The sequence below is a fragment of the Toxorhynchites rutilus genome, chromosome 3 (assembly GCF_029784135.1).
Source record: "Toxorhynchites rutilus septentrionalis strain SRP chromosome 3, ASM2978413v1, whole genome shotgun sequence".
NCBI lineage: Eukaryota > Metazoa > Arthropoda > Insecta > Diptera > Culicidae > Toxorhynchites > Toxorhynchites rutilus.
The window spans coordinates 120,071,478-120,141,158 of record NC_073746.1 but is presented as its reverse complement, the minus strand read 5'-3'; the positions used below and the strand labels follow the sequence as shown (position 1 = coordinate 120,141,158).

The following is a 69,681-nucleotide window of genomic DNA, read 5'->3' as shown; positions in this document are numbered from 1 at the left end:
CGAGGTATGGGAATCGTTGGCCTTTCTGACAGTAGGAACAGCTAAAAATAAACTGTTTTGTGTATTAATTGTATAATCTGGATTTGTTTAAATTTACCTGTTGGTATCATTTTTCGACGAAATTGTTCTTCCAAGCCATCGATATGCACGAAACAATCTGGACTGAAGTGAAGCGAGAAAATGTACATGTTTTTAGTATTGCTGTTTAGGTCATGTCCGAAGAATCAAAACAATTTCATCCGAATGGTTACATCTCTCGGGAATCGATGAAATGATAATCTGTGGGATATGTTTTCATAATTCGAGTTGCCCGGGCATCAATGACCGAGCACTAATGCATCCGGGAGCCACACATCGAGCCATAGAGTTGTCTGAAATATAAGGCCAGTTTCAAAAAGCAGCACAGAAACAACACATCCAGAAAGTCTTTCACGTTAATGGTTAACTAACTACTCTATCTCACGTATTGTTGAAGAATTAAGAAAAAAAGTAGCAAACACGTAATATTCGCAAAAAAAAAACTTCTTATGAATTGCTTTGCGATCGCTGCTTTTCGTCAAAGCTAAGATGTCATAGTTGAGAATGTGTAAGTGAATCGTGTCCTACACACTTCGAGTCCAGGTTACCTTGTCATAAACGTACCCTACGGTTCGCGCGCATTTTCGACACTTCGATGGCTTGTTCTTCTGTAGAAGCATTGTACCACTGCGACCATTAGTTTGATCTATTGTTGCTACATATACAGATTTTTATGTAATGATACAGATTTTCAGCATGTGTTGATCAAGAATCTGTATATACAGATTACAGATTATTATCCATGCTATCCATGCAGATTTTATACCATGCAGATTTTATACAGATTTTGTAACAATAGTAATCTTTAAATTTTTGATCATTTTACACAATCAACAACAATCAACAAACTCAATCAGACAATTCAAAAAGTACTGAACTGAACTATTTTTCCTTCTGTCAAATGTGTCAAATATATTAGTGATGGAAATAATATTTTTTCGCAATATAATGCGAACAAAATAAAAGTTTGAAATCGTCTCGCTACAGAAACTGTGAACGCAACTATCAAATCGAAATTATCTGTTAAAATCCGAGCGGGAAGTGCTTCAGTACAGTTTTCAAACGACATCAAGGATAAATTCTATAAGACCATGTACAAAAACCACGAGAAGGTGAGCATTAAATGAATGTTTATAACGTGAAACTAAATGAAATAAACTCTTTCCGTCGGTTATTCCTAAAAATACATTTTTAAATATTTTTTTAAATTTTTATTTGGCATAGTTCTCTATGTATCTTAAACTCTCAATCTAAGATATTACAAATTTTTTATCAAATTAGACATCTTCACGAGAAAAAAATTGCACAGTAAACTTCTGCATAGGCCTGAAAATTGAAAAAATATGGATAAGCAGAATATATCAAGCAAAATTCGCAATACAGATCCCAATACAGGTTTCCTATTTTCTCTAAAGATAAAAAAGATTTTTCAGCTCGGAAATACAGATTTCAATGTGGCAACACTGGTGACGATGAGTTGTTTGTAACGTTCTCACTATGCCTCACTACTCGGCAACTGTCGAATGATTCTTTTTCTGAATATAATCAGAACAAAAATAAGCTTCGAAATCGGCTCAGCAACGATACGATGAACGCTATTTGAGACCAAAAGGGTTGATTAAATATCGTGGCGGCAACTCGAAAATTTTAATAAATTATTGTATGCAATCTAGATTTAGAAAAACTATGTATAAGCATCATCAAACACACGAATGGCTTTCAAATGTAAATGTAGTATTTGTAGTATATAAATGAGCTTTTTTCCTGCTAATAAAATAGATTTTTCTCTGGAACCAATATTTACGATGGTACATATTTTTGTAAGAAAAAGTACAGATGAGAAAGATTTGTTACTCCTCTGGTACAGATTAAAATGTGGCTACACTGAGTGACACTTAAACAACTGTACTTTGTGCACAAATGAACGAAATGTCATGAAACTTCACACTTCAGAAAAACGTGACTTCTCTCTAGACGCTACGGTTATATATACTTGGTCAACTCTGACTTCATACTATCATCAGTTTTTGCTGATCTGTCAAAATAAATTTATGCATTAAACCTGGCTATTTGCAACATAAGTGTGATCTGATAAAAGTAGAATGTAGGTTAGGAAATTCTTCGTTTGCTACTATTAACTCGTTTTTCCTTAGTTTGTTATTTAGTCCGGTTTGATTGAACACCGCCCATTTGATCAATGCCATGGAATTTCGTAAAATTCGCAGAAGTGTTCTATTTGCCCGTATAGTATTCATTGTGTCACGAGCCAAGACACAACAAAAAAAAAACAATAATCCAATGCATTGATTTTGCCAAGCACGTAACACTTCAGGTCCAGTTCGATTACTAACTGGAACAGGGATGCCGAAAATAACACTAAAACATATTTTCTGTTCTCAAGCAGACGCAAGTTAATCTTATTAGCATACAAATTGATGTTTTACAAGACGAAGCGACATTTGTTGTCGATACGCTCTTTGCATTCTACTTACCAACCAGTAGAAACACTCTTCCGCTTAGAAGCAAATGAACAAATCAGAGATATCAGCATAGCGGATGCGAACCACTCTGGAGAAGATAAATTCTGCCACTAGCCGGTAAAAGTTTTTTTTTTCTCACGAGCCTTACGTTACTTTCTTGACAATTTTTACACTCCTGCATTTAAATTGAGCCATTACTTGAATCGGTTCCCCAGTGGCACTGGCAGCAAGCTTTCAGGACTGCGGACGAGCCGTATCGGAATATTTACCCAAAACACTACCGGCTCGGAGGGGCACGATTTCAAATGAAGTCATTACCGGCCAAAATTGGCTCCATGGGAAATAAATAAATGGCTTTAAATAAATTCTAGGTCCATGATTTTTTTTTCACCCCACTTACTGGTCAGAAAACGAACCGGTGTGGTTTCGTGTTCGCTCCGATTGTGCATCGTTCTGGCAGATTCACATGAAAAACGGGATTTTTGGTCGATACTGACGAGCTTTTAAATTTACGAAATCTCATTTGAATGTATACTTTACATATATTTGTTAAAAAAATCAAGCAGAACTATATAGTATTTCGTTTGTCATAAATCTGCAAAAGTGCCATTCCTTCCTCCGCGAGAAGCGGTACGACAAATCGAGCCACCGCTGTAGTCTCCGGGAAATTCTTTTTGTGTGCGGTTCACTTGAGTACACATTATTCAGCTACATTTCCGTTTGCATAGCCACTTTCCGACCGCGTGCAGCTGAAGGTATTTTTCCGGTTTCACCAAGTTTATTTGTTTGTCCGGGGAGACGGGAGGAAAAAAAAGCACGGATGCCTACCCACTTCAGACGAATTCCAGTTTGACTTATTCTTCCCGAAAACGAGCAAATGTACAACGCGGAATACCACACCGGACGGAAAAAGGAACAGGCAATAATTTAAAATCCTCTTAACAAAGTGACTATTTTGGGAAAGTGTCATTTGAGGTTTATTCGCCATCATCCTTCCTCCCATGAGGAGTCATTTAAGTATTTTTTTTGTTCTATTCTTCTGAAGACATTGTCCGATGCGAAATCGCCAAAACTTAGAGGGTTGGTGAGAAAATTGTTCCGCTCCGTTGCAGGAAGATTCCCCTGAGAACTGGAACAGAACAAAGAAGGAATCGACGCCAAAATGTATTTCCTCTTGAGTCAATTACTCTTTATTGTACCGAGTGTGATGGAGAGGGAGAAACGGAAGTACTGTGAATCTCAGACGTCAAGGAAGTCAACAACCAATTTTGGGAAAACAGTTCCCTAGTCTCGAACCCTAGTCACAACACTATGTAGTTTCCAATCGCTATGGCATGTGACATTGTGACGGATTTCTCAAATCTATCCATTTCATTGAACGGGGGAATACCGATATCGCGTGAATCTGATTTTTCCGAACATTCCCTCCTGCTCTGTAATGTATTTCATTTCTATTTTCTAGGGACTCCTCCGCTCAATTCGCGCGAATTTGATTTGTTAAACGAAAGTATGTTTGAAAGCCGGAGGGTTCGAACAGCGACAGGCGTTAACTTGATTTCCTGTAAACTTCGGCTTCTGTTTTTGGTGCGGCGTTGGAAGCAGGGTTGCCATAATAAAATCTGTGTTTTTGGTCTCAAAAAATCTTTTTATCTGTGTTTTATCTCAGAAAATCTGTATCTAAATCTGTATCAACCCTTTGCGGTCGTTTGTATGCTTTCAGTCATCAAAGCAAAAAAATAAACTAATATTATAATTTATGCAACAATATATCAGTTTTCTAAACGAATTTCAAGGTCTTGGGAACTTATTCACGAACCAAAATGGTGCAACTATAAATAATAGACAACGGTTCTCTTTATAAACAAAAGTTTTTATCCATGCTTGAGGAAAGGATTAATGAAAAACTCTTTTTATTATTTTTGTGATACATGCAAAATATATCAAACGAAGAAGAATTATAACAAATATTTTTTAAACATAAACATAAAAACATTGTTTAGTAATTACTTATCAAAAGTTTGCAAAAAATAAAGGAATCTTGTTCATCTTTCATAACCTCACAAAGTTATACATCACTGCTTTATTATTTAAAAAAAATACAACCAATACGACACAAATGTCGAAATTTAATACGAGCGCAAAAGGTTAAATTCAAAAGTTCAATCTTGAAGCATAATCTTTGAAAAATCTGTATCTACCGATTCTTGGTTTCAAAAAGTCCCAAAAATCTGTATAAATACAGATTATTCTGTAGATATGGTAACCCTGGTTGGAAGTCGATAGCGAAATGAGAAATGAATGTATCAATGAATGTCAATCTAACAATTGTTGTACAATAGGTTGTTTTTATTATATTATGTGAAAACTATTGAGCGGGAATCCACTTCATTCGTGATAATTGTTTCCAACGCTTCTGAGACTTTTCGATATATTTTTTTGGAGAACAAATCTCTCATATTTGCTCTCTAAATATATCTCAATTGAGGCCATATTTTTTCATGATCGTTAATTTTTCCCTCTTTTTATTGTTAACACTCCTATACTCGCGCATTGCTCTGTCAGACCGAGAAATCAATAATTCGTTCATTTCTCAGAAAATATCAACACTACGACTTTGCGATTCTCTCTAGCTTCGTTATTCGTCGTTCGTAATCGTTTAGCTTATCGCATGTGTTGGTTTAAAGGGGACGTGTGCCACTTTTTTAACACTTTTGGTCTGACACACCGACGCGAGTATAGGAGTAACTTTTTTGGACAAGTGTCTTTTTTCATATTTTCATATTAGAATATTTTTCATATTAGAATATTGTTGAATGAAATGAATAAAATAATGTTAGCGGCGTGGAATATTTATTGAATATAATGCATAAAATCATTACAGGACTATTCTTATTTCATTTCAGTCCCTTTTGTAACTGGATTGAACGAATCCATATATCAACTATTCGTCGTTATATTCGTCGTTAGATTCATATGTTCAAAAGCAAAATATAAATGTTTCAATTTCGTATAGTTATTCGCTAAATATAATGGTCATACATATACACACTTGTGAAATAATTTCACTTGTGGAAGAATTGTAAACAGTAAACTGTAAACTGATCGGTAGCTTATGGGAATTTATTTATAACAGTTACAGTTTCGGGGATATTTTTTTAATAATGGACAATATCGACAAGAAAACAAAAAAAAAGAAAAGGAAGTTCCTAGAAATCCTTTTATATCATCTTTTTACGCCTCATCTAATAATACAATTCTTAGTTTACCAAGAAAACAGAGACAAAGAATATTAGAAATATGCAAACTTTAAATTCCAGAACCTTTATCATCTGGTAATTATCTAGAAGTCGTTATACATTCTTCTCTTCGATAAAAAACCCGAAAAACACGCAACAACTGCATGAAATGTGAAAAAATATGATTGTTTCGAGCATTCAGTTATGCTATGTTCTGATTTTTACTCCAATGAAACCACAATCGATTGATACGTTTTTTTGTTATTTTATAGCTCTTTATACTTCCATGAATTATATTCAGTTGCTTACTTTTAATTAATAACAGTGAAAAATTCGAAATTCATTATTTGTGTTGGAGTATCATAAATTACTCTATTTTCTAATTACGAAGAAAACATATTTTTTGAAGTTTTTTTCATTCAATCATACCCTCTTCTTCAAATAAATGTCAATAAAGCCTGAAAAATACACAATGGCAACATTACAGAGTAGTTCAATTTTCGGTCTGTGACACCGTGCGCGAGTATACGTGTTATGATTTTACACGCGAGTACAGGAGGGTTAAAGAAGCCACAAAATATATTAGGTTGAGGAAAAAGTTATCCATTATTTTCTCGGTAGCAAGCATTAGTGACCAATATCTCGCGTAATATCGATCATACAATTTCATGTTTAGGTTCGTTGAAAAGGTGACATTTCACACCAAAAAAATCTCTTCTTGTTTTTTGTTTGCTCCATTCAGTTGTAAGTTACAGGGTGTTAACGATGGAGGTCAACAAAGATAAAATTCGGTACATTTTATATTTTTTTCTTTTATAAATGCGAAAATTCAAGCCAGGTCGCTGAAATTGTAAATGGAGCATATGGTGCCGAAACTGCAACAGTAAAATGCGTGCAATTTAATTTATTTTTAATTTTGTTTAATTTTTTAAAATTTTTTTTCTAATTTTTTTTATTTAAATTTTTTTCCAGCAATTCCAAATGAAATCGACAAATGACAAAACATGTGTATTTTTGATTCGAATGAAGGTTGTATTGGAAATTGGAGGAAATATGAGCGAATGGGATTTTTTGACTCAAGTGTAGCTTTTGAAAAGAGCGATTTTAGTAAGAGAAATCTTCGATAATTTATATCTTAAAAACTATGAGTAGTATCGAAATAGTGTCTTAGAAAGTGTTATAGAGTATTGATGTTAAAATGTGAAAAATATACACTGAGGAAAAAAATTAGTACTCTTTTTTACTTACGAAAAAAAATCTTTAATTTGTAATATCTAATATATATATTATTTATTTTTTTTCATACAAAATAAGTTATGTAGAAAACATAAAAAAAGGGTATGAGATGGTAGAACTATTTTTGACAAACTTTGTAGAACATCGAAATTTCGAATTTTTGTATGTTAACCTTCCAAGCCTAAATTATATGAAGTCATTCACATTGCCATTTATATTTTGAATGTTATTGGTTACAAAACCCTCTTATTTCTTGATCATTCTTTATAAGAAATAAAGCATGATTTTTGTAAAAAAAATATGTGTAGTATTTTTTCAAGTTTTTTACATATTTATGTTTATGTTTGTGGCCACAAAAAATTGCTAATTCAAAAGCCTGCATGTTATAATATATTCAAAGTAGGACGAGTATACTCGTCTTGGCAACGAATCGGTTAAAAATCATTTTTGACCATAAATTATGAATCCTGATGTGATTTAAAACAAAAAAAGCTCTCTATCAATCTCCTTCTGAATATAGCCATTCTCGAGATATTTGTAAAAACATTTCTAATTTATTGCCTTTTTTAATTTTTTTTTCTTAATTTATATATAATGTGTATTTTTAATTTTTTTTAAAAAAATTTCATATAAAATAGAAGTCATGTAGAAAATTTTAAAATTAGTCCTAGATAGTAAAACTATTTTTTACGAGCTTTGTGGAATATCTAATTTTTATGAAATTTCGAAACTTCGAATTTTTGTATACTAACAATCATTTTCGACCGCCGTTGGTACAGTATCGATGGAAGTTTTGTTTCTCATTTGTAAGAGATAATCATCAGGATTGAGATAATATTTTTTATTACTTTGTTTTTATTTAAAAAGCTGTATTTACAATTACAATAGTTCCACAGCTATTAAAATAGCATAGTAATAAATAAAAAGAACGATAATTCTCGTCGCAATCATTTTTTCTCCTGATGAATCGCTGTTATTCTTTTTTTTAGGAAAAAGCGTATTCTTTCTTCTTGTGTCCTAATGAAGTAAAGAAACATTTATGCTCAAATTGTATTAAATATTTGATGGTGTTAAATATATTTAATATGTACGATTTTCAGAGAGATGTAACATTAGCCGAACAGTGCCATGAACACAAGAATGAAGAAAAGTAACAAAAAATGTTGAATAAGAAGCTCCGGTATTCTGCTTGGTTTCGACCGTCGAAAGCAACAGGTTTTCTAAACCATTTTTTGCCAAAAGATCTCGGATACAGCTACAACGACCGCTGCTATAAAATGAACAATGAGTCCGGGTTTTAACTGAATCAAACCTTGAGTGGAAAAATGAGCTCTAACCCGAATGCCGAGCCATTGCATTTCAGCAGATGATATTCATTTATTCATCATTTTCACATTTTCAGTTCTATCGCTCTCCGTTCCCATATGAAGGAAAGTTGTGTTTGGCTAATTTGCTAGCATATAACTTCGACTGTCGTTCCGCTATCCCAGCAAAACGCAGCATATTGGTACACATATATTCCAAGTGAAGTCATGCAACATCTGTTCAATGATTATTCAGAGAGAACGAGTTAAATGAAGTTGAAAAGTTGTGCTACGAAAGGGACCAGAGACAGGTAGTTGGTCATTTCATGGTGCAAGTGCAGGAGATAGACGGAACATAGCTCGTGAACTTGACACAAAGTTGGGAATGGAATAATCTGTTCGGGAATAAATTTCTCCTCTCCTATTCGACTTAGTTCTTATATCCGAGGGGCATGGAGAGTGGTTGTTCGGCATAACTTTGTTTTTACGTATGATGGAATCATGAAATGCTTGTGGCTCTTTGCATGTAATATTCAAAAAAGTCGATAACTTTGGGGCCTGGAGTTTTATCCATGCATAAGTGTATTATTGTTCCAGTTATATCCTAGTTACATTGACTTTGAAATTTAGTTTTTCTTCTTACAGATCTACGATCAACAAGTTTGCAAGATACAACTACAATTCTACTGGTTTAACACGTTCGTCACCCAGCGCATTCCGACTGAGTTTCTTGCGACGGCATAAATTATGAGTGAACGTTCAAAAAAAACTAAGCGTTTGATAATTGTTGAGCCTAGTGGTAGGAAATTCAAACGAGGGTTTTACAAATATAGCTGAGCTGAATTTTTGTTTCAGTTTTGATTGATAGAAGCTCCAGCCCGTCACGACTAAGGTATAAGCCTTCGTAAGGAATTCACCGATCTATTCCTTCGCATTTTTCCTCCAATCACTGTTCCTAAGGTGAGGTGATAACTTTCACAATCTGGTTCTCCTGCACCAACGTTGTCTGTATGATGAAGATGGAGATTTCTGGCAAAAAACCGTCAATCATTCTCACCTATGAAACGGAAACGATAATATCCGACACCAAGGACCATAATCGACGTCATTTAAGCAGAAAATGATCCCATGACATCCGTTCTAGGAAAAGGATTGGCAGCCAGGAAAGGTGGAGTATGTGGTAATAAAATTCTCCTGATTTTATCCTTCTCCGGCTGTCGAGCCATTATGTAGATTTGGCATTGTGGTGGCAGGAGAGGTACACAAGAATCGGATGGTTGTTGAGATGCGATAAGAAACGTGCTGCGTGCTGCTGTGATGTGATTTAGTGCGAGTGTATGTTTCAATCGGTTCGTTCGAGTTGTTCGATTTTGAATAAATCCATTCACTTTGATGCTTTGAACAGATTGTGAATAAATTCACTTGAATTGAAATTTAGTGTTTTGTGTGATTTTTTTTTTTAGATTTTCCATACGTATAACAGATGACACCATTTGGTGCAACTAATAATTGTAAGGATAAATTAATGCCAATATTAGGCATTGTGCACAAATTACGTAGAGCTAAATAACAGATACTGGATCTGCCTTCTCTATTAAGTAACGTATCACATCACGCGTTACGTAATTTGTGCGTGAACCCATATTCATCCTCTTATATCGAGCCATCGTTGAACATTTGACCCATTCCATGAAGTCATGCACCAAAGAACCAAATTTCAAAATAAGTTTTAGGAGAAAATTGAAAACGTTGTTTGAATAAGCTCTAGTTATATCATAAATTCTTTGAAACGAATTTGATTTTTATGCACCAACCTTCGAGAGAGGCGAGTTTAAAAATCTACATAATATTTAAAATATTTCAGGTTTCCATTTTTTTGATGATATATCTGCACTTGCTTAAACAAACTTCAATGTCTATATTCTTTTGAATGGATAACTAAGTACTTGTTTGAAGAGCCGTGAGTAGACCTAGGTCTTTTTTGGAATTTATGAGAAACAAGCATTTGAAGGTGTTGTCACGTCACAAAAATAGAGCATTTTTTTAGTTTATCAAATGAATTTAAGTTCAAACATTTTTATACTTTGGTTTTTCTTAGCAAACAATGAGGGTCAACAACCCACAAATTTTGATTAAGATCGGTCCACAAATAGGGGAGTATCATCTGTCTCAAGTTGTTGTCACGTCACGGAAAGGATACGATCCATTCTAGCGTAACGTAACAACATTTTGACTCACTACAAAATCCTTCTTCTTCTCGTGTTTGGACCGGGCTGTCGTACGTTTACTATTTGGAAATTCTGTGATGAAAACACACGAAACGAGAATAAGCCTGTTTTTAATGTGTCAAAACACCTTGGGATTTGTACAAATGTATGGGAAATTGAATGCTTTCATTTCTACGCTACTTTTAAGCTATTTACTGAAAGATTTACAATTTTCAGTACCGTAAAAGGTTTTAAGGGCATGTCCAAAATATACATAACTTTGTGAGATTAGCAAGTCCGAACGCAGTTTTAGATTTAAAAAAATAGAATAAAAATTCTTACTTGATGTTGTTTGAATGCTTAGAATACGTAGTCTTTCAACAATTTTTACAATTTTTTCAATAAATTTCTTAAGATTTCTACCAAAAAGGGTCATGTTAATATAACATTGATATCAGACACAATTCTCGTTCAAGATTCCCTAATCAACACAAAGTTTTATTTCCTCAATGAAATTTTAATTGAACTAATAACGCCTATCACGATTTCATATGGGAATTCAATTTCCCGAATTTTACCATGTTCCTTCAAAGTTTTTCGAAAATTTTTCGATTTTTCTCTACGTAACATTGATCTATGGTAATGAAAACAACAAAATAGAGGCAGCCTAAATCGGGTTTTCCTTTCCTTTATCGGGTTTTGCGAGTAGCATTTGGCGATCCATTTTTATTTATTTACAGTTAGGGATACCATCTGGTCGGAGTTGAAAATCAGGACATCTGTCACCGTCACGATTTTGACCAAATCATTATCAATCTTTTGAAATATAAATAAATAAAAACACGTTGTATGTGATTTGCACTTCAAGAGACCAAAGTGCCTCAATCTATTTATTGAACGCGTTTTTTTGACGATCCACGCGGTGAAAATACTACGGGTGAAAATACTACGGAGATGACGGCTTCTGTTCTATGCGTGAACAGGAGATTTTTGGTCGGTTTCCGAGTCATCAAACATTATGCACAATAGTACCGGAGACAATCCATGGATTTGAAGCTTTCATGATGTATGGAACGCATGAGTTCCTTCTGCTGCCCAAATCTTCTGAGCGATGTAATGGTTCATTGTGGATTCCAAACTTCTGTTTCAACAAAATCATAAAATGTACATACCGCTACTAGCTACCAACACTTATAAATCACATATGCAGCACTTAGTCTCATACTCATTATGTCGTTCTGTGAGACAAACATAGAAAAATGCAAAAACACAGGATAAAACAAGGCAACAACAATACAAAAGACATGTGAATGCCAGTGCGAAAAATAAAATTGCCGTCTACTGTATTTCAGATCCGGTGACGCTAATACGTAAGTACCCAATTGACCAGTAGAAATGCGGGATATTCGTGTAGATGTGACTCGCCATTTTTTAATTGTTCGATGGTTAGTTTCATAAAATATATATTTTTACGTGGGACTACGTCTAACCGGAATATATGGGGGGTAAAATGAAAACATAAACACTGAACATGCAGGAAAAAATGCAAGATTTCGAATGCTTATAACTCGAAAATTTTCTACTGGATTGGAAAGATGTTTGCATCAATTGATAGGGAATATTTCTACGCATCTGTCGCAATTAATGAAATGTTATGTTTCATTAGATAAATAATTGAATAACTGTAAAATGTTAAGAGCTATCTCAACGCCCTAACTACCTCGTTTTGATTGGTCCGCATTACGGTTTCCCCATCACATACTTCGAAACCAAGCTGCCTTGGGGAAATCGGAATTGCAAATACATGAAAGTAGTGGGAGCTTTTGTTTCCACCGAAATGTGTTTCCCTAACACAGACTTCAAATCCAAGGAGCGTGGGAATTGACTTTGCAAATATATGCAAGTCGGGGGCATTTTTGTTCCGACTAAAATATGTTTCCTCAACACAGGCTTCAGAACCAAGGTGTCTAGAGAAATTGGGATTGCAAATTTATGCAGATCGGGAGTATTTTTGTTCCGACTGAAATCTGTTTACCTATAAAGACTTCTAAACCAAGGTGTCTGGGGAAATCGGCATTGCAAAAACATGCAAACTGCGAGTACATTTGTACTTGCTTGCCTTTGTGCAGACTAGAGCATGTTTCCCTAATACGGTCTTTTAAACTTAGGTACCTGGTAAAATCGTGCAGACACTAGAGACATGGCATTCGTTCAAACTTTTTACTCACAACGCAAATATATTGAATTCGGAAATGGTTTAATTTAATCAAAAATTTGATCAATACAAACAAATTATTATTAAGCTAAGATAGTCCCACGTCAACCTTGCGATTATATCATAGATATAACCCACCCTTTTTTGTTCATTGTATTAAACCATTAGGCAATGCCTAAATCGATTGATGCAAATGTCTTATAAATCCATCAGCAAATGACTGTGCGCTTGAAATTGGACAATTTTCGTCATGCGGCAGATTTTTCGTTTTTCAATTTGTACCCCAATATGTTCCCAAAAGAAACAGTGAAAAAATTTTTACTCAAAAATACAAAAAAAAGAATTATAATTCATCAACATAATTTAATTTTTTATAAATCTCAGGACGAATGCTAGACTATCAAAAATAAATCAGGACGCCTCAAAAGCATCTCAAAATCAGAACATGTCCTGCTAAATTAGGACAGATGATATCCTGTATATAGCTGTATATAGAGCCATTCCATATCAAAACGATACAGTTCTCGGATTTTCATGAAAAGTGTTAGTTTTGTTCCTTATCGTAAAATATTAAAACATTTTTTAATGGTCTATCAGGGTGCCCATTTCTATTTTAGGGTGGTCTTAAAAATCAAGTTTTTCCCTTTTCCAAAATTGATTTTTTTCAAAATTCATAACTTTCATATCAAATTCAAGCTAATGAGCCAGTCTTCATTGAAAAATTATTACACTTGCGAAAAAATTAATTTTGTTTTGCAGTTATTGATTGTCTTTTTTTATAGTCTGATCGGTTAAAGATAGAGGGCGCTATATTTTTTAATATTTTTTACATAACATGTCCGAGAGGCGTATTTTTGTCGTTTTTGAGTTATGATTTTTCAAATTTAATCGATGGTTCTAAATATCATTTTTTTTCTCCAAAAATTACGTTTTTTTTAATTCATAGATTTTTAACTTCTGAACCGATGCAAACGATCAATATATCAAATTAAAGCCAAAGAGCTGGTCTTCATTGAAAAATATAAATCACTCGCGAGATAATTGGTTTTTTTGGTTTACATGGGTTCAGGACCAAGGGTGATATATTTTTTTAATATTTTTTCTTGAAAGCTGAAAGTTTTATCACATAAAATATCCAAAACCAGAGATGTTCTAGTTTCTTTTCTCGTTTTTTGAGTTATGATTTTTCAAAGTTAACATGTTCTCGTCTTCGTACAATATTCCTCTGCGACTAGACTAGACCAATACGACTATTATCGCAAAACATTTTTTTTCCGGAGGTGTACTATTTTTTTTTAAAGAAGACTAGTTTATTAGTTTCTATTTGATACGTCGATCATCCCAATCGGTTCGGTAGTTCAAATATTATAAAATCTTTGAATAAAGCCATTTTTTGAAAAAGAGAAAAAAAATGATTTTCAGTTTTCAAGAAAAAAATATTTAAAAATCTGGCGCTCCTTGCAGAGGCGACGCGTGACCAAGTGAGCTACCCGTTCAATCAACAATGGTGTGTTTGTTTTCTATCGTTTCCATCAGCTTCGTTCAGCAGATAATCTTGAACTTCGAATCGCATTTTTACGCAAGGCGCAAGGCAAGGCATTAGTAGTAGTGATCGCTTCATACATAACTGATTGCGTTTGCTCTGCTGCACTTGAAGATGCAGAAAAGTGTTTGAATGACGGTGGGTGACGGTTAGTGATGAAAGGTTTGAACCCGGTAGTCATTCCTGCTTGGTTCGAGGTGTTGTGTTGTTTGCGAGCGGGTTGTGTGATGTAGTCAAGTGTAGCTCTCAGATTACATTTTTTCATGGTGGAGAAGCTCCACCCAAACAGCAAAAAAAACCGATATTCGGAAATGAAAATAACAAATAAATTACCTTTGATAATTCTCGTCCATGCTACAAATGTGAAGTAATTTTTTTTTTTATTTTTTTTTTGCGATTGTCTACCTGTTGACAGGTGAACGAGACGACGGGCCCTTTGGTCCCGAAATTATGTAAACTATAAAAAACAAATACAATTCATAATTACGAAAACGAAATACATGTACAGCGTTTTGAGGCACCAATATGTTCCCGAAAAATAAAATCCTATGTTAAAGTCCCAGAAGGTTGATTTTCGGCCAAATTTTTTTTTCGAGATGACACCAGATCTCGACTTTTTATGTGTTTTTAATTCATTTGTCATCGATTTTTTTTTCGATTTTCCAAATTTCATGCCATTTTCATTTTCAAATAATGATCAATTTCGTTAACGCATATATCAAATGGAATAACATCGCTTATCATGATAATTTTAACATATGGGAAATACATTTTTCGATTTTTTCCGATTTTCATTCAGAGTTTTCCGAAAAAAATTCTGATTTTTCTCTCCATAACATTGATCTATGGGAATACAACAATAAAAAATATATATATGAGCCGCCCACTTTGGAACGCAATAACTAAAGTATGTGTCGTCAAGTAGTAGGTTTTACATGAGATTTCGGCTTTCTTTAGTTTTTGTTTTGAAACTAAACTTTCTATGGTAAGTGTATCATTTTTTCTCTTTTAGTGATCGTTAATTTACTGTACAAAATCCCGGCAGCAAGCCAGCTGCCATCGGCGTTTGAGTGTGTTATTTAGGTACATGTTTCCTGAGTTTCTGTTTTCTTGAAATATTTCCTATACATTACCAGGAATCATCAGTTCATTAGACTGATTGATGTTTTTCGGTGGTAATATTCAACTGACGAATTACTTTGAAGTCAGTCAGAAAGTCCGTGCGTTTCAATCCATGTTCGTTTATTGAGAGCATATTTTCCTCAAGTGGGTCATTCCATTCAAGCAGTTCGTATTCAAGTGCACTGTTCCATCGTGGTTACACAGTATCACCCCTTTTGTGCAAGTCGGAGAAAGTGTTATTCACTCATCGTAACAGATTTATTACGCCTACGAACATTTAATTCACTTCCATGCTGGTACCGGAGTTAGGCCTAACATTGTGGAAATTGATTGTTCTGATTTGGTAGCAATCGGGTATAATTTTCCACGCGAAAGTGTTTCTGGTATTCATTGGAGTTGCGAATACACAATTGAGGATGTATCAAAACGACGTCAGAATTGTATGTAGCTAAGTGACACATACAATTTGAATGAAATATTCTTCATCACTTCAAGTTAATACTGAGTGCATTCGTACCGGAATTTATTATTTGCAATGAACATAATGATGAGGGACATTAATCTCTATTGCTGGCATAGCTTGAACGTGGCTATTTATCAATTGAAGTAGATTTCTCATCTACTTTGAGAAAATATTTGAGATTGACTTGTTAGGGAGTTATATATCATTAATTCTTGGTGATGTGGAACTAACCAGACTTATATTTATATAACAGCTACTGCAATTTATTTTATAATAAAAAAATGATGTGAAGTGTTCATGCAATCGATTAACTCAATCAATAGTTGAAATACGTGTAATCTATTCGATCAGCCCCTTTATTACTTTATTACTTTATTACAGAGAATCTAATAAGCAAACAATGTAAATTTTCTTTATAGTTACAATAACATTATACACTCAAAGCATTTATATATTTATCTAACAATTCCTAAATTTGACAGCCAAATGTGAGACCGTTTTAAAGCCAAACCATTTAATCTGTTTTGTATCATTGTCACGCTTCCTGGCAAATCATTTTGCTCGGTAGCACATGATATGCTGCTGCACTGCATGTTCCAGAGGACGGGGGTCGTTTATTTCGCACCTCATTGTGTCTATGTGGCACGGCGAATGCCTGAGGCAGTTTCCGTCGCGCCATTTTCTTGTCACTTTTCCGTACTCCTGACATCGCGGAATGCTCGCCAGGCTGCTGCCTGTCTACGGGAGGAAAGGTTTTTGTTTCCACCATCGCGCCATCGGAACGAAAACGAAGCTAATGTAAATTTATGCCAGCTAGACAAGCTTGATTTTTGTGTGTGTGATTTGCAAACTCTTCTGTTTTCTTTTTTTCGTTTCTAGATCACATGCTGGGAAAGGATGTGATGGTGAAGGCAGTTTTTTGCGGTGTTTGAATAAGTAAAGGTTTCTTTTTGGCGAAAAATTGAACATTGCGCCATGAATGAGAATAACTCGCTTAGAAATGAACTTATTATGCAAAGCTATTCAATGTTTCGCGGTTCAGTGTGTACACAGTTTTATCAATACTACTTTAGAGCTGCAAGTAACATGTTGTGTGTATCCACATTTATGTACACCACCATCAATTCTTTCATTCACTACCACTCATAAAACCCTTTCCTTTTGCGGCTTCCATAATTTCAATCATAAAACAATTAGACGGAGTTCCTGTTTCGTTGTGGCGTTCTCCTCGCGCGTTGTGTCTCCAATTCCAATGAGTTGATGAGTCAATATCGGCGTTTGACAATGTATGTTCTTCTAAATGAATAAAAAAATAAATAAATTAATAAATAAATAAATAAACAAATATATAAATAAATAAATAAATAAATAAACGAATAAATAAATAAATTAAGTTAACACTAGAACTACCGAAACCGTCAATTTGACGGATTTCAAATTTTATGGTCACAAATTTTATATAATTTTTATGTATTGTTCTAAAATTTTATGATGACTTTTCATGAGATGTAAGGATAGTTTTTTATTCATATTCAATTTCTGTTTATCGGCTTTAACTTCCATAATCAGTACCACCTATACCTATTTCTACCGAGACCCGTCAAATTAACGGATCTGGCAATTTCAAAGTTTATAAGAATCTATGCATCAATCACGGAATAGTGGACATCAATACGTATTTACATTCAATTAGACATGCAATTTCGTACAGTATACGAACAATAGTTGTCCGATATGTTTTGAGTTCGGAGCAGTTAGAAAATTTAGACTGTGAACAATAGAGAAAGTATTATCACTCTATGATAATAAAATTGTTATAAAAGAGTAAATAAAGCTTCTCCACAGGATGATATTGAATATGAGTCTAACTGAGAGTAAAAGACAGTTAGCAAAAGTAAGAGATTAAAAAAATGCGAAATTTTTTCCATTGTTATAACGTGTATTTTTGTGTCCAGAAAATGGGGACCTTCTTTTGTCGCGAAACGACGTGCAGAAATCGATTTTCAGAAATTATGAGATTCATTCGAACGCTCGATTACAAACTGATAAATTTGGATTAGTTTCTGAAACATGGAAACCATTCATTGAGAACAGCCGCGCTTGTTACAAACCTGATCAAAATAAAACAATAAACGAGCTGTTTCCTACAAAGGTATGCAGTATATGCCAAATAAATCGAACAAGTTCGGAATCAAATTTTGGTTAGCTGTAGACGTGAAGAGTTAATATCTTATAAATAGCTTCCCTTACTTTGGTAAAGATGAACTTAGACCATCAGGGGTACCATTGAACGAATTTGTAGTATTTAATCTACCAAGCAATTATGTGAACTGTGGAAGAAATATCACTACAGATATTTTTTTACAAATATGGAACTCGCAAAAAACAAGTCTTGTTGGAACTGTGCGATCAAATAGAATAGAATTGTCAGGAACAGCTGAAGTGGTGAAAGATAACATGGCTCTTTACTCTACAAAACTGACAATTTATAAAACTAAACCTCGCAAAAAAGTACTGCTTCTTAGTTCTAAGCATAGATCCGTAAAAATAGATTCCAATAGAAAACAAATACCTGAAATTGTATCGTTTTACAATAAAACCAAGTTTGGAGTAGATTTATTTGACCAGATAGCACGCTAATATAGCGTAAAAACAGGGTCTCGTAGATGACCATTTCAAGTGTTCTACAATATTTTGGACTTGGCAGCAATCAATTCGTGGATTTTATACAAAGAGACTTGTGATGGGAACATAACCAGGAATCAATTTTTGTTTCAATTGGCAGAAGAACTTTCCGATGAATATAAGTGCTGCAGAGAACAAGCTCACTACAAAAAAACAACCGAATAAAGCAATGGATTGTACTACAGAAAACTCAACAATAAGACCTCAAGAACGAAAAACTTGCCAAATACAATTGTGCAACAAAAACAGAGCGATGTATACTTGCAATACATGCAAAAAATACGTTTGTGGCAAGTGTTCATCCAGAATAACATGTTCTTGAAGACATATAAATGTAAATATAAACCGTTCTTGTTTATTTTTTATTATAAACATATAAAGTGTTATATGAAATGTTGTTTTTGCCAAATCACATTCTTTTATTAATATAAACTCAGTCGAAAATACAACAAAAGCACTTATCATAAATCCGTCAATTTGACGGGTACGGTAGAACTAGGTATACATCAAATGTCGGTAGCTCTAGCGTTAAATGCTGCTGAAGAAGGCTGTTGGAATTCTCGACCTGTATATTGCATAACATTATCTAGATCAGCGTTACTCAACCTTTTTTTCATAGAGGCCACAAACATGTGCTAGTCATGGTGCCACGGGCCGCAAAGAAAAACAAAATAAATGAAGAATAGTGATGTTCAAGACACGATCGCACTGTTAACATAGAACTACGAAATTATTGCCGGCGAGCACAAACATTGGACAAATTTAATAAAAACTCTCTGATACAAACATTTAATAGCAATGACAAGGGCCGACAAATGAAAGCCTTCACTGAGGAGCGTGAACGCTTCGCGAAACAATTTGGGTAGATTGTCAAATTATTTCTAAACATCAACGTGTACTGTTGATTGCTCGCTGGCTAGACCAAGCAATGAAATCGGAATACTGAACTTCTTGAATATCTAAGTAGTTTTTTAGTATCTCCTAGCAAAATTACTTTCCCAACGCAGAACGAAACATGAATCCGAAATCCGAATCAAACCTATTATGTGGTAACTGCGAAGGCGAAGGCAATACCATTGAAAAAAAATAAACTTCAGTTTTTACCGAAGAACACAACTTTCAGGGTTGAAAAATACCTTACGTCACTTTCAGCTTTCAAACCACGAAAGTTGAATGATCGATTGAAAAAATCACAAATCAGCCATTCAGGATTTATCAGTCATCCAAGCAACAAGGCTGTCTAAATAGTATTTTTCAAGGCCGGGTTGTTTAGTTTGGTTTTTCAAATTGGTCTTTTTCAAAGCTAGAGGCGAATAAATTGAGAAAGTTTAAACCCTCTACAACTGAAAACAACATAATTTCATCAAAAAATCCAAACACACTCCTGAATTAACTGAATCAACCAGCTGAAAATGGTTGATTCTTGATTCATTCACGAGAACAGTATACACACTTAGAACAATACACGTAACGCATACAGTATGTATAGCGGCACTTTCTCGTACTACATACAATGCGGTTCCAGGCGATTATATATTTGTCCCACACCACCGTTATCTATTTGATAATGCATAACGCATAAGATCAACAATTCGTACAATCTCCACGGTGTGAAAACCGACGACGTACCTTTTATTTAATATTTCTCTTCTGCTTTGATTCCGCTCTACACTATGCTTGTTTATAGCATATTCTGAAGATGCATTCTGTGACAAAAAAAAGTTCAACACAGTAGCAAAATAGAAACTGATATTGGCCTGGGCGAGCACAATATTTAGAGAACTTTCGCTGCCAGCTAACATGCATTGACAAATCTTGACTAAGGTACTCATATTTATAGTTTTTTTTTTGTGATTTCAATAATTTGCTTTCGAAGCAGTTTTGAGATATAGAAACAAGTTTTTGGATCAATTAGTAAACAGCATTACTTATGCACCTTTTATCTTTTTTTTTTATCTCATTTATTTATTTATTTAAGGCTCATTAGCATTTTTAGCTGTAACAGAGCCGAATTTTAATCGTGTACATGTCACATGGTTATCATATCTATAATTAGCACATTACACAGTTGCCATTCGCCAGTATTCCTTCTATAGCCATCTAGGCGTAAGAGTATTCTTTCTGTTCTTCCATTATCCAGTTGGTCCACCGGACAGCGGAGACAGTTGATTGATCATTGTTGAGTTATTTATAGAACAGCAGCCCGATGTGTCTTGCAGAGCAGAGCAGTTGTATGGATGAATCGATCTTATTTCGACCGTGGATCGATCTCCATCGCTGATGATTGTTGCGTGGACGAAGCTATTCTGTAACAACACAAAGATGGTCAATGAGGGCCCTGAGTTTTGAACTCACGATCGATCGCTTACTAAGCGAACGCGCAACCAATGTGGCTACGGAGACCCCCTAGCTTTTATCTTTCGAATGAAGAGATTTTGTACAACTGACAAAAGGTGTTAACACTGGAAACTTTGCACCCGAAACGTAACGCTCTTATTTCAGAAATTTTGAACATACACTCCAGAACAGATTTAAATATGATGTGATGCAAAACACAGCTGCACCCTTCACCAGACGGCATGCAGATCAACGTGGTGATCCCGTCGAACAAAATTGCACCATACAGTCTAACATCTATCGTTCATTGTTCCTCAGAATCGAGCAGAACCATTGTATTTGACATCAGCATCGGGAAAGACTACTGTTTGATTCTGGACCGAGACGAATTGAATGATGATGATGATGTTTTGAATTATGAAGGTTTTTACATTCATCAGTTCATTCGCCTCTTGCCTTGAAAGAAACCAATTTGGAAAACTCAACTAAACTCTTGGGCTTGAGAAAGGTTATTCGAAAGTCTCGCTGTTGTCTGGTCGGTAGCCAGATGACTGATGAATTGTGAATATTGTGTTTTGAAATCGCGAATGGCTGCAATTGCATTTCGAGCGACCAACTCGTGCCTGTCTTATTTGCAGTGATATTTGAATATTGTACCTCCCCCATACACACTCGGCCAGAAGAACATGATAGGAAAATGTGTATTCTTCCAATTTTTCTTATTTTAAATCATTCATGGGTTAGTAAGGGTTAGGGAGCAGTAATGTATAAATTACCGAAAAAAATTGAAGAATTTCCGATTCGATTGGAATGCAAACCATTGAAATTAGTTCATAGTTAAAATAAATATTAACAATGAAACTATTTCATAGAAAACCGTCACCAGTTTTTTGATTAGGTACCATTACTAAAAGACGTAGTCTTATGTCAAAAATGGTAATGTTTTCATATTCATATTCATTCGTTGCGTGGACACCGACTGGACAACATCGTTGCTGGACGGCGAGGGATCGAGTGCCTTTCTCAAGGCAATGAGGGTGGAGGTGTAGTGCTGGAGTAGAGTAAAGTTTTCCAAGGGCCTTTCTCAAGGCTAGAGACGATTGAACTGAAAAAGTTTAAATCTCTATAATACAAAAACCTAACCAACCATATTCATATTGTCATATAGATATTTTCATTTTTATTCGACAGGATTAGCTCACATGATCGGTTTAAATGTATTTAATAGATATGATTTACTAATACCACTTAACTAGACAAGTAACTAATGTGTAGAAGTGGATTGTATTAACCTCCGTTATTCTCATCTCATGTTTTCTAAATTATTTCTTAAGTTTTTGTCGTTGTTACACATACAAAATGATAACGGGCCAGGCGGGCCGCAGTTTGAGTATAGCTGATCTAGGTCAACAAAACAAAAATTATGAATTTATGAAATCTCTTTACCAGAAGTCCAATTTCAAATCATTCATCATTCAGGGAACCATTTGCATTGCATCTATTGCATCAATGTCAACACATTTTCAATAGTTTGTTTGGTTCATCACAAGATTCCCGAGGACGCAAGTGTGATATAATTCAATTATATTAAAATGATATTAAGCTGACATATCATCGCATGTTTGCCGCATGTTCGCACTCTCGGTTCTCACTCTTTCGCACTGGAGCCAAGAGTGGCAAGCAATCGAGGCCGCCCGCAACCAGCTGTCAAGAGTGTCGTACTTCCACCCCAACCATATTGGATCAAATCTGAATTTATACACTCCCGTATGGTGCACCCTTGTATACACATATTTGGGATTCCCTCCGGTAATGCGGAAATATTTCATATTTAAGGCATCCCTCCCGCGGCATCCGACCACGTGCCGTCGGAACCGTCGTCGTTCGCATTTTCGACAATGTGATAATATGCGCGCTCTTTGTGCTCGGGCTGCATTTCAACCTCATCGGAAACATCGCACATGTGTGACGGTATTTTTTATCAACATGACAAACAACATGGTAACTCCCCGATCCTTCGCGGAACGCCCGGCCCGATGCCGAAAAGTGACGGTGAAGAGCGTTGAAGGTACGCACGCAATCGTAAATGATAATCAGATATTTATGAATTGATAAATCGTTTTGTTTCAATATTGTATATTTATTTTATCGTCGCAATAAAATATTCCCCTCAGGAAGCTTTAATTTCCGCAAGCGGTGCTCCACTTTCGACGTCACGCTGCGATTTATTGAAATCGTAACAACATTTGCATTCGATTGACACAGAAATTATTGGCCAACGAATGACACTCACGCAGCGAAATTAGTGTTGAATGAAACTGAAATCGTGAAACGCAATATGATGGTGAAATATGAACATCTATACAAAAACATTTATGAAATCAGTCAGCCACTGCCCGGTCTCTCTCAGAGTTTTTTTAAACTTTGCTCAAATGATACTCAAATTCACAAATACCATTATCATATGATCAATTTTGATTGCGATTGATTTTCTTCATGGACGTTAATAACAATTTAAATTCTTGTGTATTTTTTTCCATTTTATTTTTAACGTAGTATTCAGAATGTTATTTCCCGACACATTTTCTGTGCATCATATAATACGTCTTACTAAGGTGTATCGATAAATATCTTCAAACAATTTTTTCATCAAAAAATCTTATAATAAAAAAAATATAAATACGCGGCACAACATATTTTTACATATTTTCTGGCATTTCGAAATATTGAAAAAAAAAATATAACTTTGAGACCAATTCTGCTCTAATTTTAATATATGTGTCTTTTTTTTCTACATGCGGCGTAATTTTTTCCTGAATTTTTAAGGGCATTGCCAGACACAAAAACAATTATCTTCATCATCTGCAGTATTATTTTTGTTTTCTTGAAATTGATTATTTATTGTATTGGTGGTTTTCAATTGTAAGATTAAAATTAAAAAATAATAATAATTTGGATTTTTTTAAAGTATTCTTCTCATTAATCCGAATGATCTTTCCACAAGGACTTTATTTTTCTCACCGAGCTCCAGCGTACATTTGTTTTTCTTTCTTTATTAACCCTTTCAGGACCATAAGGTTACGGTACCTTATTAAATCAATTTAGCTATATGTTATGAATCAATAGGCACCCTAAAAACATAATTTATACTAAAAATTCAAAAAACTTTTACCTTTTTTTTTTTTAAATTTATGGCACAAATATGTCCCTATGGTTGCTATTATGTATTGCCAGTAAAAATAATAAAAAGGTACATTCCGAAATATTAAAATAAAAAAAATAATTTACAATGGTTACGTGAATATTTAATTAATCCATGATTTTTGCTTGGGACATCGGCGTCCCCGTGGTCGTGAAAGGGTTAAAGAGATTTTCAGCCAAAGGCTGGTTCATCTCCAATACTCCAGCGTATTGCTGACACCTATGAATTTGGTAAACCATCTGAATCCAATGTAAAGATAATCTCATACATTTTAAGATACGAGAAAAAAAAAATCTTTGTACAGCACAATGCTCAATTTGAAGCACAAAACAAAATTTAAATAAATATTAGAGCAGTACTGGGTGTCTACATTAAAAAAATGCCCAAAGGTCAAAACATTATTTTTTGACGTAGAACTACGTTTTTCATTAGGGGTGCCAAATCAGACAACAGGTCACGATTTTATGAATTAAAGTTAACGTTAATAACTATTTTTATCGCGAACGGATTTTGACGATTTACATACCAAACGAATCGGAAATTCCCTAAGATTTGTTTGTTATGCCATATATTACAATCCCCTGGTGTTCAAACGGTTTAAATTGATGAAAACTTGAAGAATTGAAGAAAATCATTTTCCTATACATTTGTTCTGTCCATTTGTGAGCTTCCCTACCCATGCTGTCAATAACGAGCAACGAAGGGGAATATTTGCCTGGAGTATAATAATAAGGCAAACTTTCATTCTTCGTGGGACACTCGAATGGTGAACATCGTTTGCTGGACGGGCCTCGTCGGGAGATCGAATGCCTTTCTCAAGGTATTAGTGATAGTGGAGTAGTTCAACAGAAGTGTTCCCCAAGGGCCTTTTTGAAGGCTAGAGACGAATGAAAATGAAGAAGTTTAAAGTTTTTTTGCCCCAATAAGGAAGGAAGGAGGGCAAATTTCAGTATCGTTCTGTATTCGAAGCAATGAATATCGCTTGTCCTTTTTTGGTTTGGGTCATCACATGTCTCCGTTTCGGATTGAGCTGCAGACGCGACCAAATTACTCACTCGCTGATGTATCTGGCATTGCAATCATTACATTGAATGCCGCCATTTCATAAGGTTCTGAACTACACAATTTGTGTGGGGAATCATCAAGCTAGGCTATCATCGGTTCACCAAAAAAAAAAAGCTGGAATTTTGTTTGTGATTTGGATTCACATGACAGTAGCAAAAATTTATCCTCTAAGGATGGCCGCTGCGCTTACCTCGAAAGTGAGAAAGTAATTCCACATTTCTTGAGGCCAGTAATATTAACAAAGGGTTCTTTTTAAGAATAGCGAAAAATGAACATTTCGTAGCGTTCTAAAAAATAATATTCGAAGTTATAAACAAGCAACTTGAATAAATTAACAGCGTAGTTCTACGTCAACAATGCGGTCTTGTCTTGGACACAACCTCCTATATTTTTTTAAATTCAAGAAAAATTACGCTACATGTGGAAAAAACAATACATACAAACGCATTTAAATAAAAATTATAGCAAAAGTGGGTGTCAAAGTAATATTTGTTTTTAAAAATTTAGAAATGCCTGAATATATATATGATTTTTTTTGTACCGTGAAAAACACACTAAAAATTACGGGAAAATCACATATATTTAAAATAGACGTAGGAAGAAATGTGAACACAAACTTGAGTAGTGTTGAATCTCGAAATAAAAAAAATAATTTAAAATTCAAATAGAAATTAATTTAAAATTTTTTTAGTGTTTGATTTTTTGATGAAAAAATAGTTTGAAAATATTGATCGACACACCTTTGTAAGATATACTTTCAGTATTTTTTTTCACATTTTTGTCCCAAAGCTATTGAGAATGGCGTGAAAAAAAAACGAAAAGGTGCTTTATTCACCATAGATACTATGTTGTACTATATAAAAACTCAAATATATGGTGCTACTGTCAAAATTTCATATTTAGTATTCTATACAATATTTTCCGTACAGATCGGGATTTGGTTTGGGGCACTTTTTACTCCCTTACCCAGCCAGGCCCTTTGGAAATATAAAAAAAAATATTTTTTTTGTACCGCGCTACACTGAAAAAATATCTGAAAAAATCACACATATCTAGAAAAGCCGTAGGAACACATTTTAATATGAATTAGAGTAGTACTGAATCTCTAAATCCAAAAAAAAAAAAATCCTAAATTTCAATACTCGTTTTTTTGTATTTCAATTTTTGTTGAAATTTTTTTTGGATAATTTTTCTTAATAAACCGTAGTGAGATGCATATTTAGTATTTTTTTTTCAAATTTTTATCGTGAAGCTTTTGAGAACGGCGTGAACTAAACGAAAAAGTACGTTTTTCACCATAGACCCTATGTTAAACCACATAGGGGTTCAAAAAACCGCCAACATTTTATATTTGATATCCTATACAATATTTGCCATACAGCTGGTGATTTGGTTTGGGGGCACTTCTTACTCCCGGCCAGGACTTTTCCACCAAACAAACAAATGCTTCTTTTTACTTATATTCTAGAATCTAGATGATAAATGTTATACCGTGTGTGTCAAAAATTCATCATCTCGTTTCATTGTTCCGATTGTTCCGAGCCCTCGATTACACGGATTCAGCCTGTTTGGTGCTTCGTTCTGACAGTTTCTTAATCCGATGAATTGCAGGTTCAATATCTTCTTAATACACATAACGTTATTCACTGAGGCTCAGCAGCACAGGCTACCACATCCAAAATTAATCTGTCAAAAAGAGTCAAATATTTGGCTTCGGGCAACAGTGTATGAGCACCCTTATTGATTAAGACTTTTTCGAACCTTCGACTTTATTAATGATTTTAATGGTAATTATTTCTACCGAATATTTCGAGTAATGTTCGTCAAATAAGGATTCCGAAATCTGGATAGGAACCGATTTTTGGAATGCTTCATCGCAGATCGTTCAAGTTAACTTTATTTATTAGTTTGGGCTGTCTGAGCTAATAGGAAACAACTGTTTCGACGTGTTTACATTGAAATTATCCAGGTTTTTCGACTGGAAAAGCATAATACTTCAAAATCAGACACCGCACCATACAACAACAAATCCATACTTATCTTATTGTTTCGGTCCCAATACTTTTTTGAATTGAATTGGGAAACTCTGTACTATATAGTAATAAGATTTTTTTTACCGTAATAAAAATAACTGGCTCCAGAGAGGATCGAACTCACGACCTTCGCGTTATTAGCACGACGCTCTAACCAACTGAGCTATGGAGCCACTTGGATGTTTGCTGTTCATTTTTTAATTTTATCAAACAAATTATAAAAGGTCTATGAAAGATATTACAAGCAGACGATCACAGATTTCGAAAACACACATTTTAGTCATAAAAACACCGAAAACACAGGGCGTCTGACTCTAGTAGTAACCAATTTCGGTTATCATTCCTCTCGAATAAAAAAAAAATATTATTGCGTCGGCCGGGAATCGAACCCGGATCAACTGCTTGGAAGGCAACTATGCTGACCATTACACCACCGACGCTATGTGGTAGTCTGTTTACTTATGACAACCATGGTTTAGTATCATTGACTCTTATTTTTTAAATTATTTTTGGTCTTTTTGAAAATCAATTATTTTTTCAGTGCTTCACATGCATAAATTTTTAAATTTCATATACCTTTTCCTGACATAATGCTAGAAAGAACAAAAAACAAAAACTTGTATAAAATTCTTGCGTTTTTCAGTTGAATATAATATTTTATCTTTAATTCATGAAAAATGGAAAAATCGGCATATGAGAGGACAGAACCCTGCAATCTTTACCGGGATACTCAGTCTATCGATAAAATATAAAATATTTTTTTTGATTGTTGATAAAATTGTTTTAACTTCGCTAACAATACAGAACAAGAATAAACATAATATACTGCACAAAAATGGGAGTATATATTTAGTATATGGAGGAATATTTTTTAAAGTATATTTTTGAATAACAGACGTACAGCGTCGGTGGTGTAATGGTCAGCATAGTTGCCTTCCAAGCAGTTGATCCGGGTTCGATTCCCGGCCGACGCAGAATGTTTTTACTAAAGGAAAGGGCATTGATTAAAACAGATTCCATCTAATTCAGGAACGACGACAAAAGCCGTTTTATTCCCTTTGTTCCCGAAGGCGAATGGCGTGACTCTATTTTGTCACTAGGTGAGATTTGAAGTGTAAGTGAAACGATTATTATTATTTAATTATTATCTTTTCATCAACTTTTTTTTTCGTGAATAACTCAGCTGCAGAAACGTTCCAATTTGATATTGCTATTCGCAATGACGGCGGAATGGTGTCGACATCTGGATACGACATTAGTTTGTATGAGGCCAACTATTCTCTATCAGATTAGTCGGCCCTAAGGTTTTTAATTACTAAAATATGTATGATTTTTTTTCTTTGCGTTATTTACCTACTAGCAGCTCTGACCCTTATTTAAAAAAAAAATGTAAAATATAAAAATAAATAAAATAAATAAATAACCCATCAAAGTACAGACCGATAACGTGCCTATCGAGTCTGTACAAAATACTGAGCAGCATAATTACCGCCAAAGTTTCTGCTCACTGCGAACAGCATCACATCATCGCAGAAGAGTAGAAAGGATGCAGGAAAAATACGCATGGCTGCAAAGACCAGGCCATCATCGACGCAGCCATAGTCGGCCAGGCGGTATATAACCAGCGGAACCTAAGTATGGCCTACATCGATTACAGGAAGGCTTATGACTCCATACCTCACTCGTTTCTCGTCCGGGTATTGGAGCTCTACAAAATTGATCCCGTCGTCGTTAGGTTCCTGCAGCATGCGATGAGGCAGTGGAGTACGTCTCTGCACCTCAGTGATGGGGAAAATGTGTTGCAGTCTAGAACGCTGCAGATAAAGAGGGGGATATTCCAAGGCGACTCTTTCAGCCCGCTTTGGTTTTGTCTGGCACTGAACCCCCTCAGTAGGACGCTCAATAGAAACGGTCATGGCTATAAAATAAGGTATGGCGACGGCGCCCACGAAGAAGTGACCCATACCTTCTACATGGATGATCTCAAGGTCTACGCTGATTCACGTCAGCGTCTAGGTGTAGCTATCCGGGTTGTCGAAGACATAAGCAGGGACATCTGCATGGAGTTCGGCCTTGACAAGTGCCGCTGTGTCCATATGCTGAAAGGGCAGCTTACCGAATCCGGAGGTTACGAGGTCTATGACGGCGAGTTCATAAGAGACATGGTTCGTGGCGAATCCTATAAATATCTTGGATTCCGACAGCTCACCGGGATTCGCCACTCCGACATCAAGACGGAGCTGCGAGACAAGTTCTTGAGTCGAGTGAACTGTGTCCTGAGGACTTTCCTCAACGCGGGGAACAAGGTACGCGCGATCAACACATTCGCGGTTCCCCTGCTGACCTTCAGTTTTGGTGTAGTCAAATGGAGCAAAACTGACCTAGAGGACCTTGAGAGGAGGATGAGGAAAGCATTTAAAGAGGCCGGAATGCACCATCCTCAATCGGCACTGGAGAGAGTTTCACTGCCACGCAAAGAAGGGGGACTTGGAATAGTCGACATATCTGCACTGTGTGTTGCCCAGGTACGACAACTGCGCGAGTACTTCGCAGAACGCTCCAACCAAAACGCGCTATACCGGGCTGTCTGCGCCGCCGACAGAGGATACAGCGCTCTGCACTTGGCGCAAGCGGAGTACCAACTCAACTGCAATCTGCAGACAGTGGAGGAGAAGATTGCAGCTTGGAAGCAGAAGGCAGTGCATGGTGCCCACCCCCATCAACTGGATCGGCCACACGTCGACAAGGCCGCATCTAATCTGTGGCTAACGCGTGGTGAACTCTCTTCAGTAGTAGAAGCCGACATGATAGCCATCCAGGACAGGATAATGCCGACGAGAAACTGCAGGCGGTACGTCTGGCATCAAGACGTTGATGACATTTGCCGGATGTGCCATCAACCAGGTGAAAACATAGAGCACATTATGGGAGGCTGTCCCGTTTTGGCCAACGCAGCCTACACCGAGCGCCACAACAACGTGGCCCGTATTGTTCATCGACAACTGGCGCTCCAATGTGCTCTACTGGAAGACAACGTACCAAACTACCGGTACCTGCCTGCACCTGTCCTGGAAAATGACCGTTTCAAGCTGTACTGGGATCGCACTGTTCTGACCGACCTCTCGATCCACCACAACCGCCCAGATATAATGGTTTACGACAAGAGCGACCGCAAAGTCACCATCATCGATGTCGCTATTCCACTGAACCAGAATCTGGAGGAGACCCACGGTCGCAAAATCTGCAAGTACCGACCATTGGCCGTGGAGCTCAAGGAACTGTGGGGGCTAAGGGAGGTCCCAAGAATTGTTCCAGTCGTTCTCTCTGGAACTGGAATTGTCCCGAAGACACTTCTGGAAGCGCTAAAGGTGTTGAATATGGAGAAGGAATTGGCCGGCATCCAAAAGTCGGTCATCCTTAGCACCTGCGCGATTGTCCGACAATTTCTCGGTCAGGACTGAAACAGCACGAGCATGCAGATACGTGCATTCCGCAGAGCCTAGTCCCCCTTTGGCATTCAGAAGCCCGGGGGCAGGGGAAAATTCTGGCTAGGTTCGCCTAGTTAAGAAGTGAGATAAGTCTGCCAAATAAAATATGTAAAAATAAATATGTATGATTTTTTTTCTTTGCGTTATTTACCTACTAGCAGCTCTGACCCTTATTTTAACTATTTTGTATGAATTTTCAGATATTCTCACCAAAACTTACCATTACAATATAAAATTAACTTTAGACACAATTTTTGTATGATATTTTTTCATTACTTGCAAGCAAAAGTGATTTTCATTTACATCGAGTACTAATTTGATTTGGGAAAAATAATTTTCATTCACAATTTTGACGTAGGACTACGTCTTTCATTTCTATACCGGGGTGTAAAATCAAAGTTTCGAAAACGAAAGCGTTACGCCGGAGACCGAGATTTTGAGCGTTAATAGCTCCTAAACAACTGAACGAAATGGTATGATAAACACTTCATTCGACGGATAAAATGTCTACGCGTTCTATACTTGTTACTTTTTGATCCAAAAACTTGTTTCAATAGTTTTAAAATTGCTTTCAAAACAGGCTATTGAAATCACCAATCGGTATATAAGCGAGTGCCGCTCGGAAATCCATTCAGTTATAATTGAACAGCGATTGGAGCATGTTGTCGCTGTTGTGGTGAAGCTCTTCGTTTATCATGAAAGCGCGGATGAACGGTGTCACCAAGAGCCTGTTTGTGCACCCTAGGCCAGAAGGGAATCCATCAGGAGGAGAGTGATGCCACAAACGGTTCCCCGGGAAGAGTTCGGAGCAGCCGCCACACACACACATACACGCGCGGAATTCTTCGTTTGGATGCCATTCAGCATCGAGAAAATTCCGGAAAGATCTAATCATTTCTGGAAAATAAACTGCCAGTTCCTCTGGGAATTTAAAAATACATTCATGTGAAAGAGTTTATTTGAATGTTTTCTATCCATGTAACACTGTGACCAAGTATGTTTCAATCATGTGCTATTAACAGATGGTTATCGAATTAGCATTAACCACTGGTGGGCTTCCAGTATCGAGGAAAATGTGGAAATATCTAATCGTTACTGAAAATAATCTGCCAGTTCCTCTGGGAATTTAAAAATACATTCATGTGAAAGAGTTTATTCGAATGTTTTCTATCCATGTAACACTGTGACCAAATACATTTAGTTTTGTGATGGACATCGACAAGACAACATCGTTGCCTAACGTGCTGGAGGAGGTGGACGGCGAAGGATCGACACATACACGCGCAGAATTCTTTCCGTTTGGATGCCATTCAGCATCGAGAAAATTCCGGAAAGATCTAATCATTTCTGGAAAATAATCTGCCAGTTCCTCTGGGAATTTAAAAATACATTCATGTGAAAGAGTTTATTTGAATGTTTTCTATTCATGTAACACTGTGAACAAATATTTTTCAATCAAGTACTATTAACAGGTGGTTATCGAGTTAGCATAAACCACTGGTGGGCTTCCAGTATCGAGGAAAATGTGGAAATATCTAATCGTTACTGAAAATAATCTGCCAGTTCCTCTGGGAATGTAAAAATACATTCATGTGAAAGAGTTTATTTGAATGTTTTGTATTCATATACAAAATATTATTCATATATATATATATATATGTTTCAATCAAGTGCTATTAACAGGTGGTTATCGAATTAGTATTAACCACTGGTGGGCTTCCAGTATCGAGGAAAATGTGGAAATATCTAATCGTTGCTGGAAAATAATCTGCCAGTTCCCCTTGGAATTGAAAATTACATTCAAGCGAAAGAGTTTTTTTTAATGTTTTCTATCCATAAAATATCCATATAATACATTTGGGTTTGTGATTTGTCAATCAAGTACAGTTAGCAGGTTAGCTTCTGAAGATTATTCTTCAGAACAAGGTTTTTCGTATCCTATATTGGATGCATAAAACCTTGTGCCTCCAACGTAACGCTCTCGTTTTCGAAGTCCCCCAAATATTCATTTATTCATTCATTCAGAATGGATTGAGATTCAACTTCAAACAAATGATCTCTAAATCGACGATAGTCCTACGTCACCCTTGCGGTTATACCATAGATATAACCCACTTCCTGTTTTTATTTTAAAAATGTGTTAATTTCTTCTGCAAACCCATATTGTTATGCCTATTCTCCCATTTCGTAATACGAAGCTCAATGCCGTCAACGCGGATAGAAACCGATAATTAAGGTTCTATCGTCCACATAGTCAAATAAGCTGGGAATATGTTCGCAGTTAAGTTATGATCAAAAGAGAATGTCGATGAAGAGAAAATCGAACATGTCTCTCACATCCCTTTCATCCCGAGCCCCTCATATGTTATCGACTCGGGTATAAAACAGGAGCTGAAAAGTAAAGTGGCTTTCACAATAAAGCGAGAAACTTTGCTATGTCACGTCACTCGCCGCGCGAAATAAAGGGTAAAAATTCCTGTAACTGTATTGAGTAAGTGTAGCGTATTAACTCTTTCGACTCGTTATGTCACGCCAGATTTTGTTTATAAGCTATTGTGAGTAGATGTGTCATAGTCTTTTTTGATATTGAATAAATTGAAAATCTTGCTGTAATAAAATTCATCGTGGAAAAGGTGACTTTAGGCAATAGAATTATATGAGGGCTATCCAGCAAGTTGCAGACGTTTTCGACTAGCTCAGCAGTGGGAGCTACCAACTTGGAGTCAAAAGTACGTATCAAGCTGTTGCGGAAGGTCCGTATTTGTCTTCCCTTTTTTTCAGTGACTAGTTAAAATGTGCGCTGCTATAGAATATCCCACCATTGTGAAGTGCGTTCAGTGATTATGCGGTCTCTGGGAAAATTGGTGCGCACATTTTCAAAATTAATCACTGGCTTACTGCATTCACCTATTTTTCCATTACGCATTCACCCATTGTTTCATCCCGGTTCACTTCACAATGTTCGCAATGGATTGCAATTAACTTATAATTTTCTGCCAATAAAAGCGGAACTCCCGCTACCAAAGCTTCATGCGTATTGAGTACTTATCTTCAACTAGTAAAACAATGACAGGACAATTTTTGAACCAGCTGAATGATATAAATTTTGACAAAAAACCTGCTTTGCAGAAGAAAAATAAATCTATCACAACGACAAAGCATATTCTCTTACTAGCTATGTTGAGAATACAAAATTTGTCAAATTAACAACTGAACGCTTGGAATATCCACCTTATTCGCTAGATCTGTTCTCAGCACTCAAATGCAAGGGGTGTAAGTGACTTGATTGATTTCTCTTTATCGACTTTCTCTTTTGATCATAGCTTAACTGCATACATATTCCCAGCTTATTTGACAATGTGGACGATAGGTCAGAACCTCAATTATCGGTTTCTATAGCAAAATCAAATTGGAATGTTTTTGTGCGCTGAGTTGATGAAGAGTAATCGATCAAATCACTTACACCCCTTGCATTCTAAGCCCCTCATATATAATAAATGTTCAATTAATAAAACGAAGTTGTCATGAGCTAAAAAACATGAAATATAAATACAGGTAAACTTCGATATAACGTACCCTCGTTATAACGTACCCTCGATATAACGTCACTCGATATAACGTACATTTTACCTCGATATAACGTACAAATGATCGAAGTCCAAAAAAATATTTTTTTTTAATTTTTTTTTCTGAAAGAACAATAAATTATCTGTATTTTGATACTAAAGCTTGTGTTGTAACATTAATCAATCCCGAAATACTACTGTTTTGTGATTCCGGATTCTAAATGAATCAAACTTCAATCAACTGAACAAAGGGAAACATCATGAAAAAGGTTGGCTTCGTCTTCTTATTGATTTTATTCATCAACCTTACTCAAACAGCAACATAATGAAGTAATATAAGCTACGTTTCAGAGTTCTTTATTATGCTGCGATATAACGTACATTTCGATACAACGTACAATTTTGAAAGCAAAATGTACGTTATATCGAAGTTACCCTGTATGTTGAAATATTGAGGGTGAAATAATATGCAAAACCAGTTTGTTTTCTTATATATGTGAAAATCAATATAATTGATCTTCAAATAAGTCGATAATGCAGAACAATAATAGTAATATTAATGGGGAGTGCATATAGCGTCGGTGGTGTAATGGTCAGCATAGTTGCCTTCCAAGCAGTTGATCCGGGTTCGATTCCCGGCCGACGCAGAATATTTTTAAAGTAACGAATGTTGTGTTGATCGATGTGTATATCATTCATTATACAAAGTGTGCAAATTGAGTTCTGGAAATCGATACTACAACAAAATATGATCTAAAAAATGTAAGGAGTTGTGTGTTGGACACGACAGCATTTTCGGCATAGAACTACGGAATTATATTAATACAATCCGCCTGTTTTTCACTTCTGATATTATTTCTGATATTTTTTCGTTTTTTATTTATTAATTTATTTTTACTACTTCAGTAGTAATAATTTTGATAGCAATTTTTAATAATTTAAAACTGCCTCCAGGCCGGGTAAACTTAGAACGAATAATATGCATCCCTGAATGGATATCGCTACCATGTGTCGACACTGCAGATTAGAGTACCAATGGAAAGGTCATCTCGAATGTTCAAACGGAACTTGATTGAAAATTTTGATTCCTACGGAAAACTATCCTATGCAAAATATTACCTCAATCGGATTTCATTTACTAGTGTCACACAGCCGTCAAAATTTGAGTTTTTTGAAAACCGAAAAATCACCCAAGGGGGCGGTACATGAAATTGGGGCTTTCAAAATCTTTTTTATGCCAAATGTCTTCAAATTGCTTGAAACTTCAAGATCTACTGTCATCTAAAAAAAAAAAAAAAATTTTGTCAAGCATTTTTTGTCGACACTTTAGGATTTTTTTTCGTGTGAGCGTGTTGTAAATCCGTATCTATATATTTATAATAATCTTTTCACTAGCGATCCTGAACAAAATGTGATTGCATTATAATTTTTTTATATGGCTCCATAGCTCAGTTGGTTAGAGCGTCGTGCTAATAACGCGAAGGTCGTGAGTTCGATCCTCTCTGGAGCCAATTATTTTTGGTAACCGTCATGAATATCCGTGTCCAGTCGTAAGTCACGAATTCCACTCAACTAAAAAAAATACAACAGTTAAACCAGTCTGCGATATGCTGTAAAAATGTAGGGGAAGTAGTGGTAAAGTGGTCACCAGTGTTGCCACTTTTTTATCTGTACCAGAAGGGAAAAAAATCTTACATATTTTTTGAAAGAAAAGTACAGATTTCTTTCAAAAAATATGTACCAAAAATCTGTACCATCGGAATTATTCATTTATTTACTACAAAATATTATATTTACATTCTAATTTATATATAGATTAACTTACTACAAATACTAGTACGTATTAGCGCTGAACATAAACATTTGCTAGCCTCAAATCACTCGTGTGTTTGATGATGCTTATGCATAGTATTTCTAAATTTAGATCGCATACTATCATTCAATAAAATTTTCGATAGAAATTTCACACGCGGAAAGAATATTTACCGATCTGTACTTTTTGACGAAAATCAGTAATCTGTACCGTACAGAATCTGTACCAAAAATAACGAAAACATCTGTACCTTTCCAGATAAATATGTGGTAACACTGGTGGTCAGCTTGAAGAATATTCCCATTTCTTGCGTCTACATACCACTCCAATCTTCGGCGCAGTTCTCCGTTCAGCGGTATCACTCCGACGGAGCACACTGCCGTAGCGAAAGGGTTAAATCAAATGAAATTATTGAAATAGTAGCATATGTAATAAAACGTAGTAGGAAGAAAATTTGGCTTCACATAATATGTTTCACATTCACATCAATAATGTTTTGTTTTGATTGGGATGGTATTTTTTCTAGGGTCAATGTCACACAAGGGACCCTTTCAAAAGCAGCTGGTGATCTATCAGCTTCAGTCGTTATTCACCACTGACCATTTTACCCCCAAACAACGAAGTTATATCTATATTCCTATAATCGTTGAAATTAAACAAAATACTTGTTCACTTCTCCTAGAAAATTCAAACCAGACTGATGAAGATACCATATCGAATGAACTAAATTTCACGAAAAATTCCTTAAATACGATGCGGGTAAAACTACGGTCGAATGGTTACTAAGAGAAAAGTTTCTGTTTTTATTTATATTCTGATATGCGACATCTCTACTGAAGTACAGGGTGCGTCAAACGTCATGAAACTCTACAAACATAAGATGACTATCAATACGGCAACAATATTCAATAGTTATACTACTAAATACGCGGGGGTGACCACTTTACCCTTACTACTCCTAATGCAGAAGAATGAAAAAAATTATAATTTAGATTATCGCACAGCGTCGGTGGTGTAATGGTCAGCATAGTTGCCTTCCAAGCAGTTGATCCGGGTTCGATTCCCGGCCGACGCAGAATGCTTTTTATAGTAATAGAGTTTTTATACATAGAGTGTTGTCAATTGAGTTCAGGGCCTCATTATTATCCAAATAAACAGCCAATCCTGATCCTATTAGTTTGGAAGCATTTGATGATGGTCAGATTTCGACTCGTATATATACCATCACAACCAGAAAGTTCGGATGGTCACACGATGATACATCAATTTTTGGCTCAAAAGCGCGTCTCTGCCCTAAATCATTCGCCGTATTCGCCTGATGTGGAATCCTGTGACTTTTCTGTTGACCGTGTTTTGTAAAGCTGTTTAAATGCGTTATTGTTTGAGGATCATTGAAAAACGAAACAATGTGTTTTCAATCTGTATCTTTCTTTTCATAACAAACATCTCATGAAATATTCTTCACAACGAGAGATTACATAAAGGGTTTCATGTGGCTCCATAGCTCAGCTGGTTAGAGCGTCGTGCTAATAACGCGAAGGTCGTGAGTTCGATCCTCTCTGGAGCCAATTATTTTTATTGCCTTAGAAGTAGCGTAAATCACTGAACAAAAATTTGCATCATTTATAAAATTTATATCTGCAAAACTGAATTCGATAAAAAAATTAATCCTCAATGACTAGGCTGAGCTTAAACGAAAATCTGAACACTGAACATGTAGGAAGAAATGAAAGATTTCGAATGCTTAAAACTCAAGCTTTTCTTAATAGATCGGAAAGATGTTGATTGGTCTGATTTGTGCTCTTAAAAAAAAGGAGTAATTAATAATAAATAAAATAAAATAAATAAAAAATAATAAAAAGTAAGATGTACGAACGGGAGCTTTTTCTATCCCATTTGTTTATTTTATTAGGCTCATATAATAATTCAACTGTAACAAAGCCGAATTTATGCGTGTACATTCTTTATCAATCGATAATTAAGTTGTACATAAGCCATTTTTGGCGTACGAGTATTCTTATCTTTTCGTGATCTAGGGTGACAATGAATGTATGGAAAAAATCGACCCTAAACAACCTCGAAAAAACAACCTATGCAAAATATCAGCTCAATCGGACTTAAGAGAAAGTGGTGTAAAGCGGTCAAAGTTTGAGTTTTTTGAAAATCGAAAAATCACCCAAGGGAGGAGTGAAGGGAATTGAGGTTTTCCAAAAAAAATTAGTGTCAAATGTCTTAAAATGGCATTAAAAATGGCAACGTCAATATCTAGTGTAATCTCCAATTTTTTTTTCAAAAATCGGCACGGAATACGAATCGAAAAGTATGGTTTTGGGTGCCAATAAAAATAGTTATCTCGATTTTTCATTCGGAACTGGCTATGAATTTTTGTTTTGCATGATAACATACCCCACGTTAAAATTTGAGTTATTTGAAAACCGAAAAATCACCGAAAATCGAGGTTTTTTTTAAAAAAAAAGATGACAAATGTCTTGAAATTGCACGACACGTCGAGATTTACAGTTATCTAAAAAAATTTTTTGTTCAAAATCGATTTTTCAGGCGAAAAACGACCAAGCGCCAAAAAAAAAAAAATTTCTGAAAAAAAAAATTCGAGATGACTGTAAATCTAGACAAGTAATGCAATTTTAAGACATTTGGCATCAAATTTCTTTTTTGGAAAACCCGATTTCCGGTTTTTAAAATACTCAAATTTTAACATTTGTGACACCAGTAAATGAAGTCCGAATGAGCTAATATTTTGCATAGGGTATATTATCGTGCAAAACAACATTTCGTAGCAAGTTTCGAATGAAAAATCGAGATAACTATTTTTTATTGGCACCCAAAACGATACTTTTCGTTTCGTATTCCGAATCGTTCGCTTAGTAGCGGACACGCAACCAATTAGGCTACGAAGGTTTCCTAACTATGACTATCATAAGTTGCAATCGACGGGAGACGGGAGCTTGTCGTTGATTGTTGGAAGTAATTGCTTTTGGTGTGCTGTGAGCGTCTCCGTTGAAGCATTGTTTTCGGTTACCGTTGGCTGTTATTATTTTTTTTTGTCGCCCGGGTGTGCTTTTTTCGCGCGTTTTCGAATTGTTCGAGATATCGTGGAACGCAGTGTGAACTCGGAATTGGTGAGAAAGGCTGAATCGTCAAAGCCTGGCAAGGCCAGCCGGCTTTCAGTTATCGCCGATTTGTCGCCATCGCAGTCGAAGTCGGACATCGGTGGTCAGTTGCACGCACACAATACCAGCGCGATTCGCTGCTAACTTACAGCAGTGTGAAGGAGAGCATCACTTCTTAGTGGTGTGTGATAGTGCCGAGCGCTCAAGCGCTCCGATTGAGAAGCAAGCAGCGGTTGCCAGTTCATCAGCACTGGGGTGCATTGTGGTGAATAGAAATAAATAAGATATAAGATTTATTTTTTTTAAAATTTTTTTTAAAATTATTATTATTATTATTAAAAACAAATTATTAGAATATAAGTACCAATTACAGAATGGCAGAAGGAGGGGGAGGATCTCCAGATATGGAGATCTCTGATGATGACTCCCCTCTGGTTGAAAAAAGTTCTAATAAAGGAACAGCGAAGACACTTAAACGCGTTCCTACATCAGAGGATGTTTCGTCCGGGGACGAGTCTGCTAACTCTAGCAAGCCCCCCTCTAAAAAACCTGCAAATACCTCCTCTCCAACCCCCCTCGCTCCTACAACAGCTCAGATTTCGCCTCCCCATCCTGTTGTCCCCGATCCCCTTCAATCCTCGTCATCTCCTTCTCGTCCTGTAGTCTTCTCTCCACGTGTCAAGGTCTATCCTGAAGATGCACCTGGAACTGGTCCGTGGGTTGTTTTCTTCAGGCCTAAGCCAAACGGAAAAGCACTTAATGTTATTCAGATCATGAAAGATCTGGCAAGATACTCCTCCGTGACAGAAATTTCGAAGGTTAGACCGACCAAACTGCGTGTTGTCGTAGCTGATCGGAAAGACGCAAACGGTATTGTCGTCGACCAGAGGTTTACCCTGGAATATCGTGTCTACGTGCCTTCCCATGACGTAGAAATCTCGGGGGTGATAACCGAAACGGGTCTGACGTGCAAATCAATTATGGAAGGAGATGGCAGATTTAAAAAGCTGCCTTTGATTAAGGTTAAAATCTTAGAATGCCGACAACTCGGCAAAGTCTCCCAGGAAGGGAAAGAATCGAAATTTACGCCGTCCGACTCGTTTAGAGTCACTTTTGCTGGCTCCGCCCTCCCTGACTACGTTATGGTGGACAAATTGAGGCTACCGCTGCGACTCTTCGTGCCAAAGCCCATGACTTGCCTGAAATGCAAGTCAGTTGGTCACACAGCAGCTTACTGCGCCAACAAGGAGCGCTGTGCCACTTGCGGAGAGCAACATGTGGACAAATCCTGCAGTGCGATTGAGCAAAAGTGTCCATATTGCGGAGGAACTCCGCACGTGCTCTCGGCTTGTGAAACTTACAAGAGTCGCTGGGAGAAGCAGAAGCGTTCTTTAAAGGAACGCTCGAAGCGCACTTTTGCGGAAATTTTAATGGGCGCTTCTCCATTGGCCCAACAGCAACAACCTTTAACCGCAACAATGTCTTCGCTTCGCTGCCAGTTGACGAAATGGAAGCGGATACAGCTAACGAGGGCACACCGTACATCTTCCAAGGGAATCCCCGGCGCAAAAATGTGACCACTCCCAAAGTTCAAGTACAAGCCCCTCCGGTTATACCCTCTGTTAGCATGCCTAAAAAATCGAGTGCAGCGGACAAGCAAAATCAGGTTCCTCCTGGCTTCCGTGGGAATAATTCACCTTCGAACGACCCAGCACTCGAAGGAACATCAAAAACCCCAACTGTCCCTATTTTACCGTCAAGTTCAACTTCCCAATCGGGATTTATAAAGTTGACTGACCTTGTGGCTCAAATCTTCACATGCTTTAATGTTTCCGACTCCATCAGAACCATTGTCATATCAATGCTTCCAGTATTAAAGACAATTTTGCAACAATTGATGCAAACATGGCCCCTCCTTGCAATGATTATCTCTCTTGATGTCTAATTCAAATAGAGAGGTCGGAGATATCACTGTTTTACAGTGGAATTGTCGTAGTCTTATCCCTAAATTGGATACATTCAAATTTTTAATTCATAAGTTCAATTGTGATGTTTTTGCTCTGTCCGAAACTTGGCTTTCTTCGCGAGATGATCTCTCTTTCCACGATTTTAATATTATACGCTTGGACCGTGATGACAGATACGGAGGGGTGCTATTGGGGATCAATAAGTGCCACTCATTTTTTCGAATTGACCTTCCACCTATTGGAGGGATTGAAGCTGTTGCTTGTCATGCAAACATCAGAGGAAAAGACCTCTGTATTGTCAGCTTGTATTGGCCTCCGAGAGCTGCGGTTAGCCGCAAGCAACTTGTTGACATGTGCTCACTCCTTCCTGAGCCACGATTGATCTTGGGAGACTTCAACTCTCACGGAACTGCCTGGGGGGAACAGTACGACGACAATCGTTCACTGTTGATATATGATCTTTGTAACAGCTTCAATATGACACTTTTGAACACTGGGGAAACAACACGTGTACCTAAACCTCCTGCTAACCCAAGTGCTCTTGACCTCTCGCTTTGCTCGAATTCACTATCGTTAGATTGCAAGTGGAATGTAATCCAGGACCCCAACGGTAGTGATCACTTGCCAATCAAAATTTCCATCACCATTGGGTCGAATTCTTCTGAATCTATAAACATGGCATATGACCTCACAAGACACGACTGGAAAAAATATGCGGACGCGATTGCTCTAGCCATCAATTCCAGAGATGGTTTACCTCCATTGGAGGAGTATAACTTCCTTTCTCGTTTGATCTATGACAGCGCGGTTCGCGCTCAAACGAAACCCATCCCAGGTTCCACCATTTCCCGAAGGCCTCCCAATCTATGGTGGGATAGCCAATGTTCCAAGCTTTATGTAGAAAAATCGAATGCATTTAAAGCTTTTCGGAAACGTGGAACCCCTGAAAATTTTCAAACGTATTTAGCCCTTGAAGATCAATTTAAAAACTTAATCAAAGGGAAAAAACGTGCTTTTTGGCGAAATTTCGTGGGAGGTTTGTCACGAGAAACGTCAATGAAAAAATTATGGAAAGTGGCTCGAAACATGAGAAATCGCTCTTCAACGAATGAAAGCGAAGAATATTCACATCGATGGATTTTTAATTTTGCACGGAAGGTTTGTCCTGATTCCGCTCCTGTGCAAAAAATTGTTCGAGATATACCACAAGATAGGTGCGATCTTGATTCCGAGTTTTCGATGGTAGAATTCTCTCTTGCTCTCCTTTCATGTAACAATTCTGCTCCGGGATCGGATAGAATTAAGTTCAACTTGCTGAAAAACCTCCCTGATGTGGCGAAACATCGCTTGTTGAATTTATTCAATCGGTTTCTGGAGAATAATATTGTTCCAGATGATTGGAGACAAGTACGAGTTATAGCTATTCAAAAACCCGGAAAACCCGCGTCCGACTTCAATTCGTACCGCCCAATAGCAATGCTGTCTTGTATACGGAAATTGTTGGAGAAAATGATCTTGTTTCGCCTTGATCGATGGGTTGAAACGAATGGCCTACTCTCAGATACACAATATGGGTTCCGCAGGGGCAAGGGGACGAATGATTGTCTTGCGTTGCTTTCTTCAGAAATTCAAATGGCTTACGCCGAAAAAAAACAAATGGCTTCAGTATTCTTGGACATAAAGGGGGCCTTTGATTCTGTTTCAATAGAGGTTTTGTCAGACAAATTACACTCTCGGGGTCTTCCGCCTCTATTGAATAATATGTTATATAACTTGCTTTGTGAGAAGCATTTGAACTTTTCTCACGGAGATTCGGCAGTAAGTCGGGTCTCTTACATGGGACTCCCCCAGGGCTCATGTTTAAGCCCCCTTTTGTACAACTTCTATGTAAGCGACATCGACAATTGCCTTACACAAAATTGCAGCCTAAGACAACTTGCAGATGATGGAGTGGTGTCTGTCGTAGGATCAAACGAATCCGACCTGCAAGGACCCTTACTAGATACTTTGAACAATTTTTCAACCTGGGCCATTGGGCTAGGGATCGAATTCTCCACGGAGAAAACAGAGATGGTGGTTTTTTCTAGGAAGCATAGACCAGCAAAGCCAAAGCTTCAACTTTTGGGTTAACCGATCACTCATGCTATGTCATTCAAGTATCTTGGGGTCTGGTTCGACTCCAAATGTACTTGGGGGGCCCATATTAGGTATCTGAGTAAAAAATGTCAACAAAGAATAAACTTTCTCCGTACAATTACCGGCACCTGGTGGGGAGCCCATCCCGAAGATCTTATAATGTTGTATCGAACAACTATTCTCTCAGTGATGGAGTATGGCAGTTTCTGCTTTCAATCAGCTGCCAAAACACACCTCATTAAACTCGAGCGAATTCAGTATCTTTGTCTCCGTATTGCGTTGGGATGTATGCCCTCAACGCATACCATGAGTCTCGAGGTTTTGGCAGGCCTACTCCCACTAAAAGATCGCTTCAATTTATTATCTCTTCGGTTCTTCATCCGGTGTAAGGTCATGAACCCATTGGTGATCGGAAATTTTGAGCAGCTGATCGAGCTAAATTTTCACTCCGGATTCATGAGTTCATATCATGAATTCATCTCCATGCAGGTTGATCCTTCTTCGTATATTCCCAACCGTGTTTGTTTCCCTGACTACATCAATTCCTCTGTGCATTTTGATCTGTCCATGAAGCAAGATATCCATGGATATTCAGATTACCAACGATCGAGGATCGCTCCAACGATCTTCGATGAAAAGTATGGGGGTATCAATTGTGATAATATGTACTTTACTGATGGGTCCACTATAAACGAGTCCACAGGATTTGGAGTGTTCAACGAATTTTTTAGCACCTCACACAGTCTTCAGAATCCTTGCTCAGTGTATATTGCTGAATTGGCAGCAATTCATTGGGCGCTGGACAGCGTCGCCTCACGACCTGTTGAACACTATTACATTGTAACGGATAGTCTTAGCTCTGTCGAAGCTATCCGTTCAGTGAGGCCGGAAAAGCACTCGCCGTACTTCCTTGAGAGAATACGAGAAAATTTGAGTGCTTTATCCAGACGCTGTTATGTCATTACCTTTGTGTGGGTCCCTTCTCATTGCTCAATTCCGGGTAATGAGAGGGCTGACTCATTAGCAAAGGTAGGTGCGATTGAAGGCGATATTTATCAGCGTCAAATCGCCTTCAATGAATTTTACTCTTTAGTCCGTAAAAATACCATCGCTAACTGGCAACGCAAATGGAACGAAGGTGATTGGGCCGGTGGCTTCACTCGATTATCCCTAAGGTTAGCCTCAAACCATGGTTCAAAAGTCTGGACTTGAGTCGGGACTTTATTCGCACCTTCTCCCGACTCATGTCCAATCACTGTTCGTTAGACGCGCTACTCTTTCGTTTCAATCTGGCCGGCAGCAATATCTGCGTTTGTGGCCGAGGCTACCACGACATCGAACACGTTGTTTGGTCGTGTGAGGTGTATCTTGTTGCCAGATCGAATTTAGAGAACTCCCTTCGGGCTAGAGGAAGGCAGCCCAATGTGCCGGTGAGAGATGTGTTGGCTCGGTTAGACCTTGATTACATGTCCCAAATATATGTTTTCCTTAAATCTATCGATGTTCGTGTGTGATTATCCTTATATCCTTATACCCTCCATTTCTTCCTTTATGAGTAATTGGTCCGCTTGCTATAAACAGGAGAATGAAATGTAAATTCACAATAGATGTACGAATAGATTTAAGAATTGAGTGTGTGTGATTATCAACATTGTAATAATTTCCTTATACCCCATCCTTTTCCTGAGAAAAATATGTCACCCTTCTAATCTCGAGTTCACCGCGAGTAATCGGTTTCCCACATTACTAACCATAGATTTAAGAAAATTGTTCATATATATAGTGTTAAAATATATTTAAGATTTCGGCTCCTTTAAACTTATGCAACTGAGCCTGTAAAAATAAACGAATTTATATAAAAAAAAAAGTAATTGCTTTTGAATTAGGTTCTCTTTTAATACTTTATGTGATTGCCCCGAAGAGCCGTTTGTTATAATGATCTGAATATCTGTCGAAAGGGTTGTAGGAGTTGAACTGGTAGATACAATCTAAAAGGGTTAATTATTGATGCTCTCACAGGAATGTATCAAAATCAGCATTTTCTCGTTTGTCTTGTCGATATTTTCTACTTCTGGAATATTGTCGGTGGTGGGTTGTAATCGTTTTTATTCGTCTTTCCCGACGTGATTTCACGAGTATTTACGGCGCATTGCCACATAACTGTCCGTGTCACAGAGTCGAAAGTAGTTATGAAATAGCGCGATCTTATTAACCTACACCACCGCTATTCCCATCACACTAACTTGATGTCTTATTAATGTGACATAACGAATTATTGCACACATATTCGTGTTATATATTTACGGGAACTAAAGCTGAAAAAACATGCATAATTCAGAATTTTCCATCGCATTGCAATGGCCTGAATTTTTGCGAATTTGGTTAAATGTCTTTCGATGAGACATTTGCATCTGAAACACTAACCTTTAATCTTCCACAGTTATTTTGGTCCAGTCGGCGTCACCCACCTCCAAATGTATAGATTCGGTTCCAGGGATGGGAAAACGTGCTCGATTGAAATAGCACAGAAGATCAAATTACGCTCAAAGTGGTGAGGTCAAACTTTCAAATAGTTTTCCGCTGTCCGACGCTGTGCCAGCTGTGTTCGACACATTTTAATACTTTCACGGGGGTTATTGGGAGTTCTTTCACCAGTTCGGAGGCGATTCTTCCTCGCGCAGGAAAAGTTTCATCTCAGATGCGACTATTACAGAATAGGGAAGTTATTTCGTTGTTCGTTTGGGTACGTAATCGTGACACAAGCTAAACTTTAGTGTTGTGAATGTTTTGCAGTAGTTGTTTTTTTTTCTGAGGCGAGACAGGGAATGTTCTAGGTATAATTAAAGCAGTTGCAATACATTATTGTTCAACATATGAATTGTTTAAGTGATTATAATCATTAAAATTAAAATTAAATATCGTATTTGGTATGTTTATTAACAACTCTATCACTCTGGGAAAAAATATATTAAGATAAAGAGTGCTACGATCAAAATTTGGTCGACTTGAGCACGACACATTTTTTTAATCATGCGTTTCAAGTACCTAAACATCCTCGTGTTGCATGTGTGTGCGTGCAGAATCTTTTTTGATTTGGACATTTGCTTCTCAGTCATTCGAAAGACGTTTAAGCAAGATGAGAAACGCATGATAATTTTGCTCGCGCATCGCAAAACTTCGCCCTACTCACACGTTGAGTTGGCGAAATCATTAAAAGGGGCCAAGTCAACTACTATTTTCAGGAACGCTTGTCGAGAGCAAGGAAGCCATGATCAGGGGAAAATTGAAAGCCGAAAGCTGCAGCGACGACAAAAAAAAAAGGCCAGCGCTTTCAAGCGGAATCCCAACCTCTCGCAAATAAGCTTGGAGCATATGGAAACATGTATACCTTTTCTGTATTTCATACTAATTAAACTTCAAAAAGAAGAATAATTCGATTTTTGTTTGATTACGCACATTTTCGTTTGACATAATTTTGATCATTACACCCTTTATGTAGCCAACTTCGAAGTCAACCAAAAGGCCTGCACCGAAATTCTCCATGACATCGCAACAAGCGACCTGAAACACACGTCCGTGATGTTCATTGACCATACAAATCGCAGCAAAAAAACTTTTCCGAATAAAAATCTCTCATTATAAACAAGTTTTTTTTGAAATGGGAACCCTCGTTCACGTTGAAAAAAATGGTTTGTATTCTGAAGATGTAGATGCATTATACTACTGAGTATGAAAGCTGATCTGAGCTACCGAATTCACCCGAAATGGTATAACATAATCATCTCCACCTTCCGTATCAGCACCTAGTGAAAGTTCACTCTTCAGTCATAGGTCAACCTTCGGATTGACCTAATTGATTGCGCTCGCTCTGGCACTTGTAATTTGTTAATTAAATCAAACACTTCATCAGTAGAATGCTATCGGAGCCAAGCAGGTCACCATCGATGTTTCTCTACTCGCCAAGGATGAAATAGATGCAGGGAGAATTCTCCCTTGCTTCGCCAAATCCGAAGAATTTTTTCGACACATTGTACTATTTCGCAACGCTCAAACCTCTATGCGACGTGAGCAGCGTTCAAAACATTCCGCTAGAGTTCTGTTGGGAAAAAAATACGCAAGTTGGGGCCAAAAGAGTTACGAGGGCATCCGAGCGAGAGATATCCTGATTTGAAAGTCTCTATCCAACACAACGGAGCATCAAACGACATTTGAAAACATAATACCAATGCTTCGATCTTGATAAGCACCTTCGAATTTATTTCCGCTTCTCCTTCTGTTGGGATAAAATGTCATTGTTTGGAGGTTCGTACAGTCGCATATAGAGAAAAGGAGAACCACCCATCCGAGGGAGAAAGTTCAACAAATCAAAGCGAAGCTCGATAAAAAAACACACAACATGTTACAGGTTTATCGCAAAACGGCTGATGCTGCGAAAGTGAAATAAAGTGAAACAGCACTAAATAGGATTAACCTTTTCCGCTCGTTTAAATGTCCTGAAGGAAAGTTTGCAGCGGAAACGAAAGTTCTTTGGAGCATGTTTATCTTTATAGCAGAAAAAAACGAAGCGTAAAAAAACTCACCTTGGGAGGATATTTATGCAAATTGCCAATTGATTCGAGTGAGTTTACAGTAAATTAGCATAAGCCTCGGCTTGATTTACAGATTTTCAAAACATGTTTTTCACTTGACACAATGTTCTAATCTGCTGCATTTAATCTTAATCATTCTATGAGATTGAAAAACGCGCTTCAAGGGGGGAAAGCAGGGAAATTGAGCTTCAGATGAAGTTTATTTGGAAGCGAAGTTATCCGCATTGCCAAGGGCTTGTGCTTTCGGATTGCGTTCAGAACTAGAAATTAATTAACCAACTTCCTGCCAAGCTCTTCAAATTTATTAGCTTTCGCCTAATTCCAAAGAACAATATATCCTTCCAAGTCTGCATAATTTCCGCATACACGTACACGTGAGCAAATACGGCCAAGGTTCACAGTCCACATTCCTGACATCGGAGCAAAAGCGGAAGCTGAATTAATACTAGATAATTCTAGCGAATATGGTCATATGGCAGGTTCGGTCCTCGGTCCCGATATTCGCGTTTACTTGGCGCAGACTGCTGCAATCACTAACCCACATAGAATTTATGGCAACATAACTTAATGCGGAAGTCTTAACAGCGTTTAATCGCTTTCCCCCCCCCCCCCCCTATTTCTTAGATCCATAATTTACAGATTTTATTTGCAAAGTGTATTCCTACAATATTGTACACATTCAATAATCTCTTTTAAATCCGCAATAAAAATCGGCAACAGAAACGTAAATTGCTCCATGACAATACAAATACCATAAATAAGCACGTGAATAAAAGCATAATGGTGAAATCAAACCGTCATTTATGCTCTTTTAATAGGTTCCTGCACATGGTCTGAACACCGATCACTCCGGAATTGTGCCAATTTGGAAAGAAATATGAAGTGTGAAAGCATGCCTTCGCCTTTGCCTTCGCATATGTACTCCGCTCACCCCCATCATGAGCAGAAGTATCATCTGCAATTGTCGAAGTATACTCCCCATCGATGAAATATTTCGGTGGAGCGAAACGCGCTCGGTGATTCCTGCGGCTTTCGACACGTCTGCGCAATTTTCCACTGCCTTGCCACCCACCGTGGGCTGTCTTTTATAGTAGCATAAAAGTGATATCAAAAAGTCAGCAGCGTAATATCATCCGAGAAAGATGGTCTGCACCACATCCGGAAACGTCGTGATCTGCTATTCCGACCCCCGCCAGGCCAGACGTATCAGCACGGTACCGTGACAACGTGGGGGAGAGAGCAAGGAAGCAAAAACGAATCACCAAAACTGGCGAATTAAGCGCAACAATCAATTTAGCATTCAGATCACGTCCGGAATTACGAGAATTTGGTATGCATGCATACGACACATTACGAGCAACGAGGTGAACTAGGCCAGACGGGGGCGAATCGGGAGTCCAGAAAAAACAGGAAAGTTTTGATTCGGGGAATACCATTGTGTAGGCGTAGAAAAATGCGTATTCTGAGAATCTTATTGTCAGCTTAGCAGCTAGAAATATTTTGAAGACATTTTTACATTTTTTTATTATTACATTTTGACGTAGGACTACGTCTTTGATTTCTATATAGGGGGGTTACTCTACGAAAAATGTAACGTTTATTAAGAGTTTTCAAATGCATATTACGCAGAATAGTTCATAAGATATATGTTATAACATATACCATTAGACGGCAAATTTATCTAACATTTTTTCACCTGAGACGTCAACAGCGGAAATAATAAAACAAGAGAGCAATTTAACAAATAAAAGAGGTATGTTTTGCGAGCGGATGCGAAGGTAAATCATGTATTATGTATTCTTTCTTCCAACTTCGTCCCCATGAATGTTGTATACAACACAAAATTGTTTGCAATAATTCGTTCTATCGAACAAATTAGCAAACCCTTTCCGAATGTAAAAATGTTGAAGTAATCAGATGCATGATTCCATGCATCACTCAAATTTCATGCAAGATTCCATCAAAGCAACGAGGAAAGTGTCACCCATAGAGTGATCGTTTGTTAACACGTTGAGTGCCACGGTTTTAGAGCGACTCTATGGAAATTTTTAAACGTATTAGGGCCATCGTTTCTTATCATAGTGGAAATTATTTTTGTTCGAAAGAGTCTGCTTATAAGCTTATATGCTTATTTAGTTACCTTTATTATCATATGTTATACTGTCAGTCGAAAACTGAGCGAAAACTCGGTGTCAGTCACCGGTGACTGACGTGGCAGTCAACGTGTTAATTGGGCCGGAAAATCAATACAATTATCGAATTTCTCACTAACTGAACTCAAAAAAAGCAAAAGCAATACCTCAAATTGAAGAAGACATCTATAATTGATACATAACTGCTGTGCAGCCCAGTTAACGTACGCCCTAAGTAAGTCCATTTAAAGATAGTCCAGTTATCGAATGACTTCTGTATATGACGGGATGACAAACATCTTAAGCGAGTGTCTTCCGGGCTGCAGCAACATGGGTAATTGTACAGCGAAAAATGATATCGTTACTATCCTCCTAGCAGCGATTATCATGCGAGAACTTATTGATATCGGCATTACATCGCATCACAAAAATGAAACGAAATGAAATATTAATAATCTTCATGACTCATATTCATAATTTTCAATGACTCAATTCCTTCTATGATCGATTGAGCAGTAGAACCAATACGACTTGATTGTGATAGTCTGCAAACCGATGCCTTAGAATAAAACTAATAAGAATAAGACAATGGAAAAATTGACAATCCAGTATCCATTATCTATCCATTAAAAATAAAGCAACTTCATGAGTTAATGCGTATTTTACCTCAAAATATCACGAAATCGTAAGTATTTTAAACATGTTTTTTGTTTCTTCCCCATAAACTTCATATTCAATGTAATCAATGACGATATATTTTTTTTTGTTTACCAATACACATATACTTCATCCATCATTCAACCCTGTTATGTGTCATACTGATATTCATTAATTATTTTCAGTAGACAGTTGAACTTCCTGCCAGAAGCTAAAAAGAAGCGAATCCAAAACATAATCGAATCACAAAAAAGCTATTTTTCTATTAATGTTTGACTTTCATACATTATGAAAAAATTGTTTTTTCTTGAGATTCGATTATGTATAGGATTTGAAAATAATTGTTGAAAAAAAATGGTCGACTATATACAATCGAGTCCGACCTGTAATATAACTAACGGTCCTTTTCAGGGCTACTATTCGGAGTTTCAAAAGAGTTTAACCAGCAGATTTCTGAAAAACGAAAAGAATTACATTTGAAAAAACAACTGTTTTGAACAATCACAGTCCTATGTCAAACTTCCGTCCGTGCCCTTAGGCTCAGACCCTTCTACTTTTTTTGTTTTAAGTATTGACTTAAGACGTAGCAGAAGATATGATGATATAAAATTATTGGTCATTGGACTACACTGCGTTTCATAACTATAAAACTACTCAATTTTTCAGAGATTCCAGAGATATGTAAGAAGTCAATAGAATTGTACTATATAGTGTAGACTATAACAACAATCTCCATTTCTAAGAATGGCCATTTGAAGTTTATTGTTGTGTTCAGGCGCGAGACATTCAAAAAATCTAAAAATCCAGTGTTTCATAACTATAGAACCAGATGGAAAAACTCTCACTTCTATACAAAATTAACGTCACTTTCACATGAATTACAATAAGTTTATAATTCGTAGGTCATCTTAAGTTCTCAATCAGTTCAAAAAACCCTTTCGGAGTGGTTTCGACCAAGCTGCGCCATGTTGTAGTGTATATCTCGTTCTACACAGAGGATATTGCTCGTTTAAGCTTTTCAAATCACCGATACTGCTTATAAGCTACATCTACTATTCGTACGATCACTCCTCATAAGTTCTTGATAGGGTTTTGACCTGGCTAGTGCTAAGCTTTTTTTAATTTTTTCGAAAAAAATATATCTTAAAAACTTTATGATTTACTACATTTCAGTCAGAGAATGAAATATAGGAAATAATTTAATCTTTCATAAAAAAATATTGCAAAAATTATAAAAGTTACACTGAAAAAAAAAATTGTTTTAAAAATCGAAATTGGTTTTTCTGAAATTTTTTGTTTTATTCTGAACAAAAATTATATGATTAGTCCATACAACTACCAACAATTCCTCCAAACATCGGAAGAAGGGCACAGTTATAGGGAAGAAGTTTTTTTTACGTGCAAGCGGTCATTTTATTATTTTATCATTATTTTATTTTTATTTTATTTTTTTTTACATTATTTACTCTCAATCGGCAGTATGAAGGGGAACATCATGCGAAACGTTGACTTCATCTTCGAGTTGGATTTTTTCATCATTATTTACTAACTCTCCTCAAACAGCATCATTGTAAAGCAATATGAGCTATATTTCTAGAAGCCTTATTATGGTTCGTTACAACGTACAATTTTGAAAGTGAAATGTGCGTTCTATCGAAGTTTCCCTGTATTTGTATGGGAGTATCAAAAATTATACTGTTTTCAAGAGGCTGAATTCAATTACTATTCAAACTCATTAAAGTTGAAGAAAAAAATATTTTCTTGAATTTTTTCATTTATTTATACCCTTTTCTTCAAATAATTACCAATAGCGCATAGAAAGTACACAATAGCAATACAGGGCGGACTTGAATATATACAGTCTCGGTTATTTATTCGCTGTATATAATCGAGTCAAAAAACATTTTTTTATTCGTTTTTTATGCATATACTAGCTGACCCTGTAAACTTCGTCTCACCTAAAATTTGTTTTTAGTTATCAATTTAGTTATCAAGTTATCAAACCTTCAAACATTCACGTTTTCTTACTAAGCGCAAGTTCATGAGTCCATTCGCAGAACTTTTCATCGATTGATCTTCTAATCGACCCCGTTGAATTAAAAAAAAAATTGTACGTTGAAAATTCCTAGTACTTCTACCAAAACTCATCATTATTATATCAGATTATTTCTTCTTCTTCTTTGTTTTTAAGAGGCTTTAAACTTTGCAGTTCATTCGCCTCTTCAGATTATTTTCAGACACAATTCTCGTTCAAGATTTTTCAATCACTTGCAAATAACATGTTTCTCCGTTACATGGAATAAATGTTTGATACAGAAAATATGATAGACTAAAGACATACCCCTTCCCTCTTCATCCCTTAGAGAGGGGGAGGAGTGTCTATTCACCATAGACACGTTTCGTGCCCCTAAAATCTTCACATGCCAAATATGGTTCCATTTGCTTGATTAGTTTTCGAGTCATGCAGAAATTTGTTTTTCATTTAAGTAAGAGAGGGAGGAGGAGTGTCGAACCACCATAGAAACATTTATTGCATCCTAAAATCTCCACATGCCAAATTTGGTTTCGTTTGCTTGATTAGTTCTTGAATTATGCGGAAATGTATGCTTCATTTGTATGGCAGCCTCCCTCCCCCTCAGAGAGACGGGAGCAGTGTCTATTTGCTATAGAAACGTGTTGTGTTCTCTAAAACCTTCGCATGCCTAGTTTGGTTTCATTTGCTCGATAAATTCTCGAGTAATGCAGAAATTTGTGTTTCATTTGTATGGCAGCCCCCCTTAAAGAGGGGAGAGGGGTCTCAAACTACCATGAAAACCTTCCCCGGCCCCAATACCAATTTTCATGTCGATCGGTTCAGTAGTTTCCGAGTCCATAAGAATCAGACAGACAGACAGACAGACAGAAATCCATTTTTATATATATATAGATTTTTAATTTTTTTAATATAAAAGAATAATTCGACACCTATCTCACATACAAAAAAACTAATTTATCCAGAATATCTAAGGAGGTGATAGATGATCATATTCGATGAAAAAAATCCTTCTACGCATGTGTTCGAATTACAACAATTATAGAGTAATTTTGTTTCGGACTCTGTTCCCTCAAACTGGCTCTACATTGAAAAGTACGATACGTAAGACGATTCGGTTATTTCCATTTGAAAGAAGATAAAATTTAGTGAAAGATATTGTAGTGGAACATCTAAATTAGTGGATTTAAATGACATTTTCGAAGTGAAATCTTGAAAGTTAATTTCATATCAAAAATTCAAACAGAAACTTGATTGTTTCTATCAATTAAACTCACTAACCGCTCTACTATTTGTTCCTTAACACCCAACTTCTATCTTTCTTAATTTCGCTGCAATATCGATATAAACGATATATATATAGGTGAAAATTCAAGCACAATTGAATGCTTCAATTGTCAAATCGATTAACTCCATAAAACAAGAAGCCGAGAAAAATAAAAAAATATTATATGTATTATATATTTTTTAAAATTCTTTTCAATTCGAATTTTTTGCTGCGATTCTTTCGTTACTGTGATCAGATGACGAATCCGAATAAATACAAAACCGTTTCCGGTTTTGTCGATTAAAGGCAAACTATTCTTCTTTGAAAAAATGTTAAACTTGCAAAAAAGATTTTCTTTTCATAATTATTGATTACATTTGTTTTTTATAGTTTTCATGGTCTCGGGACCAAGGGGGCTATATATTTTTAAATTTTTTCTTGGAAGCTAAGGATTGTTTACATTACGTATCCAAATTTCAGAGAGGTGTTTTTTAGTTTTGAAGTCATGATTTTTTAAAATCATCCGATGGTCCAAAAAAAACTTTTTTTCTCCTTTTTCCAGAAACGACAAATAAATAACTTTTGAAATAATAGACCGATATAGATGATCGACATATCAAATTGAAACCAATGGGATAATCTTTATTGATTTCGTGTTCATAAATATCGATTGTATTTGTTTTTCACAATTTACATGGTTTCACGACTAAGGGCGCTATTTTTTGAATATTTTTTCTTGAAAGCTGAGGGGTTTTTACACAACATATCCAAAAATCAGGCAATTGTTTTTTTTCGTTTTTGGGTTATGATGAACGTTATGCAGATGATGCAGATGCACGTCACGTAATCAAATAGGAATAATGAAGTGTAGTGGTTTTGAAAACTAAACTGAAAAATATTTTTCCGTATAGCTATGAGCATTTGAACTCACCCCAACTTTTTTTCAACCCTGGGGTTGAACCAGTTGAACCAGTGAAAATCCACTTTTTTTAAACATTGCTGCAGATACTGGACTTTATTTGTCGGTGATTGCTGTCTGAATGAATGATGATAAATTTAGAAAAAAAAAAAAATTAGGATCATTCATATTTCGTTCCTCAGTATGTTCTACTCAATTTATGAATGCACAGACATGATGCAAGTAAAACTTGTTAATTTTGCAACTAGGGGTCGTTCAAATATTGCGTAACGCAATTTTTTTACTATTTTAGACTCCCTCTTCTCTACATAACATGTAACAAATGGTCATTTGTTTAAAAATGTTTAGGATTTAGTTGGATTTATTTCCAAACAAGTTTCCACAAGCCACTCCCCTTTTGAAATTCATTTTGAATTATTTTTAAGCAATTGTTTTTTTTTCTTCCTCATGTTGGATTCGGTTCGGAGGATTCCGACGGTTCGGAGCGCTGCTGCTTTGTTGCGCTGTTGTTGGGATCGAAGAGACAGACGATGGTTCCTTATGAAGCTAGAATCCCAATCTCTTCCTGCCAGTCTTGCAACTTGATTGAATTCGTGCTGGAGGTTGTTGGCTTCCGCAAAATCAAACGCCATACGCCGTAAATCTGTGAGAGTCATACCATAGAAAGCTTTGTCCAGTGCTCTGCAGTGGTCCGCCAGATCCTCAGACTGCTCACTCGTAAATACTTGTCTGAACCGCCATAGCTGCTCGCAGCACATCCCAGCAGAAGTAGAAATGTCAATCGAAGAAGATTCAAATCATAAATCACTCCCTGATATGGGCCTCTTCCTCAGAGCTGATTCAGAAATATCGAGGTCTTCTTGTGGGTCCCATTAAAAATTTTATTGAAAACATTTTAATTTTTTTTCCAGAGCAAAACTCTAGTGTGAACTTTTGCCCCACAACAACTTCGCATCTTTGCCCCACAAGCAATTTTTGAACTAATTGAATTTTTGAAAAAAGTTCTTGAACTTTTTCACAAAAACGAATACACACTATCATCTACTATAGAATGAAGGTTTCCTTGACAGTTTAGTTTCGAACTTTCCAGTAATTTAAGGTAAGTTAATCGTCATCTCCCAAACTGAAAAAAATTAGATCAAAACATCGCAAAACTGTTTTTACCTCATAACTTTTTGCCACTTTCATGAAATGTATCTTGTTTATATGTGTCAGCTGCTGGTGTAATACAGGGCGGACTCGATTATATACAGTTTTTTATTTCTTTACATTGTATATAATCGAGTCAAAAAATTTTTTGTTTTATTCGTTTTGACGTAGGATTACGTCTTTCGGGAACATATTTGAGTACAAATTGAAAATCCAAAATTGAGCACATCGTGAAAATTGTCAAATTTCAAACGCTTATTGCTCAGCCATTTCATGATGGATTGATGAATTTTTTGCGTCAATCGATTTCGGCACTCCATAACAACTTTTTATATTGAAGAAAATAATATATGTTATGCAACTAACAACAACAACTGAAAAATCTAACAATTGAAAAATCTCAACCCCTATCCTAACGGAAATACCCTCTTTTGTTTGGTCGATATTGACGACATATGCGGCGGTTACCTAACAGAGACATCAAAACAGCAGCCTCGGGGAAATCGGCATTGCAAATACATGAAAGAAGGGGGAAATTTTGCTTCCACCGAAATGTTTTCCCTAACAGAGGCATCATTCCACTTCAAAGACGACATTCCACTTCAAAGTGATTATGAGAATTTTTCGATGGTGGAATTCTCAATTGCCCTTCTCTCATGTAACAATTCAGCTCCGGGGTCGGACAAGATTAAATTCAACTTGTTGAAGAATCTTCCCGACTTGGCAAAACAGCGTTTGCTGAACTTGTTCAACAAGTTTCTGGAGCTGAATATTGTCCCGCATGACTGGAGACAAGTGAGAGTGATAGCCATACGGAAACCCAACAAGCCGGCTAGCGATCACAACTCGTATAGGCCGATTGCAATGTTATCCTGTATTCGTAAATTGTTAGAGAAAATGATTCTTCTTCGTTTGGACAAGTGGGTCGAAACGAACAATTTGCTGTCAAATACGCAGTTTGGCTTCCGCCGAGGTAGAGGGACAAATGATTGTCTCGCGTTGCTATCTTCTGAAATCTAAATCGCATTTGCTCGCAAAGAACAAATGGCTTCCGTTTTTTCTCGATATCAAAGGGGCATTTGATTCAGTTTCCATGGAAATTCTCTCAGAGAAGCTTCATAATCGTGGACTTTCACCAATTCTTAACAATTTCCTGTACAATTTACTGTCAGAAAAGCACATGATTTTCTCTCATGGCAGCTCGAAATCTTCTCGCTACAGTTTTATGGGCCTGCCACAAGGCTCCTGCCTAAGCCCCCTCTTGTACAGTTTTTACGTCAATGATATAGATGATTGTCTAACTAGAGACTGCACGCTGAGACAACTTGCAGACGATGGAGTTATTTCCATCACGGGTACTAATCCCGTCGTTCTGCAAAAGTCGTTGCAAGATACCCTGAACAATCTGTTCACGTGGGCCCTTAAGCTGGGTATCGAATTCTCTACGGAGAAAACTGAAATGGTCGTTTTTTTCTAGGAAGCACGAACCCGCCCAATTCCAGCTTCACCTATCCGGCAAAACGATCCAACACTCTATGTTTTTCAAATACCTGGGTGTATATTTTGATTCTAAATGTACCTGGGGGAGACACATTGCGTATTTGAAACAGAAATGCCAGCACAGAATCAATTTTCTCCAAACAATTACCGGAACATGGTGGGGTGCCCATCCAGGAGACCTCATTCAGTTGTACAAAACAACGATATTATCAATGTTAGAATATGGTAGTTTTTGCTTCCGATCAGCTGCCAGGATTCATATTCTCAAGCTGGAGAGAATACAATATCGTTACCTGCGTATAGCAATGGGGTGTTTGCATTCGACACATACGATGAGTCTCGAAGTTTTGGCAGGAGTACCCCCGCTTACTCTTCGGTTCACAGAATTATCCTACAGATTTCTCATCCGTTGCAAGATCATGAATCCATTGGTGATTGATAATTTCGAAAATCTACTCCAACTGACTCCTCAGTCAAGTTTTATGGCTTTATACCATTAGTACCTTACCCACGACGTGCACCCTTCACCAGGCATCTCCAACCAAGTTTGCTTCCCTTACTTCTGCAATTCCTCTGTCATTTTTGATCTGTCCATGCGACAAAAAATCCATGGAATCCCAGATCACCTACGCTCCGATTCTATTCCGCCGATATTTTCGGCAGAATATGGGAAAGTTGGATCTGATAAAATGTTCTTTACTGACGGTTCATTCATAAACGGGTCCACTGGCTTCGGCATCTTCAATGAAAATTCCAGTGCCTCTTTCAAACTCAAAGATCCTTGTTCCGTGTATGTCGCTGAACTGGGTGCGATATACTATGCTCTAGGGATCATTGAAACATTGCCCATCGAGCATTATTTTATTTTTTCAGACAGTCTCAGCTCAATAGTGGCAATCCGCTCAATGAAAGTTGATAAACGCTCATCTTATTTCCTAACAAGAATAAGACATCTATTGAGTGTTTTGGTCGAAAAATTATTCAAGATTACCTTAGCATGGGTTCCCTCTCATTGCTCGATTCCGGGGAATGAGAAAGCGGACTCGCTAGCTAAGGTGGGCGTTTCAGAAGGTACACTCTTTGAAAGGCAAATTGCCTATAATGAATTTTTTCACATTCCTCGTCAGTACACGCTCGTAAGTTGGCAGCGCATGTGGAGTGGAGATGAGTTCGGTCGTTGGTTACACACGATTATCCCTAAGGTTTCGACGAGTGCTTGGTTTAAGGGATTGAATGTAGGTCGTGATTTCATTCGCGTGATATCTCGGCTCATGTCCAATCACTACAACCTAAACGCGCATCTCTATCGCATTGGGCTCGCAGCAAACAATCTTTGTGATTGTAGCGATGGCTACCACGACATCGAGCATATTGTCTGGTCGTGTATCCGGTTCCATGCTGCTCGCTCTCAGCTCTCTAGAGCACTGAGAGCAAAAGGCAGACAATCGGACATCCCCGTCCGGGGTATCTTAGGTAGCCGCGATCCTGATCTTCTGCTTCATCTATACCTGTTCCTCAGAAACGCCGATGTCAACGTTTAATGATGTTTCCTTCGTTGTGTCCCTGTTTCATATCCCTCCTATCCGATCTATAAACTTTTACTTAGTCGCGGGAATACATACACACACTCTTTACAGATACACGGGCCAAAGGTTGTGCAGTCCACTGATCATTCAACAAGAGCCAAAGGTTGTACCGCTCATGACAACTCTACACGAGCTGACGATTGCGCCGGCTAGTGACTATTCTATCCTGGATTCCTCGAGTCGAGAAAGACGCACCACGCTAGATATGGGGTACAGACTAGGGGGCGTTGCTGATTAATGGTCAGCTGCATCCCAATAGGAAGTATCCCGTGTCGGGCACACGTACAGAGCATCGAAGACTGCGACATACCAATTATGAGAACACTTGTAATACTAACCTCGGGTTGACTCGAGGTTAGTATTACTCGAGCGAGTAATCGGTTACATATTACTAACATAGTCTAAGCAAACATTGTCAAAATATTGAACTCCCGGCCCCGTTAGGCTGACGCCATATGATCCTTAATAAAATATATATTTTGGAAAAAAAAGAGGCATCAAAACCAAGGTGCCCGGGTGAAATCAGCATTTCAAATATAGTCGGGGGCATTTTTATTTCATCCATACATAACACAGGAGGCATCTCGTCTAGGATCACAGAGGGTGGTTTTAGTCATATCTCGTTCCACTTCAGCATCTTTTATCTGATACGCACCATCCAACGACTGTTTATCATTCTTCTATCATCATCAATCGGTAAACACTGGTTGAGTGAACAAACAATACCGAACAACCAAACAAAACGGCCCTTTTCAGGGCCACCACATCATAATCAAAGAGTTTACCGATGTAATTTTTCCAACATATCCAAAAACAACAGATAAGGGGTTGTCCACATACCACGTGGATAGAAAAAGCATGATTTTAGACACCCCCCTCCCCCTCCGTGGACAAGCGTGGACATTCCTTATACCCCTTCCCCTGTTGTCCTCGTGGACATTCCTCCGATTTCACGAAATTGTATTTTTTTCGCTTAAATTTCATTTCAAGTTTGTTTCCATTTTCAATTCCATATTTTTATTGATAAAAATTACAGCCTTACCAACGGTAACGATTTGTATTGAAATCTTCAATCTCATTATTTTCTTCCGAACTCCATTTACGTTATTTCCATATCCATTTTAAAATATCGATTGTGAACTTACTTTCGAGTATTTTTATTAAAGCTGGCTGTTCGAGTTTTCGAAAAATCAGACAATGAAATCAAGCACTTTGTTTGAAAACAGAATTTTCTCGTCTAAACATCAATGACTTTCGCTTTCACAGGTTCGGTTTACAGGAACTTAGTAAAAACGGAACATTTGCAGTATCATCGTGATCGATGATTCCGTTGATCTACAATTCTTAATTGTTAAATCATGCTAAATATTGTCCTGAAAAATTCGTGCCGATTCTAAGGAAAAACCAAAAGCATATTTTTGACATACATCTCTTCGATCATAGATGCACCGTTTTTTCCTGAATATTTCAGCATCTGGAACATGAGAATTCCATCCTCTCAGAACTTATGCTATGCAGTAAGTTGAAGTTCTAGCAAGAATCTTAACAGTTAATAATCTGAAGATGCAATATCTGGTGAGTAAGGCGGGTGGAGTTTTAGAAGTGCCCTAGAAGCGTTCTGGATCGTTGATTTTAATACGTTCAGCTGCTAGCAGTACTTGTTGGAATTCATCGAAACTAGTTGCTTGGTAGAAGCTCATGATATAGACAGACCCAGCCATAACTTTCTTCAAGCGAAAACCTGCTTCGAGGTTCCATTCACTTGCTAAAATTTTTTTTAACTCAACATTCTCATTCACATTTCATTCGCTACAAATATGTATTTTCGTCGCGCTTATGAAACGAATCGCAGTATGAGATAAGTCTCTTCAAGTGTTTTCGGTAAAATAAACCCTTATTCCGGAATCTGGTCGTATTTAAAATTAGCACAATGTTGCGTTCTTTAAGAGGGAATTCTAGTCTAGAAATTTGAAAAAAAAACATGTTTTTTCTTCATATTTCTCTAATTCAGACATTATTTACCAAGTTATATCCATTTTAGTGATGCCATATCTTATCTAGTATGGCCATAACAATTAACTTCAAACGCATTTTTCTAGAGACATGTTTTTTTCAAAATGGCTTACACGATATCTCAAGTTCTACTTATCTGATCTATGTTTATATGAATACAATCTGTATGCATCTCTCTATCGCATGAATCTATAAAAATGATAATTTCGTAACTTTACTATTTTAAAAAAAAATCAAGAAACTTGAAAAAAAATGTTTTAAACAGAATTTTTTTCTTCAAATTTCCGCCATTTTGTCAAAAAACACGTCTTTGACATGTCCGAGGTTTATGCGATAGTGGCATCTTTACTGATTCAGAATCTGTTCAATTTGCTTGTTTCAGATAAGCAGAAGGGCTGGAATCTTGTACGCCATGGCACAACTTGGCAACACGGTCCGTACATTTATGTAAGAATTTGTTGTTCGTTTCAATGTTCAGAAATCCTTGAGAGTTCTCGAAAAAAAAACAAACAGTTTTGTCATCAAGAGCAAAAGCTGAGTTCCACCCGCACTTAAGTCGTGATTTTTAATACTACAAAAAATCCAACATTCTTTGTGTTATTGGGTGTCTGGGTGACGGACTTAATGGCCCTCTATTACCGATTGGAATAAATTGAAGGATCTTAGTTCATGTGCGTTACCTTCAAAATATACATTCAGGAAAGAGGTTTAAAAAATCATGTAAATACAAAACAGATCTCATTCAATTTTGACTATTAACTTGAATGTTTTACTTAAAAAAATACTTAACGTGTCCACGTGGACATTATCAAAACCCACTCCCCCCTCACCGTGGACAAGCGTGGACATTTTCGTAACCCCTACCCCCCCTAAAGTTGTCCACGTGATATGTGGACAGCCCCTAACCTAACGGAATACTACGTCAACTATGCGGTCGTGTCTCGGACACAACCCTCCTGTGACTTTTTTTTGCACGTATTCTTGGTTTTTTGAATATAAAAGAGGAATTTGATTTTTGATTCATCCCCTTAAAGTCATAAAACACCTTTCTCACTATTTTTACCCACTGTACATGTAATAGCCACTTGAATTACTCCTCAACGTTGAAAGGTTACATTTCTTCTTGAAATAATATTTGAAAAATAAAAAAAAAATCCAAACTGTATATAATCGAGTCCAAACTTGTATATAATCGAGTCCGACCTGTAATGTATCAAACGAATACACTGTTGTCAAAATTTTATGCTCGTTTGCTTCAAAAAGGCCAATGCGCACTTTTGCCCCGTGCGCACCTTTGCCCCGCACTACTCTACTGCCGAAGAGGCCGGAGAAGAAGAAGAAGAAGAAGAAGAAGAAGAAGAAGAAGAAGAAGAAGAAGAAGAAGAAGAAGAAGAAGAAGAAGAAGAAGATAGAATATCGTTTGAAGACTGTGTCGTTTGTATCTGTAAAGAGTATTTGTATGTATTGCCACGACTAAGTAAAAGTTGTCGAATATGTTGAATAAATTCAATTGAAGTTAACAACTTTATTTCTTGCTTGTTCAATTTTTTTGCCTATGAGTGTAAATAAGGGTGCCAATAAAAATCGTCATCTCGAGTTTCAAAAAGTTACCCCATGCAAAATCAACACCTCGGAAAAATCCTTTCCCCAGACTTCGTGCTGTGCGATCAGGGTGTGTCTTGCCGAAGGCCGTAACGCATCAAGTGTGGGATGATTCAGTTAAGTATAACGGCCGTAATCAGCAAGCTTATCACAATACACTTGTGGTGTCACACTATTAGTAGGTGTTGTTCGTTTGTAAGTCTGTTCATAATTAAATGGCAAAGAAAACTACACAAAATTAATTTTTACACATGGTACGGATCACGCTGGAAAACCAAACAGTTAAAAATCACCAGTTAGTTTTGGAAATGCATCGTATCGCACATCATGCTTATACATTGTTTAGTTAACATTCACCTGTAATTCTCGCGAACAGTTTTCTTTTATTACCCTATTATTACTTTTCATGATTCCCATGATAAAAAATATATTTTTCTTCCCCTATTTCTCTTTCAAAACATTCACCGAACCGATCTATAAGATGCGCTATGTGAATATGTTATCTCAACCGGTCCCTCTGGCGCAGCGGATAGCGCGTTGGACTTCTAATCCAAAGGTCGTGGGTTCGATCCCCACGAGGGATGAATGTAATTTTTTGTAACACAAGAGATCGGAAAGATTGAGAATAAATAAAGATTATAAAATTAACCAAAACAAGTTTGCTTGAAGACTTTTGTATGCCCCAGAAATAAAAATGTTAGGAGTGTTTCGGTATTTATATCCAACAAAGACCCGATGAAATGAGATTTAAAACCGGTAGTTTATTGGTTCATCTTTCCGTGGTTCAGGTGGGTGCCGCTATGCAAATCATTTGGTCAAAGAGATTCGATCTATTATTGTTACCTTTTCCAACCGGTTTGGAGCCAAAAATGTTTTATATGCAAACAAGCCGCTGTTGGATATTTACATTTTACAACAATACAATGTTTGTATTATGAATTTCGAAAACGATTTGTCCTGCAAGGATGTTGTTTGTTACTTACATTACATTACTTTGAAAATTTTCCAAACGAATTAAACCAGAAAATGTCTCATGCAATGTACGTCAAACGATCATTTCATTTCACTAATGAATGCTATTGAAGCATTTCAAGTATTGGCCTCTGTCATGGTTATTAATAACGATGGAAATTAAAACGACTATGAATTTGAGTTTCAGCAGATGCTACCTGCTTCCTCGACAGACGCGATGATCAGCGAAAAAAAACAACACTTCAGGCATCAGCCGGTTTTGTTCATCTTTCGCCACCATTCATCTCGGTTGCGATTAAATATTTGACTTTCGTCCAAACGTCTCCGCCACTCGTTAAATTGTAAGTAAACAAGTGAAGATGAAAGGACGCACTCATCTGTTTTTTTCTTGTTTCTGGCCTGTATTTTTGTACACCATTCCGTTTACAAAATGTGCTGTCCAATTCTTGGCGTTGCTAATCTTTCACAAAAATGTGAAAAGCAAGACCACAGGATCAAACAACGTTTTTTGTACTTTTTTCACACACAGAGATTCCAGAACTGAAGCGAAGAAAAACACAATGTTCCAGATGATGAATTGCAAATAGCAATTTCCCGCCGTGACCCATTTGGGAGAAATCGTCCGCTTTTAATCTCTGGTAAATCAGACGAACCGTGGGATCCGTTGTCATAATTCACTGACTTCTTTTTCCGTGTCGCTCACAATCGTTTAACCTTAAATGGTCCCAGAAGTACCATCGGTACGTGAGATAGCCCACACTGTTAGATTTTGCCGCCGAGATGGGCATTTCCCGGCCAGTATGGGATATTTATTCGGTAATAAAAAATGATTCGTTTTTCCTTTCGATTTCATTGTACGGCTGGGGAGTGTGGATAGACACGACGGTTACATACCTATTGCTCGAGGGATTGCGGTGGGCAGTCTCGGTTGAGAGTGGCAGTTTAGTCCCACCTTTATCATTTTTATGTCAGAAAAATAGCTAGCTGTCGTGTTGTTTGAATTGGACAGAACGACAAGTTGTCACTTGGTTGACAAATAAGTGGGGTTCAAACTAGGAATGAATAAGTTTACCATATTGAGGGGGAGACAGAAGCAATCAATTAACGTTATCTTCACAAGAATGTTGTTGGTAAATGGCCGGAATTTCGTTTCGAAAATTCCGATAATGTTCCGGTACGATTAATTCTCTTTTTGGGCACATTTTGGCGTTAATAAAAACAAAATTTTACTCACCATTCTAATTAGTATTAGTATCTTTCACGCCGCACTCACCGGACTCCGGATCGTAAAAAAATCCACAAACGCATCCTCCGCAAACTTTGATGAACTGAGGGACGACCTTCGCTCGATTGCATGAATAATAAACGCAAGTAAACATTCCTGGTGGTACCTATTAAATTTGGAATGGTTGTTTGTACAGTTGTGATTACGTAATGGACACGGGTTCTCGGACACCGGACGACTCGCCTGGCTTCCGGGTCAAATGTAACGTTATATTTTCCTGTGTTGTATCCTTGCGGACACCGGTCGGAATCTGTGTGTTGATGCAGTTATGCTTTCGTCCTGTCCCGCTTGTCCCCCGTGGAGAGTCGAATAATACCTTAAACATTAACATTGCGTCATTCAGGACGAAACTATGAAGTGGACTGCAACCTGATATTGTTGTGTTTGTTCGCTTCTTCGGACTGAAATCATACCGGGTTCAATCCGGATTGAGATACTGTACGGAAAATCAAACAATCGTAAAAGTGGTGGCGGATTGATGTTGTTTGATGTGTGTATGTTTATGTTTAAAGTCGTAAAACAGCGAATCCTTAAACGGTCTCTGCATTATCCATAGATATGAAATTTGACACGGTTCGTTAGGCTGTGATGAGGTTGCTTTAATAAACAAACGGAACGCAGGTCTAGGGTTTTTTCTGTTCATTCCTCGTTTTACAGTTTACATCAGGTGTCAGTTTGGCGCCAGTGAATTTGAGTTGAGGTTGAATTTTTTGTAATTTCATTTGCCTATAAAAAATGTTTAAAACCTTAACTTTAAAAACGTTTTCTCTCAAACCTTTTTCTAAAATTGACTTAATCGATAAAACTTTTTTATGAAATCGATCCTCCTAATTGAATCTATATTTGTGAAAAAAATATTTTTTTGGTGAGTTTTGTTAAGAGTATTTGTGGGAAAATTATTATTTCGAGCGACTGCGACCTTCTCGAAGGGATGGACTACAAACCAGTTAGTTTGAAATCTTCGAAAAGAAATGATTTTGTACAAATAAACCCTATGCCAAGCTTCAAAAATATATTTTAAATTAAATCTACCACATTAAAGCGAAATTAAAGCACAGCTCGTGATATTGTGGTCCGCGATTGATAGGGGGTCATGAAATCTTGATTTAGTTGAATTTTAATTGCACTGTATGTCCAAAAATACTACACCCAGGATAAAGAAGTCCATTATTCTAGATGATATCTCGTAGAGCAACGATCAAATAATTTCCGATCGTTGGAAAAGTGACACACTGAAAATGTTCCTTATATCTTACAGGTTGTTAAAAATAGGGGAAAAAAAGGAAATTAGGTTCAGTTCTTCTTTGATAAAGGCGGAAATGTAAGTTAGGTGACAGAAATTGTGAACTATGTTTATGGTTGCGATACTTACATGCAATAAGAGAAATACTTGTGAAGTTATGACTTATGTTGCAAATGAACCACGCACAGGTACGTTCGTAATCGGAAATCTCGAGAAAATCTCGGAATTCATAACAGTTAAACATTGCCCGTCGCTAAACCGTCGCCTCAGAAGAATTTTGTTAAATTCGACTATTTCCGTTTTTAGTCAACTGAACGAAGATTTCTATGAGCAAATCAAATGAAATTAGCAATGTGGCTAAAAGTTTTCGAAAAACAGTGCATATTTCAAATAAATCTGACAGCTCCACCTATGTTAAAGGAAGTTTTTAAGTAAACGGTAACGGTAATAATGAATTTCTTTCTCCAAAACGAACGCTGCATTTACATTTCTAGCGAGCTGATTCGCAGTGGTATATCAAAGTTGTACCTCACGGCTACATTAGTTGTTCGGTATTGAGAGCACGGGTAGGTAAACTCAGAAATGCTCAAAACGAGTGTGTGGGAAAATGGGAATGGTTCCCGGAATTTTTGGTTTTTTTCGCATTTTTGGAAAGCTTATGCCCTCAGAAGTGTTTTCCTAAAAGTATTTTTCGATATTTGATTTTGTTGGAAAGTTACAGCGAACATTTAAACGCGTTTATCTCGAAACCATGTTTATTAAACTGGTGGTATTGATATCACAGAATCTACTCGACCGACTTGGCTGAAATTTTTTATCAGCATCTAAAATTTTTTAAGATTTTTTATGAAAAATATTGTTTTTATGAAAAATATAGTCCTAAAGTCCTAAAGTTTCTAAATATTCATTGGGATTCATTCTGCCGTACCCCGTTGGTTTAGAACCGATACCAACAGCAAGGTACCGATTTTCAGACAACATCCAGGCATCCAGCTGTCAACAGCGGAATAATCATTACTCGTGCACTAGTCATGGGAAATACATTTTCAAATACGCCTCAAACAATGATCAAAATACCCAACAATTTACTTTATTCCCCTCCTTAAACCTTTTCGCATACTTTGCCACATTCACGGTCTAGACCGAAAAGGATATAATTTCACGTTCATGCTCTCCTTTTTACTCTCAAAAAACCCTTTTTAATTTCATTTTTTAATATGGTGTAATGTTATCACGCATTTATGCAATAGCTCCAGTAGCTATGTGGATGGTTGTGTCCCATTCACCCGAAACACGTTTACCCGAAACACATCTACCAGAATGTAACACATACCCGAATGACATTCACCCGAATGTAACGAATACCCGAATGCAACATACACCCGAATGGATATTTACCCGAATGCATGCCGAATGCCAAATATCAGTTTGTTTGAAACATAGGAGACGATCCTTTAGTCAGGTCCGACCGAGCGTTAGCGAGTTGGATGGCATACGTATACCTGGTGCATTACCGTCAACCAACTCGGATTGCGTCTACTCGGAGGCTCGACCTCGGTTCCTTGTCCTTGTTAGATGGGGACTTCGTGCCCATTACAGTGATCTCAGAATTAATTTCATTGCGGAAAAATAAATTCATAATCAAAATTGCACTTCAGCGCCATGATACGTATGTACCAAAATTGGTAGTAAACGGACTGCGTCATCCATAGGAATGGATAAACTTCATAATACATTATAAAACTGCACTCTTTCACTTTTCATTATTATGAAAAGGATTTCATTCAATGTCACTATTTCTTAAATTGCACTACCTATGAAAATACTTTTGGAATGGAAATGAGCGTACGAGGCAAACATGATCTCTATATAACACTGATCAGAAATAAATACACAAATACTTGAAATTTGCGTATTATTCGGATATATCCTTCTTTTGGGTAAATGTCACATTCGGGTAAATGTTGCATTCGGGTAACTGTCAAATTCGGGTAATTGTCGCATTCGGGTAAGCGTCAGTTCGGGTAGATGTTACACTCTGGTAGCTATCGCATTCGGGTATTTGTTACATTCGGGTTAGTTGAATTCGGGTGAATGCCTTTCGGGTAACTGTCTTTCGGGTGAGTGGGTTTCGGGTAAATGTGACACAATCCGATATGGTTGTGTCCCATTCACCCGTAACACGTTTACCCGAAGCACATTGACCCGAATGTAACACATACCCGAACGACATTCACCCGAATGTAACAAATACCCAAATGCAACATTTACCCGAATGGAACAAATATCCGAATGCGACATTTACCCGAATGCAACATTCACCCGAAAGGAAAGTGTACCCGAATAAAGAAGGAAAAATTCCGACAAATTAGATTATGAGTTTTGTCGAATCTCCTGTTACGAAGTTACGAAGTAAAATGAGAAATTGTAATGAGGAAATTTGAAAAAAATAGAAAAAGATATTGATGACTTCGCTGTGTCATTTTCAGAGATTAGCGAACGCACAATTGACATGCCGTCTTCTTTCCTTGAAGCCGTAAGCCGTAATGTAATTTAAGACCGAGAGATCATTCAGAGATGAGCTTGGATTATGGAATATTTCTATATATTTTATAACATAAAAAGTTTAAATGAAAATGTGGAAAGAATAGATAAGAAAAAAAATGTACTTAAGTATTTACCATCGCAGCGCAGTTTTTATCATGAATTTTTATTTCGTGAGGAAATTTATTCTGAGGTCAATGTAATGGGAGCGAAGTCCCCATTTAACGAGGATAAGGAATCGAGGCGGCACTAAGCCGGCGAGGTGACGCAATCGGTGTCGGCCGCCGACCCGCTGTTGGAAGCGGCGGTCTCTCGCGAGCAAACCTGTGTTTCACCGATCGCCCGGTTTGTTTGAAACATATCAGATGATCCTTCAGTCAGGTACGACCGAGCGTTGGCGATCGTCGGACGGCATACGTTTACCTGGTGCATTACGTTTGCCTGGTTAATTATGCATGTCATGCATTTTGATTGCCTGGTTGCGGAACGTGAATGCACCAGATAAACGTATGTCGTCCGACCTAACTAGAGGATCGTCTCCTATGTTTCAAATTAACCGCTCAATCCGTGGAACACAGATTTGCTTTGCGAGAGGCCGCCGCTTACGATGGCGAGTCGGCGGCCGAATCGGATTGCGTCACCCCGGCGGCTTGAGGCTGTCTCGGTTCCTTATCCTCGTTAGACTTTGCCCCCATTACAGTGATCTCAGAATAAATTTTATTGCGAAAAAATGAATTCATAATCGAAATTGCACTTCAGTGCCATAATACGTATGTACCAAAATTGTCAGCTTTCTTTTAAGAAAATGGACTGCGTCATCCATAGAATGGATAAACTTCATAATACGTTATAAAACTGCATTCTTTCACTTTTCATTATTTCGA

At 37.1% G+C, this 69,681-nt stretch overlaps 8 non-coding genes across 8 annotated transcripts; 6 read left to right on the top strand and 2 right to left on the bottom strand.

Moving 5' to 3' along the window:
* Window positions 1-27,305: 27,305 nt before the first annotated feature.
* Window positions 27,306-27,379, bottom strand: Trnai-aau (transfer RNA isoleucine (anticodon AAU)). Its single transcript has one exon. It is a non-coding gene; the product is annotated as a tRNA-Ile (tRNA).
* Window positions 27,380-27,574: 195 nt separating this feature from the next.
* On the bottom strand, window positions 27,575-27,646 carry Trnag-ucc (transfer RNA glycine (anticodon UCC)). Its single transcript has one exon. It is a non-coding gene; the product is annotated as a tRNA-Gly (tRNA).
* A 462-nt stretch (window positions 27,647-28,108) lies between these two features.
* Window positions 28,109-28,180, top strand: Trnag-ucc (transfer RNA glycine (anticodon UCC)). Its single transcript has one exon. It is a non-coding gene; the product is annotated as a tRNA-Gly (tRNA).
* A 6,655-nt stretch (window positions 28,181-34,835) lies between these two features.
* On the top strand, window positions 34,836-34,907 carry Trnag-ucc (transfer RNA glycine (anticodon UCC)). Its single transcript has one exon. It is a non-coding gene; the product is annotated as a tRNA-Gly (tRNA).
* Window positions 34,908-35,697: 790 nt separating this feature from the next.
* Trnai-aau (transfer RNA isoleucine (anticodon AAU)) lies at window positions 35,698-35,771 on the top strand. The gene has a single exon. It is a non-coding gene; the product is annotated as a tRNA-Ile (tRNA).
* Window positions 35,772-37,076: 1,305 nt separating this feature from the next.
* Trnag-ucc (transfer RNA glycine (anticodon UCC)) lies at window positions 37,077-37,148 on the top strand. The gene has a single exon. It is a non-coding gene; the product is annotated as a tRNA-Gly (tRNA).
* Window positions 37,149-37,567: 419 nt separating this feature from the next.
* Trnai-aau (transfer RNA isoleucine (anticodon AAU)) lies at window positions 37,568-37,641 on the top strand. Its single transcript has one exon. It is a non-coding gene; the product is annotated as a tRNA-Ile (tRNA).
* Window positions 37,642-63,264: 25,623 nt separating this feature from the next.
* Trnar-ucu (transfer RNA arginine (anticodon UCU)) lies at window positions 63,265-63,337 on the top strand. Its single transcript has one exon. It is a non-coding gene; the product is annotated as a tRNA-Arg (tRNA).
* Window positions 63,338-69,681: the final 6,344 nt, after the last annotated feature.